This window comes from Varanus komodoensis, unplaced genomic scaffold (assembly GCF_004798865.1).
Source record: "Varanus komodoensis strain SLA01 unplaced genomic scaffold, ASM479886v1 scaffold3, whole genome shotgun sequence".
NCBI lineage: Eukaryota > Metazoa > Chordata > Lepidosauria > Squamata > Varanidae > Varanus > Varanus komodoensis.
In genome coordinates this window covers 28110805-28182893 of record NW_025335761.1, presented here as the reverse complement: position 1 = coordinate 28182893, position 72089 = coordinate 28110805, and positions in this window count along the sequence as shown.

Below are 72089 nucleotides of genomic sequence, written 5' to 3'. Positions count from 1 at the left end.
TTATTGTATTTATAGATTTTAATATATATAGCTGAGATGGTACCCGTTTTTAAATTACTAATTGTTTTTTTTTAATGAATGTTGTGATCCACCCCGAGGCTTTGTTGCGATGAGGGCGGCATAGAAATGTTTTAAATAAATAAATAAACTTCCATTGTCATACAGTTCTGACAGCCAGGAAATTCTTCCTGGCGTTCATTCTACATCTGGTTTCTTTTAACTTAAGTCCATTATTCCTTGTCTTGCACTCTGTAATGAACTAGAGGAGATCTTGTCCTTCCTTTTTGTGACAGCCTTTCAGGTACGTGTAGAGGGCAATCATATCACCTCTCAGTCTTCTCTTCTTGAGGCTGAACATGCCCAGTTCTTTCAATCTTTCCTTACAGGGTTTTTCCTCAAGTCCCTGATTCATCCTTGTTGCCCTCCTCTGTACCCTTTCTAGCTTTTTAAAACCGAGGTGCCCAGAACTAGATGCAATACTCCAAGTGACGTCTGTCTAATGCCGAGTATGGGGAAACTAGTACTTCACAGGATTTGGAAGTGATACTTATGTTAATGCAGCCTAAAAGAATGTTTGCCCTTTTGCAGCTGCATTACTTTGTTGGCTCATATTTACCCTGTGATTTACAACAACCTCAAGATCCTTCTCATTTGCACTATTGTTGGGCCAAGTTTTCCCCATTTTTTAGTGATACATTTGGTTCCGTTTTCCTAAGTGGAGGACTTGGCATTTGTCCCAATTGAATTTCACTCTGTTCTTCTCTGCCCAGCGTTCTAGCCTATCAAGATCACCTTGTGTCTTTTCGCTGTCTTCCAGGGTATTTGCTGTCCCACCCAGCTTTGTGTTATCTATAAATTGAGATGTCCTCATCTAAATCATTAATAAAACTGTTGAAGCGTACCGGTCCCAGGACAGAACCCTACAGCACCCCACTTGTCCCCGCTCTCCAATTTGAGAATGTATCATTGATAAGCACTCTTTGAGTCTTATTTTGCAGCCAATTGTGAATCCACCTAATGGTTGCACTAACTAACCAACTTTTTGCTAGTTTGGTAGTTGTTTAGTTTTGAGTATACAACCAGAATATATTCCTCAACAATGCACTATATTCATTTCCTTCTGAGATATTCAGATCTCCTTCTAAAGAAGGATCCATGGCTGATCAGTATAACAGATTTCCTCTTTGGCCTGATTCTAAGATATTTTAGGCTGGAAGTAATAACAGACATGATCTTTTTAGTGGTAGCTCTTGAATAGTGTAATCCACATTCTCAATCTTGAAGCAGATGTATGTTTCTTTCTAGACTGTGCTGAGGCCATCAATTTTACTGACTTGATGAAATGGTTTTCCTGTGTCATGGGTTGGTTTAAACTGGTTGTTGTATGCAGCTTTTTCATTCATTGTTAAGTACCTAGTTACAGTGAATGCACTGTAAGCTTCTGCAATGTGAAATATATACTGAATTAATATTCTGCTTCCCACAAGCATGGTTCCAGATTTAACTGTTTGCTATTGTGATGTTATTTTCTGGGGCCCTTTAAACATTTATTGCTTTTGTTATTAATTTTAATATGTTTTAAACAACCTGCTTCCATTGTGTGAACTTCCCCGAGACCCTTAAAAAACACAGCAAATAATTATAATAAATAAACAATACCATAAAATGCACCCAAGCCCCAGCATCTCCCCAGACCTAGTAATGTGCTCCCAGTTGACAACGTCAGGCAAACTGGACCATGAGTCCATGTCATGTTTTCATTCTTAGACATCTGAAAAATCCAATGCATGAATAGAATATAATTTTGTCATTTTTTCCTCTGTACGGAAAATGTCATTATCTACAGAGCACGTAGTGATTTCTTTCGCAATAGCTGTTATTATCTACCATGTGGTTCTGGAAGAAAATTTCAATATGGGTGGATTCAAGCTGGTCATTTTATTTGTTCTCTTTGAAAAATGGATTTTCCTTCCTTGCAACTAAAGCCGTCATTGCTTTTGCACAATGTAGTCCAGCATCTGAGCTGTTGCAAAACAAAAGCCTGCACAAAAGCTCCGACAAAATAAAGCATCTCTGCAAGGTGCAGAGGACAATCAATTAGATTCATTATCTTGCTCTACATTCCAGTCACTGTCTTAAAAAAAAAAGATGGGAAAGCAAAAGAAAAAAGAGCGCATAATACCATGGCAACAGTTGGAAATACAGTTCTTTATGGTATATAATCATTAAAGGCTCTTCAGCATTCCTTGAAAATTGATATAAAAATCACAGGCGTTGTACTACCTACATTTATGCTGATTAAATGACAAGTTTGTAATTTACAGGTGCCTTATTCCCATGGTAATGCAATCATACAATCCCATTTTAGAACTCAAGGGCTGTTGTTGTGGTGTATGTTTTTTTTTTTTAAACTGCTGCATGATCGCTGAATGGGAAACAGACTCCAAAGTAAGATTAAATGCAGAGGGCGGCATGTAGATTTTCGGCTACGGTGTTGACATTTACTGGACAATCAAATTTTGCAACTCTCCTGCACAGCAGCAGATGTTGACCTTTCAAGCTCTCCCTATCTTCTTTTCACGCATTACCTGCAGAAATTAACATTAACTTGCTTCTTTGCTCCATGCGCTGCCATTAATGTCATTGGAGGATTGAGAGTCATGAATTCATTTATTACACAGACTCGAGACCCATTTCTGACTCCTGGGAGCTGGTATTTTTGGAAGCTGCTTCAACTTCCTTTGTAGTTGAGGGATGGCTGGGAGCTATGGAGTAGGAAATGTCACCTGTAACAACTGGAAAAAGAGATGGTAGAGGACAAATTCAAGGAGAAACAGAGGAGACCGCACAGTTGAAAAGGGGACAGGATAAGGAAGGCTTAAGGTCTGAAATGAAACATTCTAAGCTGTTCTCTCTAATGCAGTGCAGAACGGGTTGCAAAGCAGTGGTGGGAGCTGCTCTTGTTAACTGAACTATGACAAATGTAAGCCCAGATAGCATAGCGTGATAACAAGAAGCTCCAGGAGTTGCTCGGTAGTGCCTGCGGCCCTCTGATATTATACTCTAAGGGAAATAATAAGTTAGACAGAAATGTCACAGGCAATCCAACTTAGATTTGGTTTCATGTCAGCAAAAGATTGAGCACTGCACCTAACAAGTTTCTGGAAAGGACAAAGCATAGTCCAGTTTGTATCTGCACAGGGAAGTGTGTGGCAGTCAAATCAGTCTTGACAATTCTTCTAGCAAGTGTTTAATGGGACAGGGAGAGGAAATGAAGGAAGACTGAACAGGTGATTTTACAGTCACCGAGATTCTCTGAATAGCACCTTGAAACTTGGCTCACTTCATTTCCCATGTTTGATTAGGCTCTGTCTCCATTTCATTGGAATGGGGAAAGTACCATTTGAAATGGGGAGAAAGCATGCTGCTTTTTTTTAAAGAGCATACCCAAATCAATATCCTCATCCCATGTATTTTCCATCTCTGAAACAAGGTCAGGAAATTGTGAATTTACCTTAAAAGGACACTCTTGCTGCTCTTCATGTTTGGTATTGCAAAGGGAACATGCTGGCATGATTTAAGCACAGAAATAAATTTCTCATGGATCCCTACAAGATACATCACAATAAAACCTGTGTGCCACATTTGATGCATTTCCTACACTAGGGTGGTGTGGATTAGGGTACTTCTGAAAAAAAAAATAAAGCTGAAAATTATTTTGGTATCTATTCTCAAAAGAGCACTTTCAAAAACTGGCAATATTTACTGAAATTATAGGCAATGATGATCAGATAGATCCTTGTGCTTGGACAGAGATTTGTCATTTCCCAATTCCAGCTCAAACTGTTTTCTTGGGATTCAATTAGAGGAAAGGCAAACTTGCCCAATTTTTCACTTTTGAACCACTATAACCAAACCCCAGTCACCCTTTGAATTTTGCAGTTTTCCCTATCTTGAGATGGAAAGTGTGTATTTCAAGGAAATAGCCTCAAAATGCATTCTATGACACCTGTAAAGTATGAGAACCATCCAAAGCCATCCTCCAGGTGGCTCCTCCAAAGAAGGCTCAGAATATGGCAATATGGGAAAGTGCCTTCTCAGTGGCAGTCCCTCAATGCCATCATTATTCATGTGAAGAACTTCTACTCTCAAGAATTCGGCAGCCCAGGATAAGGATTTCAATCAAGTCACGAGGTTTCTGATTACTGATTGTCAGAATTATTTGGACAGATGGATAGATAGACTGCAGGGGTGTGCATGTTTACATGTGCCATAAATTGTTTATATTATTTATTTATTTAGAAAATTTCTATGCCGCCCCATTCACCGAAGCCTCGAGGCAGCTCACAAAACATATTATGTGCCATATTGTATTTTAAGGCTTCTAATCTCTGTAATCTGCCCATAAAATGTTGACTATTCAGTGGTACAGAAACATAGTAAAGGAAATGAAAAAATATGCTTGAAAAAATATGGATATTGACCAAAAATGCACCAAAGATCCAGGTATGTGAAATGCACACAAGTATGTATAGTATCCAGGTAAGTTGTGGACAGGAAAGGTAACCCATCAGGTATCATCCCAAGCTATGTACAGCACTACAAATTCAAACCACCCTCTCGAATTGGACTTGGAAACATAGAGAGAAAATGCAAGCAGGCCAACATTGGTGTCATTTGTTCAGGTGATCTAGTCCCAGTTATTAATCTGGCTGTCACATTTTGCACAAGCTGCAATTTCTGAACAGTCTTCAAGGGCAGCTCCATGTAAAGTACATTGCAATAATCTAAGTTAGAGATAAAAGGAGTGCAGACTTCTGAAACTAAGCCATCCCTGTCCAGACAGGGGTGTAGCTGAGTCACCAGCTCAAGGTGATAGAAGTCACTCTGTGACACAAAGGCCAACTGAGCCTCAGATGACAAAGATCAATCAAGGAGAACTCCCAAATTATGAAACCACTCCGTTATGGGGAGCACAACCTTTTCTAGAACAGGCTGAACACTCTCCATCCTGTCAGAATTACCACGCATTAACAACATATCAGTCTTGTTTGGAATGAGCTTCAGTTTATTAGCCTTCATCCAGTCCATTATCACAGTAAGACACCAGTTTAGCACGGTCGTCACAGACTCACTTGATGACGATAAGAAGGCGAAATAGGGCTGCGATTAGTACACATCATGAGTGTACTAATTGCAATTCACTCAAAAATTCCAGTTGTTTCCAATCAGTGGTTTCGAGTAGATGTTAAATAGCATGGAGAATAGGACGGATCCCTGAGGAATGCCATGCTGAAGAATCCACGGGGCCATTGCAATGCAATAGTGCCCACTCTGAGCTCAAACGTTTGCTCCACGAGCATTTCATGGTCGATGGTACTGAAACTCACTGAGACATCAAAGAGTATCAACAGGATTACATTCACCTTGTCTTTCTCATGACATCAAACAGGGTAATCAAAGCTGTGCCAAAACCTGACCTGAACCCTGACTGTAATGGTTTCAGATAATCTGTCCCATGCATGGATGACTGGAGCAGGTTTGCCATCACCACTCAAGAACCTTGACCAGCAAGGAAACATTTGCCACTGATCTGAAGTTGTTAGGATTTTCTGGGTCCAGAAAAGGCTTCTTCAGGAGTGGTCTCACCACTGTCTCTGGCATGGGACCACTCCCTCTTTCAAGGAGGCATTAATAACCTCCTTGCTTCAGCCAGCTGTTCCCTCTCTGGTGGTTTTTAGTAGCCAAGAGCAGCAAGATGAAGAACAGAGGTGGTTGTACAAATCTGTACAAGGATCCCATCAATATCCTTGAGCTGTACCAACTGAAACTCATCCAATAAACCTAGAACAAACTGTGTTCTTGCAACTTCACCAGATTCAACTGCTGTAACATTGGAGCCCGAATGCTGGCAGATGCAAGCAATTTTTTCCCTGAGTGTATGTTATAGTAGGTCTCAGATGGGTCTACAATATACTGAGGGCCACCAAGTCGTAGGACCCAGATGACCCTAAAACTCTCTGCTGGGCAACACATAGAACTCTGAATAGAGGCAGTGAGATATTGTTTCTTTGCCACACTCATTGTCCCTAAGTATACCTGATTACAGGTACATACCAGGGCTTGACTGTATCCATGAGGAACTTTTCTCCTTTTGCGTTCAAGCCATCACCTATTTCATTTCATAACTCTCAGTGCTAGGATATAGCATGAAGCAATGTGAGTTTTACTGCGGAAAGGTGGTAAGGGATGACCATGTCAACTGCTAAGATCACCACTCTGTTCCAAAGATCACCCAATATTTCAACAGAACCAGCAGCCATATCAGCTCGAAAATCCCCTAGAGCCTTCTGGAAACTATCTGGATCCATTATCACCTGTGGATGGGTCATGCCTGGTGATAAAATCCCACCTGTCACTCTAAGTGCTGGGGTAACATATTAATACTCTTGCTGCAGGAATGTTCTCGATTGCACTGAACAGACTTCAAGTCCTCAGCTAGTACCTGTGGTGCTAAACCTGCTTTATCCCAGTTTCCAGTTGCATCTAGTGCCACCTCACCTGAGCCATCAGTCAGAGCAGGACAGAATCTCAGCAGGAGGGCACGGTGCCCCCCACCAACCCAAGAGCAGTACAACAGCTTAGGGGGTGTTCTACCAGATACAATGGCATGTTTATTCGTCCTCCAACACCTCAAGAACATTCCCTCTCCTTCAGCATCTATCACCTATAGCGACCGCCTCACCTTTCCCAATGGTACAGCTGGTTCTTCTACCTTAGGTAGTTTAGAATTGCGCACACCATCATCCATTATACATTATCCTGTGATTAGCATAACATTATGTTAATTACAGAACATTAAATGATAAGGACCTGATGGGAATATTTCCCTATTTGCATGTCCTGCAACATCTTGACTTCCCTATGCCACTGTGTCTTTGCCCCTGGCAGAAAAGGGAGATCAGAAGCATCCTGGATGTAAGCAATATCACCTAGCTCTCGGGGTCCTTAGCTGCTTCCGTCTGTGCACCTTTTTGAACAGTGCAAGCACTCTCCCTCTTTCCATGACCTTTCAATCGCTTGCAATTTACAAAGGAAGCCATGCCCCTAGGTTGTTGCTTTATATTCCTCTATGTTTGGATAGGTGCTCTGATCCTTTGCTTATAGATAGCAGTGCACTGTGCTGCTAGGAGATGGTGTTGGAATAATGAATTTCATCCTCAGTGGATAACGGGGAGTAATGAATGCTGAGCATTGAGATCTTTGGGGAAGGGCTCAGTTGATGAACATCCCATCTCTAGAGTGCCACACTTCGTTAACTAAATGCAGGTGAAACTAGAGCGGTGTGCAAAGGACCTCTCCGAACTCACTCTAATTGTGCAGAGAGAAACTGGGGTGACCATTGCACCCAATATCTCCAAGAGGAGAAGATATTCTCCCAGTTTTCAGAGATAAAACAGTATTAAAGGGGTATTAGCAGTAGCACGACTTCTTTCTCATCTCTGCAGTGTTGTTTGTTTGTTTTCATGCTGCCAGTGGCAACACATTCCTTGGCAGCCCAAACCCTAGTTTGCATCCTTCACCAAATGCAGTGACATGGAAAGGCATTGTTAATGGTGGTGGTGGTGGGGAGCAACCCAAAAATGATGGAGCAGATTTGGTGATGGCCTAGAGTGAGCTCCCCTCACCTTTTTTCTATAATAAACATTTCTGTTGCTTGGCAGCCCCTGACCGCCCAGGCTACTGGACTTCCTGTTTCAAAAAAGCCTAATAGGAAGAACTGTCTCATGATGCCTTCCCATGGGCATTGACAGAAATGTGGCAAGCCAAGAAGGCTATGATTCATAAGTAAGCACAATTACACCAAACCAAACACATGGGAATTTCTCCAAAAGTTTGCTCTCTTTTGAATTTCCTTTTTGAAAACAATTCCCTTCCTATCAAATTTAATGAGCACAGTCAGCAAACCATGGAAGCAAAACCTGGCACAACATTAAAACTCTTTTAGTTAGCTCAGAAGGTCAATTAGGAAATGTAGCCATCACATTTAGAGAACATACAAGCTATTTCCCAACCTGCTTTGTCTTCCTCATTGGGCATCTAAGCAATGGAGAGGAAAGATGGACTGGCTGCTGGAAATATCTTGAGAAGGTTGGAGACAGAATAGCCCATTTCATGCTCATAGTGAACAGATGCAAGGTCTTCAATGCAAGTGGAGGCATTCATTACAATCAGCAGATGGGATGGGGAGAGAATGCTGGTGAGGAGTTGCAGAACAAGGCACTTAAGCCATTGTTTCTGGCCCTGCACTTCTCATGATAGCGTGCTGCCATCAGGTGGGTGGAGGACACCGTTTCTTCTTGCGTTGGAGATTCTGTCATCTGTCCATACTGTCCAGGTCAGGTAGTCCTGGGCAGCTGGCCAGTCTTTCATCCAAATCCAACTTGCATGGCTTCTCTGAGGATATGATTAAATTCGGAAAGCTCTCTGTATAATGGAAATTATTATGGTACCAACTGCAGAAATAGGAGCCTTAAAATACTCCTTGCGTTGGCACCTATGATCTGAAAATAAGACTCAATCTGTTCCTAGTAGATGTAGCAACAATAGCAAAAGTAAAAGGGCAGTGATATGTGATTTACTTCACTTTTCAAACATCAGAGCAAACTGAGCAATGCACCCAGCCTGTGCTCTTCCCCCGAGGGCAAAAGGTTCTACAAGCCTTAGTAGGAACAATCCCATAATATTATAGACCTAATAGCAAAGGGTATTTCATAAACAGGTTGCTGTCACTGAGAAAACTCACCTTATAGAAACCAACTTTACTTCAACTAATAACCACATCCAAAACTTCCTCTTAAGCCCTGCGGAGGTTCACATGTTAGGCTGTAGTTGTCAGCAACACAGTTATTTATATGGGCATGGTAGCTTTGCTTATGATCTAGAAAGTTCTTTACTTTTAAGAGAAGTTTGGTAAGACAAACCTTTATCTAGGTTGTCCATTTACATATTTTGATGACTCTCTGGGCTGGCTGAACCTGAATCCAGTGCAGCTTAGCCAGATGGGTGTTTTACCGTCCAAGAAAGAGTCTGGCAAGAAACCAGCCAACTTTAGTGAAGCTGAATGATAGAATTCCTCGGCACTCCATACAGCAGTAACCAACGTTGTCAGTGGGTTTTTTGACTTTGATGGTTATTGACAGAGCCTGGCAAAAAAGATTGCTCAATGCAATCAGCATGGCAGCCACTGTCCCTTGCTCAGTATCATGATAAACCAACATTTATACATATTGCTCTAGGAAGTCTGTAGCACTAATGGTTCCTTAATATGCAGGAAAATTGTCTTTGTAATGCAAAAGTATAAATGCTCCAATCCTGCATAGCCCAAGACCAGACACATTGTCTATGTGATGGGACAGCATACAAATACTCTAAATAAATAAATAAATTGTGGATTAGAGCTTTTTGGAAAACAATAAGCGTTATCATCAATATTATGAGATAGTTGGAAGCTGTCTATTATTCAAGAAAGTGAGCCAAAATTATAACTCCAATGTAAATTAAGGATAGGTAATGGAAGCTGCAACTGGGATATATGGACTTGTTAAGGCCGCTTGGTTAGGGGAGGTATAACTAGGCACTTTTTTTCCAGAGCATATAATCCTATTTACGATCCTTTGGAAGAAAATCCAATGTGTATACAAGTACTTACACCATGGGAGTGTGCATGGGAATGCATGCATAGCCATTAGTAGCACATGTTACCTATATTTTATGATCTTTATAAAAATACACAATTCTCTAATTCATAAGAGATCTTGCATATATTTGAAATCTCAACAAACTACAGTTCAACATCCAAGCTACACTAATGCTGTACAGGTCAATCTTATATGAATTTGCCATACAGGTGAATCAGGCCTTTTGTCATTGCTTTGCTGAACATTGTTGGATTTTCTGAATTCCTATCACCCAGATGGGACTAGATGCCAGGAAATCAGAGCTGCTCTTTGTATAACAGCTCCTTTGCTTTTAGCTCCAGATGGAGATGGAGTAACATATGATTTCAAAGATGGCAAAGAAAATGTGTGACAGATTGAAATGACAAGGCAGTGTTGATAGCTGGTGAGATAGCAACGTGAAATGAAATCTAGTCCCATTGCCCCAAAACAATATGTGCAGCACCAGGTTACTGTATTACTTGAGCATATTTGCTGAGCTCAATTAGAGTCCAAGTCAGAAATACTAACATCATCTGTTCACGTTTCTGAGGACAGGTTTGCAGACATGCACAATCATGTCCCCTTGTTCATATTGTACAGCGTTCCAGTAGAGAATGTCGACGTTGTGCCCAGCACGTAACATATCCTGCCCTGCTATTGTTAGGGATGAACTTGAATTAGCCGTGCACTGAATATCCAGAACATTTTAAACAGAGAAGCCCCAAGTTAGTTCTAGCAACACGTGTACCATGAGAGCAGCGGTCCAGGATGGGATACTTATCCATCTCACTGAAGCCTGGCCCAGATGAGCGTTACAATGCAGATGTGCATCCACTTTGGCTCCCTTGCTGGATTGGGCCACTGTGCTGTGGTTGCTCATCCTTGAATGTCAAAAGATGTGCTTTGAAACCCACATTGTATATAAAAGCAAATGCACCCTATCCAAATTATACCTCCTGTCTATACTGAGGATGGAGAATGTGTGTTGGCTTTAAATAACAATTTCTAAAATTGTACTTAAAGAGAAAGACAGACAGACAGAGAAATTACTTTCCCACCCACTAAATCCAATCCTGGCCAAAGTCATTAATGCTGTATATTACTTATCTTCTCCCACACACCTGTTTCAATTAGTCCACAGATCCTAAATTCATAAATAAGTACATAAGCTGTACTATTTTAATATAGCTTATGTAAATAAGTGTATTTTGATTCTAGACAGACCTTATTCTTTAGCGCATTGTATTTATATTGCTCACTGTTTGAAAAACTAACTATTTGCCAGAAAGAAAGAAAAATAACTTTTTAAAAATTGGCTGCTGCTTCCTCTCTTATGGTCCCCATTTTATTAAAGGGCACATTCGATTCCTCCCAGAGCCCCTAACATTTGGATATGTAACACTCATTCGATAATCTGTACAGATACCCATCTGGCCTATCGTAGGTAAAACAGTAGGGTTTTTTTTTTAAATCTCCAGACGGATGAAACCAGAGGCCTACTATCTCCCCCACTTTAATGGTTAATAAAACATCAATGAGATTCAAGACCATATGCATTGGGGATGCCTGTGGAACAGTGGCAGGAGCACCATATGGGGTAGAGGAGGTGTGCCATGTCATTAAAAGGGCAACTTCATTTCTGCCAAATCAGACATATGAATTAATAGTTCATTTCATGCTTCGGGATCTCTTAGATGTGATGAAATGTTTTTCTTTCTCATTTGGGAGGTTTGGGGTCAGCCATGCTTTCTTAGACAGACATCTGCCCATTTGTGATGGGAGCTAGTTTTAAATGCAACTGGAATATACATGTGAAGGCAAATGAACTGTTCCCACCTATCACCTTGCACTGTTTGGTGTCATGTTATTTATTTGTTGGTTTGCAATATTTTTATTCTTCTTGTCTAATCTCCCAAGACAGTTAACATAGTCCTCTTCTTCTTCATTTGAGCCTCACAAGCACCCCGTGAGGAAGGATAGGCTGAGAGTACATGAGCTGAGTAGGGCCTTGAACCTGGATCTCCCCAGTCCCAGTTCAGTGCTCTAACCACTAAACAACACTGTATCTCTAACGTATAGGCAAGTTTTGCCCACCCCAGCTCACTTGGAGTATTTTTTATTCAGCTGTCTACTCAGTATCTTCTCTGCATTCCTCATTTTACATTTATAAATATGTTTGTGAGATGTTCTGCTCTAATATTGCTCTCCAAAGGTGCTGCTCTACAAACTAGCACTTAATTTTCAAGCCTAAGATAATGAGTATTTTAATTGCTTACATTAATTTAGGTTAACATGGTAGCACACAAACAAAAACAAAACAACATTTCAATGACAAGCTCAGGGACCAGTTTACTAAACATGCAAAACAGAAGAAACAGGTAGGCCAAGTATTATGTATGTCATCCGTCCCTCCTCAAGGGCAAAAAGCCTTTTCATTGTCATCAGAGAAAATTAGAAAATGCTCATTTATTATCACAGCAACCTAAAACCTCCTAAATGAGATTTTAAAGAACAAGTTATCTTTTGGGAACAGTGACAGCTGAAATCAATATTGGATCGATAAAGAAACAAAAAAGATTTCTTTTACAAAATATTGTTCATAAAGAATACAAGGGAATCAGAGCAACAGGGCTAGAAAGAATTAAAGGGATAAACAGCGGTGATGATCCTGCAGATAAAAATGTGCATACTTTTATTTTTCATGTCATCCAGTATAGTTCTGGTCATTTCAGCAGAGTCCCATCACACTTAGAAACCAGCCAGTGGCCTACAACAGATGCTACATGTCAGCTTACTCCAGTCTGGTGCCTACTAGTTCTCTTAACTACAACCCCCAGCATCCCCCAGTCAGGCCACAGGTTTCCTATCCCTGCTATATATGACAAAGATCCCAGTTTCCTGTTTTTTCATCCTATGTGGGTGGGGGGAAAGATTGTGGAGTTATTTTGATCACAAAAATAACCCTTTGTGGGGGAAAGATGAAGCACTACTTCAAAACTGTAGTCTCACGAGCCTCCCTGGGGAATGGAAGAAAAGGAGGTTCAGAGCTGGCACAGGGTTCTCCGTGGTCATGTGCCATTTGATACTTAGGTATCGGCTGTGCATCTACGTATTGTGGGATCATGTAAGTGCCAGTGGCAATTCCACTGAACTGAAAATATAGGCTGCTCCCAGATCTAAAGTTATTTATGAGTGAGGAGAATATAGGAAGGCTTTTCAGCTAAATGGCCCAGAGCATCATCATCAACAATTATATTCCCAATGGTTTGCAGCCTATCTTTTATGAAGGATGTTGTTTTATATCCCTGGCAACCAAGAAGGTGCTTTTCATGAGTATTTTGATGGATCTTTGTTTCTGAATAAATCCGGGCAAACAGCACGACACACTGGTGCATAGGATCAACAAGGCAAGCTAGGAAGGAAAAGAAAAAAGCTGAATGTACTGCTATATCTTGTGTACAGAAAAAGATAATTGCCAAAAATATGTGTTTAGTGAGAAAATTATGTATTTATGTTCAACTAACCTGAAGGAAAAGAGCTATCAGTTCATGAAAAGAAAGCTGCATGTTAGCAGAGAGCAGAATCCCACAAATTCTCTTTCAGCCCATCAGTGCCCACCTCCAGGTGGTGCCGCTGGTTGCAGAATAAGGTTTGGCACTTCCGAGGCAATTGGAACTGAGTCTCTGGTATGGGGAGGTAGGTGGAGCTCACTTGAGAGAGCTCGGTTGACTTGTCCCAGCTGTGAAGCAAGCATTTCTACTAACTTCAGAATGCGCTCTGGGAAGCACTCAATCTTTCCCATACAAGTACATCCCAGTTGCACAACAAAATCAAGGAGACCTGCTTCATGTGCAACAAAAGTGCAAGATGCCAGAGGATCAGCAGGGGCACAAGCACCCCACTGGATTCTGTCCAGAAAGCTGTAGCAGTTAGACTATGACAAGGAGACTCAGATTCAAATCTCCACTGAATTGTCTTGGGCCAGTCACTCTTTCAGTCTACACCGACTGTGCATGGCTGTTAACATGATTGGAGACAACCACCTTGAGCTCCTTGAAGGAAAAGTCACAGTAATCTTTTGTTTATCCAGTGACGTTACTTCTGTTTCAGCACTTTCTGAATGAAAGTAAAGAGTTCTTCACTTGTGGCTCTCAAGTTTCAATCTTGTCCATACCTTAGACAACCTTATGTCCTCTAACTGTTTTAAGCAGGAGTCCAGGAAAGAGGCTTTGCACATTGAGGTTCTAGGTTCGATCCCCATCATCTGCCAGCCCTGTATGAAAGCTTACAGAGTTGCTGCCAGTCAGCGCACGTAAGACTTCCCCAACCCCACCAGGTGTCATCTAGAAGTGATGGACAACAGCTTCCATCATTCTCAACCGTCATGGCCACTAGTAGGAGGGCACCAGACTGGGGAAGGTTGGTGCAAACAGAATTGAGTTAGATGGACCCAAAGCTTGGTACGGCAATTTCTTATACTCTGAATGTATACTCTGAATGCGTCTAAGCTGAGAACCTTCTCTCCCTCTGGAAAGAATATACATTGTGATGAACAGCTGTCCAATGTCCCAAGCTTAGGACTTGTCTGACAGTAGGCATGTGTTCAGAATAAGATGTATGGATCGTTGTAACAGCATTATTCTGAGAATGGTAGGATGTGAGACATTTTGCTACCCATATTGCAAAAAATGATTCACTGGCTCAGTTTAGAATGGTGCTCTCATGGAAATCCATTTAGCTTCTGCCAAACCAAATTGGTACATAATCTTTTTGAATCTGATCCTCTGGAATGAACAGAACAGGTCCACCTGTGTTAACGCTGAATAGAAGAGATGGGTTAGGCAATGCACTTGGGTGCTCTGGTTTTCCCCACTTCAAGTAGAAGGAAGAGAGGATGCACAGGAGCAAATCTTTGTAGAAAAGTGAATGGTGGGCCAGAGTTTCTCTTTCATGTTCTATGCAAGCCTAGGCCCTCCTTAGAAGTCTGCACTAATTTTCGGTGTGTTGCTTTCCCTCCCTCTCTCTTTCTTGTGTGCACATACAACTGATAAATACCCTAAAAACATCATCAGCACCTGTAAAAACAACAACTAGAATTAATAACCAGTGATTGCTATTCCTGCCATGCAAGCAAACATTTTACACAAACAGTAACTGATATAGTTTTGGAAAGCAACCTATACATTTGCAGATATTAACTCATGTTCTGATGGGGTGGGGGAGGGTGGTGAAAAAAGAAAAAGCATGCACCAAGTGACAAAGTTTGTACTGTCAAATTAATATTTCTGCTTTGCATATACAATATTCCCAGATATATTTATTCTCAAATTCACCAAGGCATGCATATTTCATACCCATTAGTTTTAAATTATAATTGAAATATCCAAGTGAATGGTTCAAATTTAAACTGCCACTGACTATGGTAGTGAAAAAAGGGATAAATAGATTACTATATGAAAAATTAATTTATGACAGCATTATGAATTTTGGGTTATAAAAAGAGTTGAAGCAGAAGATTTAACTCTTAATGTCCTTTTGCATATACTCAAAGGATGTGTACTAGTGCAGCTGAAGAAATGTATGTAGTCTTTGGGCAGGCAAAGCTTGGGCGTGTTGCAAGGGGGGCCACCCACCCTCCACTTTCACCACGGGGTGTCATCATTTCATTTAGAAGCCCCAGAATGAGTGGAAACAGTAATTTCTGGGTTAGGAAGGTTAATGGAAATCCCTTGTACAAGATGTTCCCATTGCCCTGTTCCAAAAAGAAGCACTTCCACTTGATTTTGCTTCCTAGAGGAAATCGTAACTCCCCATGGCACCGAGGCTGTGCAGCACCTGTGGCACAGAAATGGCAGTGGATCCTGCTTGCGTGATGCCTTTTGTTGCATTGGACATCAGTCTAGCCAATGACCAGCATCCTCCGGGCAGATGAAAACCCCCACAAAGAATACAGTACAGGACAAAACAACAGCACAGGGATATTTGCATATAAATGTCATAAAACCCTAAAAAGACAAAATTATGAAGCACCTGGAAGAGCCTAAAGCACTGCACTGTGGGGGGCAGGTGAACCATCTTGCAGGGGCCCTTCATAAATGGCACCTGCAACAGAGAAGCCAGACAGTGTCCTGCTTTGTTGTTTTGGCAATTCAACTGACAGGACTACTTTTCTAAAACATCAGGTAGTATTTTTTTGTCCTGCAGATTTGGCCCCTTTGTCATGAAAAGAATGTTTTTAGCTATGTGAATTGATTATTTATTACATTCATACTCCACCTGCCTTCTAAAGGTCTCAGACTATATTTACTCATGTGTCTCTCCTTGGAGCTTTCTTTTATCATGTTAAAAATACAGCTACTGGAAGCTTCAGGTTGAGGGGAGAACAGGCAGGGAAGGAAGGTTCAAGGGAATGGCTGTTTGGCTCTTCCATTCCGAGGATTGAACCCTCTCCTACGCTATTTCCCTCAGCCAACAGGGAGGGAATGGAAGCTACTTGCAGCTGTTTTCTTGAATTATGTTTCATATGATTTCTTCCAGTGCTCTTTTCACTGATATGGGATTGACCACAGACTGTCTTCTCCCTGTGTTGTTGCCTCCAACACTGGCAATCCAAAACTGGTAGCCCTCTCTGTGCTGGCATCCTTGATTTCCTAGAAGAGGAGGTGCTCAACAGGAAGTAGCTGAAATGTAGGTCCCTCCAACATTAGCAAGCAATGTGAAATGGAATAATGGTGCAATGGTTTCAAAACCACTGATGGTCATTTGGAAAGACATCTTAGTAAAAGGGCGACTTCCTGGATCCTAATTAGGCACACTATTGGATTCTAAACTGTACCTAATCATAAGTTTAACCAAAGCATTTAGGTCTGGGAATAGTATATGGGTACTTAATTTAGGGAACACTGAATTTTGCCAGTGACAAACATGTTTTCAGCATTTGAGTGACTTCGCATTCCAAGAATCTATTGTCCTAAAGTGAGTTCTAATGCACAGATGCTGTTGTGAGTTTGTAGCCTAGGGAACCAACAAATTACTGATGCAAGCATTCAGATGTGCTGAATGTATAAAGTAGTGTAATAAATTGGGAGTACAGACATATGATTTCCATGCTTTCTTTTAAAGCAATTTACTATTCCAACGAATGACAGGTTTTGAATAATATTGCTTGGTTATCCACGAAAATGGTTGCAGAAGTTTAGAACTGGATAACATGTAATAGTTTGTCATTTTTCTAGAATGATAGTATATTATCACTGTTTGAATGTCACATTTTACAGGACAGCTGAAAAATGTTGATGTGGAGGTAGCTCAAACTGTGCAACTGTGTAATTTTTCACCAATTCAAGTCAGTAGATGCAGAATCAGAGACCAAGGAAGGAAGGGAGATTTTCTAATCCTATCCAGAAATGGTGATGAATTGAATGTTCACACTGCACCAACAAGAACTTGGTAGATAGAAATGTCACGGCTGAGAAGTCAAGGATGATCAAAATGTTCCCATCAACTTGAGCTATGTTGACATACAGAGAAAAAAGCAATAACTGCTAGAGAAATAGATAGTATTTGCAAGGGCAGTTTGTATTGTCCAGAGTTTTTGCACTGTATTATTATGAAAACTCCTTTGTTGAATTGTTCACATATTAATTAAGGTTTATATGAAATGCTTTAGAAAATAGACATTGCTGGACATCAGTGCGACTACCCCTGCTTGGATGTCTAGCAATGTTTAAACACAACAACAACCCAGCATCTAAGTGAAAACCTATCAAAATATGGTGGTACCCATCAAATCAAATTTTTATCATTGCTTGTCCAGGCTACACATGCACAACTCCTTCATTGCCCATTCATGGGATTTAGTCTCTGGGTCCTTCACCATCTTCAGAACCCTTATTGGCACATATTCCAGTTGGTCAATATCCTTCTTATTGATGCCAGCATTCATATTTCTGGCAATTTCTTCAATAACTTCTTCCCCTCAAAAATCAGAGCGAGGGCTTCTTGCTATTGCCATCACTCTTATGTGGCTTAATGCTACATCTCATGGCATCTCATGAAGTGAATCAGAGTGACAGCAGGAGTGGGAATTCACATATCCTACCCTCGCAGTGTTGAGAAGAATGCAGGGTAAAAGTGATATTTTAAAACATTATGGTAAGCACAACCACATCAACAGGGGGCAGACGCAAGAGAGGGAAGGGGAGGCAAGGAGAGAGATGAAATAGAACATGGTTTCCCTAAAGCTCAGATTATGATCTGAAGATGTTCTCAAAGTATTTTTTGGCTAGGCCCTATTTTACACAAGAAATCCAGTATAGATGTTTTATATATGTGTAGGGTTTAATCTGCTGATTTTCTGAGCCTTCTTCCATTTTTATTGTGGAGGGAAAATACATCCTTTACCCCCTTCCTGGGCATTTGTAATTTTCTGCCTTTCTATATATTCTATTAACTAACCACAAGGTGACACTGTAGGATAACTGCAGTGTAGTAGATTTGCAACTTCTCATGAGTTATTTATTATGGTATGTTGCGGCTTAAAATTTAATACCAGAACTTCCTCACTCTAGAAAAACCTGCTAAAAAGGCTGAAAAACAGTAAAAAGGCTCTGGAGGATGACAACATCATGAAAATGATGAGACCCCAATCAGATGAGAGCCCAATCAATATCTTGTATAGAGAGTCCCGTAAAAAGGGAGAAAATGATAGATTATTCTGTCGTGTTGAGCAGTAGCTTGGAATGAATCGAAATATTTTGCGAGTGTTTGTGGGTAATCCCCCATGATTTTTTAAAAATATGTTTTCATGATCAACATTGAGGGGGCAATTTCTTCACCTTGGTTGTGTGATGTAGCCACGGGTCTAAGCTCTCAGCATTGGTCTGAATGTCATGCTTTGCTCAGGGTTGCCACCAAAAAACCTCTGGCTATGCTGCTCCCAGCTGCATGGGCCGCCGGCATGCTTAATCCCTCTTGTGACCAGGTGAACACCCACAGAGGTGAGCTCGAACATTGTTCTCCCTCTGTGCACGTGCTGCTGGTCCTCTGCAAGAGCTATTCAGGGTCAACCACAAGGTACATGAACTGACCCTCAAGAGGTGATCAAGGTTTGATCTGGAGCATCATTTACCAACAGAGACTTTCTGTCATTTTGATCTTTCAGAAAACCATCAGTTTGCTCCTGTAGCAATTAGCTTTCCTGCCCCAGCGCAGAGGGCAAGCTAAAGATGCAGAAAGGTCCTGCTGGAGGTGAGCTCCAGTATATCAATTTCTGAGTGGCAGAATATCAGAGGAAGTGGTCATTAGTAAAATAATTTAGAACCACTAATGTTGTCTGCATGTCCTCTGCACAGTAATTTCTAAAAACAGCATCTTTGAGAGATGTCCACATATATTTTCTTCTCAGCTAATTGTTGTCACAGGGCAAAGAGATGTAATTGGTGGAGCTGTCAAATCAGTTCTGTGTTTCAAGATGCATTCTCTTTTTGCTTCAGTTTGTCTGTCACATTTACCCTGCATTGCTAGTCATGGGAAAAGACCAAGGGCAGGATAATACAGATTTCTGAGTGGTACTAGTCTTTTTCAAAACATTTGTCCATCTACTGTATAGAGAGTTTCAGAACAACAGACCATTGTTTAGTTGGACTTCCAAAAGGCTTTTAATGACTCCAAAGGCTCCTGCACAAATGTAGTCAAGGAAGAAGAGGAGAGGACCTCTTATGGATCAATATCTGGCCAAAGTAACCACAGGTCCTAACCAATGTAACCACTGGTCCTAATACAGTTAACCCACAGGGTTCTGTATTAGGACCAATGATTTTCAGTCTGTTCATAAATGATCTGGATTTAGGACTAAACACTGAAGTGGCCAAGTTTGCTGATGACAACAAACTATTTAGGGTGGTTAAAACTAAAAGGCATTGTAAGGTGCTCCAAAGTGGTCTCTCTAAGCCAGGAGAATAGGCATCAAAATGGCAAATGCAGTTAATGTAAGCAAGTGCAAAGTAATGTATGTTGTAGGGCAGGGGAAATCTGAACTTCAAATATAAACAGTGATGGACCAAGAAAGAGATCTAAGGCTTTTGGTGGACAGCTTGATAAAAATGTCAATCCAGGATGCAAAAGGGAAATTTTATGTTAACTATCATTAGCAAATGGACTGAAACAAAACCTGCATGTTGTTTATACAAATTTATCATGCCACTGCACTGTTACTGGGTTTTTTTGGGTCACCACAACTAAAACGGGTATTGTAGTGTGTGAAAAAGTGCAGAAAAGGGCAACTGTGTTTCATTAAACAAGCTATATTTGTTCCATTTAAACCTCCTTTGTGTGAAATGAGATATGACATTCTTTTTCACATTTGTTTGATTTTTGTGGTTGATTTTAAGCTGCATTTCCTGTTTTACACATTTGTCCTAGTTTATGTAAATCATATATATTTTGCCCAGTAAAAACATTTTTGTAGCATGTTTCCCTGATTAATGATTTTTAAAGGATATTTCACCTGTGTGTGCATTTTGTTCACACGGTCCTTTTAGATATACATTGTGTGTGTGTGTGTGTGTGTGTGCGCGCGCGCGTGTATTTAATCAAATAACAGAATTGCGACATTTGTGAAACACAAATACTGGAGGATATTTATTATCCCCACAAGCATTTAGAGGGTCATAGTTTGCTTTAGTTTCCCAGCTCTGAGATCAGAAAGAAGGTCTAATCTAGAAGCTGGGGGCCCACACCTGGATCCCCCTCTACACCATCAGGATCACTGTGGAAAGATCCCATTTGGCTGCTTCTCTGAGCTTCCAAGAGACACCTTAGAGAAGTGGTGACGAAGGTATTCCAGGGGACAAGGAGGGAAAGATTCTGAGCCTGCTAGGATACAATATGCTCTGGCAATAATTCAGCCATTTTCCTACCCCATCCAAGGTGCCTCAGCTAGATGGTTGGAATTGGCTATAGCTGATAGCCTCCAAGTCCCTCTTGCCTTGCATAGGATGCCCATCATCCTCTCTGTTTGTAGACCTATGGGCACTGCCACTGGAGTGTGCCCTAACACATTTGGAAAGAATTAATTAGCCTATTTGCATTAAAAATTAAAATGAAAAAATTTCTCCCAGATCCTTAGCTGCAACCCAAGTCAAAATGGTTGGGTTTATATAGTATGAGAATTGGGAAGCTGAAGTTCAAGTTGCTTGTAGCCAAATTACTGAATAGTGTCTCAAAGAATATCTAAACCTAAACCAGATTTAATCTGGAGTCTTAAAATTCTAGAAGTGATAAAGAAGCTGAGCAATCTGATGAAACAGATTAAGCTATTGCTTAATGCCAGGTTGGTCCAAAATAAGGCAACACTCATCCATGATTTGATCATGGATGAGAGGGCCGACTGGCTTGTATCACTGAGACCTGGGTGGGTGAGGGGGGGATGTCGCCCTCTCACAACTGTGCCCACCTGGGTACCTGGTCCAGCACTGACCACACCCGGAGGGGAGGGGAGCGGGGGTTGCTCTGGTTTATCAAGCTTCTATCTCCCTTGCGGGGCTTCCTGTACTCTCGAGGCCAGGGCTGGAGTGCCTCCACTTGGTGTTGGGCGACTGAGACAGATTGGAGATTCTGTTGGTGTACTGTGCACCCTTCTGCCCAACAGACTCCCTGCCTGAGCTGATGGAGATCGTCTCGGACCTGGTGTTGAGGACTCCCAGGATGTTGGTCCTGGGGAACTTCAATCTCCATGCCGAGACGGTTCTGACCGGGGCGGCTCAGGACTTCATGGCCTCCATGGTGGCCATGGGACTGTCTCAACACGTCAGTGGCCCAACCCATGAACGTGGACACACTCTGGACCTGGTTTTCTCGACGGGACAGGAAGAGGGTGATCTGAGGGTGAGGAATTTAAGTTTGACGCCCTTGTCATGGTCAGATCACTTCCTCATAAGGTTGAGCTCGAGAGTGGCCTTTCCCTCTCTAAGGGTGTGGACCAGATTGTATTGGTCTGCCCCCGGAGCCGGATGGATCCTGATGGATTCCTGAAAGCTCTGGGGGATTTTCCGGTTGACAAGGCTGGTGATCCTGTCGATGCCCTGGTTGAACTGTGGAATGGGGAGATGACCAGGGCTATTGACATGATCGCTCCCAAGCGTCCTCTCCCACCTGACAAAGCCTGTTCATCTCCCTGAACACCTGAATTACGGGCAATGAAGCAGGTTGGGAGACGTCTAGAGCATCGGTGGAGGAGATCACGGGGTGAATCTGACCGAACACACTTGAGAGCCCATTATCGGGCCTATGCTGTGGCGGTGAGGACGGCGAAGAAGAAATTCTTCTCCGCTTCCATTGCCTCCTCACAATGCCGTCTGGCGGAGCTCTTTCGGGTGGTGCAAGGGCTGATACATCCAGGCCCAAAGAAAGATCTTATACCACCCTCAAAGGCCCGCTGTGATGACTTTGCCAGGCATTTCAGGGAGAAAATCGCTGAGATTTGTCACGAGCTTGACTCTGCTATTGAACCAGATTCTACTGAGGAGATGCTAACGACGCCGTCGAGTCCACAATTAATGGATGAATTTCAGTTGTTGCGGCCTGATGATGTGGACAAGGTGCTTGGACAAGTACGCCCTACCACCTGCTTACTAGACCCATGACCATCTTGGCTACTTAAGAAAGCCAAGGACGGGATTGGGACCTGGATCCTGGAGGTGGTCAATGTCTCTTTAAGAGACAGTCGGGTACCGTTCTCTTTAAAAGAGGCGGTAGTCCGACCAGTCCTAAAGAAGGCAGCCCTGGATCCAGAGGTGGCTGCCAATTATAGACCGGTGGCCAACATCCCGTTCCTGGGCAAGGTGCTAGAGCGGGTGGTGGTGGGACAACTCCAAGCATTCTTGGCTGAAACTGATTATCTGGACCCATTTCAGTCTGGCTTCAGACCCGGGTACGGTACTGAATCTGCCTTGGTCGCCCTGTACGATGACCTGTGCAGGGAGAGAGATAGGGGGAGTGCGTCCCTGTTAGTTCTCCTGGACCTCTCAGCGGCTTTCGATACCATCGACCATGGTATCCTTCTGAATAGGCTAGTGGGATTGGGAGTTGGAGGCACCACGTGGCGGTGGTTCCGCTCTTATCTCAACGGCCGATTTCAGAAGGTGGTGCTGGGAGACTATGGCTCTGCGCCATGGCAGTTATGCCATGGAGTTCCGCAGGGGTCCATTTTGTCCCCCTTGCTATTCAACATATACATGAAACCACTGGGAGAGGTCATCAGGAGATGTGGGCTGTGGAATCATCAGTACACTGATGATACCCAGCTCTACCTCTCGTTTTCCACCAATCCAGGTGAGGCAGTGGCTGTGCTGAACCGGTGCCTGGCCGACGTAATGGGCTGGATGAGGGCCAATAAACTGAAGCTCAATCCAGACAAGACGGAGGTCCTGTTGGTGGGTGGTTCGGGACTCGGGATGAGGGACTTGGGCCTTGTCCTAAATGGGGTTGCACTCCCTCTGAGGGACAGGGTTCGCAGCTTAGGAATGCTCCTTGAGCCTGAGCTGTTTTTAGAAGCCCAGGTGACAGTGGTGGTGAGGAGCGCTTTCCTTCAGCTTTGGCTGATCCATCAGCTGGGTCCCTTCCTGGAGAATGATTGCCTGGTGACAGTAACACACGCGTTGGTAACTTCCCGATTAGATTTCTGCAATGCTCTCTATGTTGGGCTACCCTTGAAGACGGTCCAGATACTTCAATTGGTGCAGAATAGAGCTGCCAGGCTGCTGTTGGGGACTGGGCATTGTTGTCATATAACCCCAGTTTTCCGTCAGCTCCACTGGCTCCCGATTGAAGTCCGGACCCAATTCAAGGTGTTGGTTATGACCTATAAAGCCCTCAACGGCTTGGGCCCTGGGTATCTAAAGGAACGCTTGCATCCATATATGCCCTCCTACCCCTTGAGATCAGCAACAGATGCCCTTCTCCGGGAAACCTCTGTGAATGAGATTAGGAGGGTGAGTACCCGGACGAGGGCTTTCTCTATGGTGGCACCCCACCTATGGAATGCGCTCCCTAGAGAGGTCTGCCTGGTGCCGTTGTTATTTGTTTTTCGGCACCAGGCTAAGACCTTTTTATTTAAAACTTATTTTAATTGTTAATTTATTATGTAGGTTTTTTTTAAATTTTTAAGGCGAGATGCACCGGGTTTTAATGTTTTTCGTGTATAATTTTTATATGCTTTTGTTTGTTTTTGTTGTGAGCCGCCCCGAGGCTTTGTTGCGATGGGGGCGGCATAGAAATGTTTTAAATAAATAAATAAAACAACTGAAAGAAAATAATAATCACAATACATAATTGTGGAATATTACAATGAATACAGCATGCTGTCACTAAAAGCTAGTTCAGGCCAGCAATAGGTAAAGGATTTTTGCTTTTTCCCACATGCAGATTAGTTCTTTTCATGCTGTATATGAAGTAATTTGGGGTTCTGATAATTTCTTACAAAAATGAATGGAGATTACATTATTACTGTCTGCATTGGCAAAATTAATTAGGTATAGATATTCCAGCATGAAGAGGAAGAGCCTATAAGGAAAAAAAAGGCTTGGAACCTTAATTTAGCCCCCAAAATACAGGCATTCAATGCAAGATTTTTCATGGCTAAGTATTCAAAACCCTGAGCCTGGATTGATAAATCTTCCCATTCCACTTTTTCTCGTGTTCACATTTTTAAAATCTTCAGATGTTTTTTCCTAAAGGTGAGAAATTTTTGAAATTTGGTAAGTCCAAACAACACATGCAAAGTCCTCATTCACTCCTAGCTTGAACAAACAATTCTGACAGAACTTCTGGGAGATCTTTCTAGAGGAAAGAGTTTCTTTGAGACGCAAGAACTGAGAGTATCTCTTAGTTCACAACATCTTGGAATGTTCATACCTTGGACACAGAAAAATGGTGAGGTTGTTCCTGGTTAATTTTACATAGTAAGGAAGAACACATGGAGGGAGACAACTTCTAATGAAGCCATTACGAACTCAAGGACTCAAAATAGTACACGGAAGTTAACAAGCAGCAAGACAAGTAAGGACATTTTGGAGTACTGGAGGTATAATCTTGCCAAGGGTTGTCCTAGAGAACCCATGGGAACATTCAGGGGCAATTTATTGGCAACATCAAGGAATTTAGCGATAGCTTTCCAGACATGTTGCCATTTAAAGCAAACTGAGAGAATGTTTGCTTTAAAACAGAGTTGCTGATTCTTTTCTTAACTTTTAATCAATAAAGTTTTTTGATGGGAGGGGAAGGCAACCTTTAAGAAAACTGAGATGGTCATTCATTATTAAATGTACAATGACACTCCTTGGAAATTTGGAGAAGGTTCTTCCACATTTCAGTGATAATTATGATACATTTTATTCCATATTGATTTTGCTATCAAGGAAGAGAATTCCCATATAGATGTTCACATTCATATTCATATTCCTCTGTCTGTCAAAAATGTCACTGTACAAATGCTTAGGGAAATGAGAACTGTAAAATGAAATGAAATGGTTTTGTCACCCTGAGGACACATGGCAACATTGTTGACAAGTAGAAAACCATGGAAGTGAATTTGTTAATATATGTTCACAGCATGAAAAAGTAAATGATGCCCTTCAACTTAAAACTGAATTAGGAACTCTGCTTTAGAGAAAATGGTGCTCTAAACCTTTACTAATACATCAAGAACACTATAATTACAATGGGGCCTCTGAATGTATCATTCAAAAAATCATATTGTACCAATACTGATCTGTCAACAAGAGATTGTTGGTCAACAAACTCAGTTGGGTGTCTCACACCATATTACATGCTTGTTGAAATTCAAGAATCTCGGACAGATGTCTAGTACAATGGTTCAGGGCATTGTGGGGACAGTTCTACTGAAGAAGCAGAAAATATCATTCTATATTTTTGTTAAGTATTCTTCACCCGTCTGAGTAAAGTGCTAGTGCAACTGGATGATTCATTAAGCTCAGAGTCTCAGGCCTACTCACTTCCCTTTTCCTCCTTGGGAACTGAAGGCTTTTGGGATTTATCAAATCATATTTTCCCATGTAATCTGCACAGGGGAAAACATGGCTCTAAACATGGCTTGAAGAAGGGGGAAAGGGTGAAAATGTTACCACTTAAATACAGATCAGGCTGAGAATTGTTCAAGAGTGCCCTCTGAAGAAGGGTGTATTTTAGAATGCTGTAAGACAAGTGATTATTCCCTGTGCAGTTGGGGGTCTCTACCCTCTTTTCCCTGTGAGAGGCACCTTCTTGTTAGTTTTTTCCTTAATTTGTGTGCAATAACTAAAGAACTAAACTTACATTAAGCCACTGATTGTCATGAGCAGCTGTGGTTTAAGAAAAGTCTTTAGTTCTGGAAACCAAGCAAAAGGAAACTGAAGGGGAGAAGAGGAACATGCAGAATTGACACTCGTTCTTTGAAAATTCTCTTCAGTTTTTCATTTAAGGTGCAAACCAAGGGCCACTTTATCGTGGGAAAAATGACTTCTCCTCCCCGCTATCATTGGCTTGGAAGTGGGCAAGTAGTCCAAATGAGACAGACTAACCACATCATATCCTTGATCTGATCCACCATGAAAGGTGGCTTTGATTTGGCTTTTCCCATTTATTGAATCCTAACATATTTGCTAAATGCTTTTTCTCTGAACCATTGTGACCTCTGGAGGCCAACAACAAACCTCGGTTGGCAGCTGCCATAGAAGAGGACGTCCAGACCCCAGGCATGCTGCTTATCACCCTGCCATCCAGAATAGCCACCGCACTTCAGCTCATATGAAAGAAACCATGATTCAGTTCCTTGCCTATTTGTAACTGGAATCATCTTAATGTACGTCCTGTTCACATTCCATTTTTAGAGATTGTGACCAACACAAACTGTTTTTCCAGACTGGATTATGGTATATCCAAGCATCTGTGCGAATACTTGAAAATGTAGCTTATGCAACACCCAGAAGAAATTGTTTTATTTATTCTTCAAAGAGGATAAATATGACAGGCAGCTATCAGATGGCTGAACAATGGATGTGGCCTTGGATTTCTGAGAGTCAGCATTGTGAATTCTCCTGCTGATGGCTGTCTTGCCTTTGGGTAAGTCAGTCCGCCTCTCTGTATTGCTACTTCTGCCCCATCTGTAAAATGGAGATAATTCTATGTACTTAACAGACAGGAGTTTTGAAATGTTTAATTAAAATGTGTAAAGCATTTTTAGATCCTTTGATGAAAAGCTCTGGCATAGTGCAAAGTAATATTGTCTCTAGGATATTCACTTAAGGGGGGAAAACATTTGGAATTTCTGCTGAGGTCTCATCAGCAATCAGATTTTTTTCCACCCTTTTTCTTGGGAGCTCAGAGGTTCTGTCATAGCCAGTGACAGCCTATGTGATAGTGCTGGCTTGGAAAGATTAGTCTAGGTATTATTCATGCCACAGGCAAAGATTAGCAAAATCTGTACTTTGCAAGCCAAGAGGCAGAAAGACGAAAATGAACAGCAGGGCAAGTGCAGCCTAGGGGAGTAATGGTAGCTATATTTTAATTGGAGCAATTTCACATCATTGATAATTTGATGAACATGTTCATCAGGGTTTCTTGTTGAAGGCAGTGGCTTTAACTGCAGAATGAACCCTTGGAGCAGAATCAGGACACACTCCTGAAAGTTTAAGCCATTACTTTTTTCATATTGTTTTTGCAGCAATTACTTCTTCTTAATGGGGATTGGCATCTACAGTTACAATACGAATCCGAGTGCCAATACTATTCCTCACTTATTTACTTGTTTATGAAATCTGTGAATCATCAAAGGAGGCTTTAGGCTTTTTCAGTTCACTTTTGTATATTTGCTCTGTTCTTACAGCAAATTCAGCTGTAGTGCAAAGCTCCTAAATCTGCGTGCATTTAGAATTTCCACTTGAATTAGCAGTACAGCCCTTAGAGTTCTCATCCATTGGTCAATGGGGCATTTCTTCACATGCTTCCCCATAGTGAATGCCTTGGCTATTTTGTGAGATCACATCCCAAGCCTTAGAGTTATTTAGAAAGTGGGACACAGTTTGCCGCCTTCTCCTGGATGCATAAAATGACCAGCTAGAACTGAAATGCCCCAGGGAGCATTAGCACTTCCAAACTGCAAAGGTCCCTGATTCAAAGGAAAGAGAGGAAAGCCAAATCTAGTACATGTCTCGAGCATGGGGAAGTGGATGAAAACATCGAAACATGTACATCTGGGTGTTTAGGCATGTTTTAAGTAATAAGACATGCTTTTTCTCATGTGGCAGCCCTGATATCAACTTATTTGCTGGTAACACCTCTAAGGAACATACATGATTTTTGAAACTGCAAAGAGTCCCTGACAAGCATTACAGACTATTTCCTTTATTCACAGTGTAAGAACATGTGTAGGTGTAACTCATGAAATGAGCTACCAGCTACTTTTCTTATTTGAGAGAGAAAGAGGAAGAGAAAGAAAGAAATTTGCTGTGGATGCTCAGGAATGTTAGTGGGCGCCATTTTGGCACTGAATGTTTGTCCAAAGGTCATGTGCATCCAAGAGAACAGAGGAGGCACGGGCAGCAGGCGGATGAACACTGCACAGCAGGCACAAGAACGGCAGGCAGAGTGTGCGCAGGTCAGCTTCACCAGCCATGCCTGCAGAGTATACCGCAGCTCCGTCATCAGGGAGACTGTATCCAAGGAATTTGACAAAGACTAAGACTTAGAAGGGCAGCAATGAAGGAACTAGAAAAGATTACCAGGTGCAAGGACACTTCATTAGAGACCAAGGTCCAAACTATTGTGTATTCCCAATCACAATCTGTAGATGTGAAAGATGTCCAGTGAAGAAAGCTATCAAGAAGAAAACTGATGTAGAGGAGAGCTTTGGGAATACCCTGGACAGCAGAAAGACAAAGAAGTGAGTCCTAGATCCAATCAAGCCAGAGTTTTCCCTGGCAGCAAAAATGACAAAACTGAGGCTGTCATACTTTGTTGTGTAGGCATGTGAGGGCAAGTCTCACTGGAGAAGTCCATGAAGTGAGGAAAAGTTGAAGGCAGAAGGCAAAAGGAAGGCCAAATATGAGATGATTGAATCCATAAAGGAAGTCACAACTTTGAACTTGGAAGAGCTGAAAGGGGCTGAAAGGACAAAACATTTTGGGGGACTTTCATTCACAGGGTCACCATAAGTCTGAGACAACTTGATGGCACACGATACCTGAACCTTCACAACAGTTAGACTTGCTTCCTACTGGAGACCTACATAAACACTCTGTGTAAGACAGAGATAGGACACAGAGAAAGCAGGCCATAGTCTGGGGAGCTGAGTTTTGGAAATCTGACAGATTCCTACTCTGAAACTCAATTGCTCATACATTGCTAAGAGAGTAGGAAGATATAAGCATTGAAAAGACCATTCCATCTGTGCTTTGCAAATTGTAAGGTGCTTTTCATGCCATCATGGAATCAGATGTTGTGTAAATGCAATCACAAATTGCAAAATTAGAACTTTTGAAAATGTGCAAATCTCCCCTCCTTCCCACCACACACACACACACACCATACAAAAATCCATGGAATTGTATATTTTCTTGCTTTAGCTTATGGGGAAAAGCATGCATTTTTACTGTTGCTTGTTTTGCCTATTTTTCTATAAATAAGTTTCCTTCTGCCAGCCCCACTGCTGGTCACCACAAGTCCTCCCTGCTGCCAACACTGAGTGCTGAGAGCAACAGCTTGGGGGAGAGGAGAAAAAGAGAGAGGGCACCACAGCCACATCAGCAGAGATGAGGTGGAGACAAAACGGGGTCATGCCAGCCACCCTTTCATAGCCAACTGGCACACAGGATGGTGCCCTTGGGCAGCTGCCAAAGGGCGTCATCCACTTGGCACCTGTTCAGCAGTGCTTCATTGTTGGTTCAAGCACTGGGTATCCTACTGGGGTTACTGTGGGCATATTGATGTTTTTTTAGAGTTAGTTTTATATTAGTGTTTTGTTTGCTATTGTGCATTTTGTAATTGAATTTGTACACTGCCTAGAGAGCCAAAGGGCTAATAATAATAATAATAATAATAATAATAATAATAATAATAATAATTTTAAAGCTAGATTTCTAGGTTCAGACTCTCAGAAATTCAAAGTCTTTTGACTCCATTGCAGATTATTCTGACATCCTTAATAGAGAGGAAGTACTACACATGCTGTTTCCATTTTCTGAACTATTAGAAACAGAAACAGAGTGAATCAGAAGAGGCCTCCCAAGCCATCTAGTCTGAGCCCCGGCTCCAGCCAGCTCCGCTCATGACATGCCTGCCATGTGGATGTCCAACCTATCCTTGAACATTGTCACCAGAGGGCTTCAACCATGTCCTGTGGAAGCCCTTTCCATAACTTAGGGGTCCTAACTGTCAGGAAGTACTTCCTGGCATCCAAATTGAACCTTGGATCCCTGAGCTTTGCACCACTGGAATGCATCCTGCCCTTCTTTGTAGGGTAAAACAGGTTTCTAGCCTCCTCCATGTGGTACCCCCTCATGTACCTATATGTCACCAACAGATCCCCTCAGAATCTCCTCTTCTCAAGGCTGAAAAGGCCCAATTCCCTCAAACTTGCCTCATACAGCTTTCCCTGCAATCTGGCCAACATCCTTGTATTCCTATGCTGCACTGATTCCAACCTGGCTATATCCTTCCTGTAATGTGGAGCCCAAAACTGAACACCATACTTCAAATATGGGCTCACCAGAGTCATATAGAGTAGCAGTAATACCTCTCCCAATCCAGAATCCACACTTCTGGCTATGCAACTGAGGGTGGTGTTTGCCCTCTTGACTGCCGTGTCACACTGCTGAATCATGTTCAGCCTGCAGTTGAACATGATTCAGCAGTACCCCAGCAGTACCCCAGCATGATAACCAGTACCCCAATATCCCTTTCACAAGTGTTGTTCACCAGCCACTTGTCCCCTAACCTGTATTCATGACACCCATTCCTATGCCCCAAGTGCAAGACCTTTTTCTTATCTGAATTGAATGCCATCCTGTTGCCCCCCGCCCACTTCCATAGTCTGTCCAGATTCTTCTGGATCCAGAGTACCTGCTCCTCAGTTGTGGCCACCCATTTTAATATCATCTGTGAATCTGATCAGCAGACTTGCCACCCCCTCTTCCAGGTCATTGGTGAAAAGATGGAACAGGATCGGTCCCAGGACAAATCCCTGGGGGTCCCTCTTCATCACCGAGTGCCATCCCGATGATTTCTCACTAATAGTTACCCTCTGCTTTCAGTCTGTCAACCATGCCCTAATCCATTATTATTGCCTAATCTTAGTGCATATTTATTAATATGCTATTTTGATTAGTCTCTGTGTATGGCTATTTGTTATGACTTGCAAGCATTAGAGAGTTAGCCTGCTAACTGGTGCATGGTATTGCGATCACATCAGTCAATACTGAAAGGTCTGCAGCAGTTGTTTTCTGGACTCAGTTCAAGACGTTAGCCTTTCAAAAGGCTTAGGGCCTGGCTATCCAAAGGACCACCTATCTCCGTAAAAATCTGCTTGGTTATTAGGAGCCTCAAGAGATCCCTTTTGAAGACACCCTTGTTTGCAAACATTTTGTCAGGAACATGTTAATAGCTTTCTCTTGAATGTACTCCCTTTGGAATGGTAGTTTTAAAGCTCTCATCAAAGGCCAAATCTATTACACCATTGGAATTGAGATGCAACTTCTAAATGAGTTAAAGCATGTTCCTCTCTCAATAAACTGACTAAAAGCTTTTCTTCCTCCCAGAGCAGGAAAGTAAGATTAACATAATGATTATCAAGTTTTTTAGTGACACTTCTTATGGCCAGTGCCTTAAGACCAGAGTTATCATTTTAGAGATGATATACAAGTAGGATTCATGTGGTCAGGCATTGACTTGGGGACAATAGGTATCTCCCAAGAGGAAGATGATGCTGTAGGCAACACTTTGCTTTGCCTGTCTTCTGGTGCTGACAGAGGCCTTTCCTTTTTGGAAGCCAGAATGGACCTACCTTCTGGGAAGAGGCTGCCATGTAAGACTGACAGAATGCAGAGGTCTTTGACACCTGTTTTAGCATGAGGAGACTTTGGGTATAACCTTAGAATTTGCCCCTTCTCTATAAACAGGGAATCAAGGTTAACTTAGCTTGCTGAGTTATTTCATTCATTGGTTTCATTATTTTTAAGTTGATGCTTGTTTTATTTCTGAATTGTGGTGGGAGTCTTTGGCTAGAGAAGCAGAATACCCATCTGATAAATAAATAACGTATAGATATGCCTGGCTCACCATGTGTTTCTTTTAAGTCACTTCATGGACCATTTTCCAGTGCCATCTTTATGGCAAGTGGCCATCTGTTTCATCCTCTGATGGTCCTCTACAATGATAATGTGGACAGAGATGGTAATCAGACAACAGAGACAAATCTCAGTGGGGTTACTTTATGATATTTATGCATAAGCAACAGCTGTTTGATAGGATCCCATAAAGAGATCTTGCTGTGACTGTGGACCAGCGAAGGCTGCCCTAGGGAAAATCTGGCTGGAAAAAAGAATGAGGTAATGGTGAAGAAAGCCTCGCCTGCAGTGTATCGAGAGAGATGTGGGAAGAGCGACTGCCAGGAAATAGACTCTGGGATGTTTTTCCTGGGGATAGATATAGATATCATGTAAAATATTTCTAAACTGTCCTTTATGGGAAAAAACCTCCCTTCAAAGATATCTTGCACTCTTTTGTTGTTTTGTTTAACATCTGCCTTTTACTGTAGATAACTTTTGGATATTAAGTGGTGTAAAACAACAGAAAATAAAATAATAATAAAAATGGAATTCAAAAGAGATACCAACTGAGTTGAAAATACAGCATTCATGAATATTAGAAATTAGTGGAAGCTTGACAGGACTTGGCATCTTCCCTTCCAATGTCAGCATTGCCTCTTTTACTTTTTCTCAGCTCATTTCCTCTGTTCATAACAAAACACTTCTCCCAAAACTGCAAGACAGTGCAGTTGGTTTCTGGGTTCTTGGAAATGGGCTGCCCTTCTGCTTTGTTTTGACAACTGACCATTGATTATGACAGCCGTCTTGCTTTCTTCTTTTGCCTGAGCATCCCTGTGAGTCCAGCAGCTTAGGGGAAGATTCTGCTTCCTCTTCTCTGATTTTTCCAGGACCACTGCACAGAATGGCAAGGGCACCCTCCCAGTTACCTCAGCAATAGGACATGTTTCACCTTCCTTCCCCGATGAGCAGCTTTCCTAACTGGTTAGCCTCCAGGTACTTTGAATTGAAACTCTTAGCATTCCCAACCATTGTCCGTGATAGCAGGGGCTGATGGGAGTTGTGATGTCCAAAACATCTGGAGGACACATGTTGCAGAAGGATGTAATAGGAAGAAGGCAATGTCAGAGCTTCCTTTCATGCTGCTGACATTAGCAGATGACCCAAATCTGTTTGATACATGGTGCCACCATATTATGAAAATATGATACCCATTTGTTGTGAATAAAGCAGTGAAGAGAAAAAAAACTTGGAGTCCAGCAGCATCTGGAAGGGCACAGGTTGCCTTCCCAGTTGACTATGAGAGTCACTGGGTGATTCGCAGCCTCTCATTGATTCTTACCTTGCCCTGCAAAAGCCTACTTTCCCTCTCAACAGCATCTTGAGTCATGAATGCTGCATGGGCTTGATAAATCCGTGTAAACATCCTAAACAACTTCCTTGTTCCCATTTATTTGCAGCAACGTAATTTGTGCAAGTGATTGAGCTGTGGCTTGAAAAACCTTTTCAAGTGTAACTCTAATTAGCTTGTTGGTTGCAAAGCCTTAGCATGGGGCAAATGCTGAAGTACGTGCTTATTTTGTAATATGCTCCCACCCAACTTGTGAGAAGGAATGGGATTGATGGTGGCTAGAAGAAGCGGATCATGCATTTCAACTGGTTCCCGCTGTCTGCAATGCAGAGCTCATTTCTCAGCAGACAGAGGAGAACATATTAATTACAATATTTTTGTTTGTCTGAATGAAAATTAACAGGGGCATTTTGAAAAACTGTTCACAGCTTTGATGTGTTTGTGACAGCATTTGAGGGTGGGGGAAATACACAACTTAAACTTTTGGCTCTAGAGCACAGAAAATAACATGTTTTCCTACTTGATTAAACTAATAATAAATATATAGTAATCAAAACCAAAAGGTTATGTCGTTAATTTTAGTATGCCACTTTTCAATGTCAATCTGAAACGTTTCCAGTTCATCCAAAAACAAGCTCTTTGAAAGATTTTGTTCAGCTGTCAACCTTGACGCTCAACATTTAGTTATGCTCCTATTTTAAACAATCTTCTTCACATGTCCGGTGCCTTGTTGCAAAGCACAGAAGCACTGACCCTGGTTATGACAACGTGAGGTTGAATTAATTCTATGAGGACAGTGGATCGCATTTCTCCTGATATGCCCTGGTGCAACTTGAATTTAGCTTGGAGAGTTTCTTTTTGAAAGCAAATAAAATAAAATAAAATCCAATTGGCTTCATACTGGGAACAGTAAAGGACCACTTGCTAGGAAGGCTAATCAATGGCACCTCAAGCACCAAGTGGAATTTCCAAATGCTCATTAGCATTCAATTGCTTTTTCATTCCCTTTCCCTTTTGTCTTTCAAAAGTTCTCTTGGTTTCTTTCCCTAATTGGCACTGGCGGAGCTCTCTTTTTTAAATGTGATTATATTGATATTACATAGTTTCACGCCACATGATTTGCAAGAGTCAGTTAGGCAACTGTCACTAAGTAAACCTCATCTGTGCAAGTGCTTGAGTCACAGTGAATGAACAGGATTTCTTCAAACAAGCTCCATGCAGCAAATGCTCCCACCGGTTTCCAGGATGTGCAGCTTTCTGTGATGGGAGCAAAGTAACACCCGGAGACTCTGTTTGCTGTAAGCTCTATATTATGCTGGCCTTTTCAGTGCTTAGCCAAACACAAGGTAAACAGGAGCCAGGGGTGTGATGCAGTGTCTAAAAAAGCTAATGCAATTTTAGGCTGCCTCAAATGGTACTTAGGAAGTAAAGCCTTTTGCTTTGGTGAGGAATACATGTATCCTGGGTGAGTTCTTGGACCTCATCTGGTGTTCTGAGACAGTTCTGCACACCAGCAAAATGGAACATATACCATGGAAGATAAGAAAAGCTATGAGGGACTTGGAGAATGAATCTGACGAGGAAAAGTTGGAGTAGTTGGGAATGTTTAGGCTAAAGAAGAGACAGTTAAGAGGTAGCAAAATAGCTATCTTCAATATTTGCTGACTGCCAAACAAACCATTTGCTTCCACTATTTTGCTTTCTGCAGTGTAGGATGGTGTGGTCCAAACATCTGTGGTTCTGCCAGGGAAGGAATGGTGTAAATATATGGTTGAAGTTTCATCCAATCTCAGTGCAAAACTAGCATTCATTATATCTGGGGTCACTTTTGACCCCATACAAAAGTACCTCAGGCCTTTGCTCTGACTGAATGTTTTCCCTCCAGGCAATTTCAGTCAACATAAGCATGGCTTTCAGTTCTCAGCAGATACAGATAATTTGAAGTTCAATCTTTTTGACATAAAAATAATATCTGTATGACAGTGTTTGACCTACTGACTTTTTCTCTGCATAATAATAGTTTAGCACATGAATCATCACCATCATTATCTTGTTCCCTGGAGGTCTTAGCTAAGAATCATCACTTTCAAAAGAAACCTGTATGACCACCATTGAACCTTCCTTTTTCCTTCATTTAAGTCGTATCTTTGTAGGATAAAAGGACTCCACAGAGATTTGGGGGCCCTATAGGTCTTGGGTGTGTTTTGATTTATAGGGAAAAAAACTGCAAAAGGTTGGAGGCTGACATTTGTACTAGGGGACTTTTTACACTAGGTAGTTTGCACACTATCTTAAAAGGATAAGTCTGTAGGAGTACTTACATGTAAATTACAGTGCGCAATGTGAGTTAAGGGGGTTCTAGTTAGCTCAGGATGTAGGATGAGTAAATATCAGAAAGAACATTGGCATTACCCATAGCAATTCCCCTGTATCATATGTCTAATAGGGACTACCAGTCTGATTCAGGCAGAGACTGAGGCAAAAGGAAGATAGATCTCAACCCACCATATTCACTCATAGCAACCTCCCATTTGGTCAGGAAGAATCAAATATTGTATACTGGACGTATGCAATGATATTTTACTAGTATAATATTATAGCATAATGAGATAAGGCACAATAACCTAGGGCCACAATGTCTTAATATTATAACAAGAGCTGCAGTGACAACAAATATGGGCATTTGTTGTTATTTGAAGATAGGTAGCTGACTGAACCCTTAGGTTGACAGCTACCACCTCTCCTTGAGGTGCTGTAGCGGGTCTTTTTGAAATATTCTCCCCCAGCTCAACAACTCCCGGTATGCAAAACAAATGGGACCAAAAGTCCAGTGTGGGAAAGCCAGTATGGCGTAGTGGTTAAGAGCATGGGACTGGGACTCAGATGATCTGGGTTCTAGTCCCCGCTCAGCCATGGAGCCAGCTGGGTGACTTTGGGCCAGTCAGACTCTCAGCCCAACCTACCTCACAGGGTTGTTGTTGTGGGGATAAGATGGAGGAGGAGATGTAAGCTGCCTTGAACCCTTTGTAGGAAAAAGGGCAGAAAATAAATAAATAAATAAATAAATAAATAAATAAATAAAAGTGGTCCATACCCTGCACCATGAGCATCATATTTCAGGGATTCTCTAGTCATGCTAAAGGTGCATCTGAGAGTTCACCTTTGGGAAGCCCACAGTGGGATGCAAAGGTAGCAAACACCTCCAATAGTTGTTCCCAAAGAATGGTGTGCAGAGACATCATTACTTACCTTGTTACAAAACTGGGCTGGGAAATATTTTGTTCTGAGCAGAACGAAATTTGCATTCTTTCGTGGGTTGGAGAGCGCAGTGGAGCTAAGCAAGAATGAAGCCAACCACAGCAAGGACAGAGCCAGTGGGGGTGGACCACTTCTTTCTCTTTCTGCCCTCCCACCTCCTCTTTCTCTCCTGATCTTCCATCCGACACAGAGGGCTGCCAGAGAGGGCCAGATCACTCTTGACAGAGTGCTGACCCAATTGTAAACAGAACTCCTTTGAAATTATGCAGAGGGCTGTATGACATTTCCCAACTTAAAAGGCCCAAGTGCAGAAACTTTACCTTTTCATGCTTTTTCTTCTCATAGGGAGTGGCTCCAACCCCATGACCTTGCTGGTTACTCTTTCCAGCTTGTTGAGATGTCCTTTCTGAAATGTGATGATGCCATCTTCCAAGTGTGGTTGCACCTTCTGATTTAGTAGAGGTGATGATTCATTGTAATATGGCTTTTACCTGCAAACAATAAACGATGCAGGTAGGTAATCAGAGGACTTGGGAAAGGACCATAGGAACATAAAACAGTTTCACATCTGATTGGTAATTAAAGGGGGGAAAGCTGCATAAGCCTCAGAAAAATTGCACCTGTGTCACGGAGAGAGACATAGAAGTGCGGTAGCATATTTTTAAAGGAAACCTCTCTCTCATTCTTTCTCTCTGTCACCTGGCTGTCTGCCACCCTGTGCTGTATCCTCCTTCGTACAACAAATCCAACTTTACAAGTACCTATCAAACTCTTCCTAATCCCTGTCAGTCTGGCAGATTGATGCCAATAGCAGCAAATAAACAATATACCATGGAAATGGCACTTCATGAGGCATCCAAACACGACAAGTCATCCAGCTAAAAGCAAGGGAAGTCGGCCATGATGTAGGGCACTCAGAAAGATGGGCTCCTAATTCAGCTGACAGCTAAATAAAATGCCACTTGTAATGTAAAACAGAGAGTATGGATACTGAGGTATATAATAGTCCTATCAAGTTTCATTGACTTTCATCCAGCAACTACCTGGTCCATAAGACTCTTATATATCTGGGCTTTGATGCCTGAAAGTCTTGGCCTCTTTGAAACTAATCAGGATCACCAAAATAGATTTTTCAACATATGTGGGGACATGAATCCAAGGTTAAAAATAAAACAAATGCTTCTTTGGATGACATCTGTCAGCCCCTGCTGATAAGTTTTTGTTACAACCACATACTACAGAGTGTCAGCACATGAAGCACTGATGGTCTGGTGCAGATCAGCCCGAGTCAACTTCCTCTAGGTGAATGAAGTGGGAAAATACTGTTTGACTTTCTCTGAGGACCTCTAAACAAGGTATCTTAGTGACCAAGGGATAAGAGAAAAGGTTTAGTGAATCGGAGAAGAAGCAAGCTGCACACAGATAATCCTCAGGAAAACTGCACCAGTGTCATTGAGAGAGACATAAAAGTGGCAAATTTTACAGGTAGCCTATCCAGATAAAGTATGCTGTGAAAAAACTGCCACCACTACTTATCATATAGGACTAACTACACACCTGGAAAACCTTTCTAAATGGAGGCTGGGTGTGCATCTCCTAACAGATGGCTGCTGTGATCAGCTCTAACTGAACTACTTCTTGGTCTCCATTGTCTCTGCTCAATCTCATATCTGCCACAACTAACAGAAATATCATTTCAATAGTTCACATACAAAGTCACTCCACCGCTTCGTAGGAATCTCTGAAGTAGAGGTACATTATTTATTTATTATTATTATTAACGCATTTAGTCTTCATGCAGGTGGGGTGAGATGTTGTTAAGACGCCATTCTCTCTTAGCTACCTATAATGAACTTCTATTCATAGGAACATAGAGAAACATAGACATAGAAACAGGGTGAGTCAGAAGGGGTTTACTGGGCCATCTAGTCTGACTCCGGCTCCAGCCAGCTCCACTCATGACATGCCTACCATGTGCATGTCCATTCCTATTCATAGGCAGTGGTCCCTAAATCAGAGGTCCCTTGAAAGTTTTTCCATTCAGAACTTTTATTAGTGCACATTATTTGGGATGGCCATCCCCAACATGGTGTTCTTCAGTTTTGTTGAATTACAATTCCCAACACTCCCTCGCTGCTGCTTGGGGAAGATGGAAATTATAGTTTAACACATCTGGAGGACATCAGGTTGGAAAACGCTGACTTGCTGTCAATATATAAATAATATTTTTAAAATGCTTTTGTTGTGTTGTAAATACACATGTAGTTCTTCCAATTTCAGATGAAACATGCCTCATCCCTTCACAGTGATTTGGGGGCTAACCCCCTCCTGTCAGTGTCCTCTCCCTTCCAGGGAAGTGCAGAAGGGCCCACAACAGCCATGGAACAAACTGCACCTGCAGTTTGACATAAAGCAGCCTTGGAGGTGAGTAAAAGTCGGAGAAATAAATATGATTTATGATGTTCCATGCATGTAATACAGAAGCAGCCAGGTTTTCTTGATCCCAAAAGGATGCATTCTGTCCCAGTGCAATGCTACATTGACAGCTCCCTGACTTTTCTGCATGTGGTGTGCTCTCCTTCAGGATTGTGTGTGTGTGTGTGTGTGTGTGTGTGCGCGCGCGCAGGTGTGTGCAAGTGTATGCAGAATGAGTGTTCCGGAGAGGCTAGTAACAGCCCATTTAACAGGAGCATTTTCTTGTTTCATCATTGATGAGACATTTTTGGAGTAGTGGCAGAGCACTGTGATAGCATTGAACGTGAATCATTCACAGACAAGCCTGGAGTGAATGAAATATAGATGGCAAGATACAAGGAGAAAGAACAGCATACGAACACTTGCCCGTAATTATAAACGAGCAAGTTGTGTTGACAATGGCTTATGGAAAGGAGCAAAAGCCTTTCCAGAGGTAGGGAAAGGGATTAACTGATACTAGTAAAACCACATTATGTAATTCCCATGACCATTTGTTGTTTTTGTTTTTGTTTTTGGGGTTTGTTTTCATGGCAAACATTTTTTCCAGTCATAGAAAATGATATATTTAAATTGTTATACAGTAGGAAAAAACTGTTTTAATTTAAGATCCATGCAACTGAACTTTGGCTCACACATTGAGTAGAAAGCACAAAATTAGGCATGCTTGCATTAAAATGAAAATCAAAATAATTTCCAGTCCTTACATAAATATAAATATAAACATGAAGTAGATTTACTATGAAAAAATTGATATATTATGTATGTACACACTTACTTAAACCACTTAGACTGCATACTCTACATGGATTATAGAAGAAATGCATAAAGACCAATTGACAATATGAGACAATATAAGACCCTAAATACATTTTAAACATTACAGAAACAATAAAACAAAGATGCAAAGTCGCATATCAGGAAAAGTTTGGATAAGCATGTTTTCAAGAGACATCTAAAGTATGGCCCAGTTTCTGTCTCTGGGAGCAACATGGGAGAACATTCCAGAGAAGGAATATGACAACAGAGAAGATGAGCTTGCATGTTATTACGGAAGGAGGAGAAAGTACTAGAAGCAGCCTTTATCAATGGATTCCCATTAAACTGGTCCTTGCAACATACAAGCTGGTTCCCTGACAGCTTGGAATGGCAACAGCATCAACTATGCTGGCAGCCAGGTCCCCATTTTGCAGCCTCCAACATACCCACACCTATGGTAGCATTTTTCCAGGGCATTGGAGGGGAGATGGAAGGAATGGAGAAGAGCTTTTGGGACTGGAGTGGGGAATCTGCGAAGCCACCTTTCATTTCTAGATCTGTAAGAGGAGAAAAATATCAGGAATGTTCTGAGGAAAATGACTCCTGAGACAATTTTAACGATTCAGCTCCTTCCCTGGGCCCTTTCCAGTGCTACCTTTCTGAGGGGTGATTGTGGAAACATCAATTTCTGATGTCAGTCTTGATAACACTGCTCATTCCTTGAAGGCCCCATAGCGGGTATGAGTGTTGCATCCAGTTCCAGGGAAGAGCTAGAACTAGTGCTGTGCCAAACTCTGAATTCCCTGAAAGTTTTCTTCCATGAAAAAGGATTTTTAAATTATTTTTTGGGTGGGAGGCATCATTCTCAAGATGTTTTAAAACTTCTTTTGAATTTCTTCTGGTAGTGCTTTTGACCTCATTTACTCACTGTGAAATGGTTGAGGGCTCTCTGTTTTTTTTTCTATTACTTAACCATCCAGATTGAGAACAGAGGCAAGAGGAGGATGTAAGCCACTGTGAGTTCATTGTAAGAAAAAAGTGGAATATAAATCAATAAATGAACAAACACCTTTTCTATCAAACTGAATGAGCATGGCTGAAAATCTGCATGAGAAATATCTGTTATGCTCATCAAAACAGGAAGAATATTCAATCTGCATTATTGTGTAGTGGTCCCACTAGTTTGAGATCACGATCTGGTCTTTGCCACTGCAAAAGCTGACACTACAGAACTTGCATGTCCAAAGAAGCTTGACATGGGCAGAGCCAGAGGTGCAACTGAGGGGTGGGCCATGTTGGCTGGGGGCGGGGTGTGAATCTGTCCTGCTGGCCTGCTGAACATGAACACTTGCCAGTGCGGAGGCCCTGATGATCTCTCCTGCAACTGACACCTCCAGATCAGCTGGTTCTTTGACTTCTCACATTTCATTTCCTGCTGCCCTTACCCCTTGAATTTCTCTGCCTGAGGTTTCTCTGTAACCAAATCTTCCTCTCTCCTGTTTATACTTTCCTTTTTACAAATAGAAGTATCCTTTGGAAACAGGTCCATTAAAGACACATGCAGAAAGACATTACAGGATATGTAAATTTGTGCTTTTTTGTGGGGTAGGGGTCCTTGGACTTGACTCCCAGATCTTTTTGGTATCTAGCATTGCTCCAATGTATGTATGTATTAGATTTATATCCTGATTTTTTTTCTTATGAACTCAAAGCAGATTGCATCATGCTGATTATTCTGCTCTCAATCTTACCCCTGCAGCAACAAACCTGTAAGGGAGATTGGTCTGAGACTGGCCCAAAGTCACCCAGATGGATCTCTAGCCAAGCAGGGACTAGAACCCAGGTCTCCTGAGTTCCAGTCCCACACTCTTAACCAGTACAGCACACACTGCATAGAGCTTCCCTGAATGAAAGAATTCTTTCTTATGTATGTGGATGGATGGATGGATGGATGGTGGAGCAATGGAACTAATCTATGAGCCCCTGGAAATTGTCTACCCTCCATAGGCATGCTTTGAAAGTATTGCCAGGCTGGGCATGCTGGGTGATGCAAACATCCAGACCATGGAATCTGACCAGAACACACCTTCCATTCTTGGAGGGGAGAACAGCATAAGCTGATACACTGGTGAGCAAAGGATGGGGGAAGAGGGGAGAACAGTCAACAGCTGTCAGAGCCTGGATACACCAAACCTGGGCAAGGTGGGCTGCAAACACATCAAGCTGCTTCCATGTTTTTTATTTATACAATTTCAGTCACTTTGCTGTTATCATTTCAAATGCATTGATTCCTGTGTTTGCCACTCTGTATTATTGGGTAGTTACGTTGTATAACTGGGGAGAACACATTATATCAGTGACTCATTGCTGCATCCTACACTTATTATGGAACATTTTTATATAATGTTATGCAAAAGAGATTTATATCTCATTCCTGCTGTTGGCATATTATGCTATTTAAGACTATCTGCATTATCCTTTAATGGCTTCTGGAAAGGGGCTTACCTATGCTGTAGAAATTCTTTTCAATAGAAAAGTGTAATTCTTTTTAAGAGACTATCCAGTAGTCTAATCTATGACCAGAAACCTCATGCACCTTTCTAAAAGAACTGCTGTAAAGCTGAAAGGAATTTATTATGTGATTACGTGAAGCAAGTAAGAAAAGGTGGCTACTTTTATGAGGAGAGCAGAACTCCAGCTTTTCAGCTGAAGAATGCACATTTCCTGTTCAGTTGTGCTCCCTGTGGGGAGCCGGCAAGACTGTCCAGTGTGGTGTGTTCCATCCTCATGAATGGAAGATCCCAACTGGGATGTCTGGAAATGCTGGCATAGAGTTCTGAGCTGTCCAGTGCCAACTGTCACCAGTTTTTGATGGCCTTTGAGTAAGACCCTCAGGGATCCTCCTCTTTCCCGCAGCCTATTTTTTCCCCCTATTGTCACCAGTTGCTACTATTCCTCATCTTAGTTCTCATCCTTGCCACCATAGGGTTGTTTGACAGGCAGAGATACAATGAGTGAGTAGGAAATGGCATATACTGTTCCTCATTCTCACCTCCATTGTCTGGGATAGAAGAAGAGCAGGTGAACAGGGAAGCTGCAAGGATGTAGAGGAGAACAACTCCAGAAACTTCTTGTCATTAGGCCACTGCAGAGATGGGAGTCTTCAGTGGATGCTTGACTATTCCTATAACCAGTGCCAGAGTCCTGAGCTGCCATGCACTTGTTGACCAGCCTGGCCAGGTAGAAGTGTTGCAACTGCAAATGGTGAAGAAAGGAGACCAGGTACCCCCACAAATCCCCTGAAAAAAGTAGGCCAGCAGTAAAATAGGGGTAAAAGAAGAGGAAGATGGAAAGGAGAGTGAGGACCAGGAAGGAAGATGAAGTTCATCAAAACTCAGAAAGGGTTGGAGCTGGAGGGCAGAGCAAGGAGGAGGAAGGGCACTTAAAACAGTCAAGTGAGAGAGGAAGAAAAGAGTGATGAAGGAAATGGGTCTTTGATACTCCTGACATTTTTGGTAGGGATTTTAGCCATCTGAACACCCCATTCAAATCTTGAAAGCAAGGTTCCTGGTCCAGCCAAATTCTGGGAAAAGAAGAAATGAATGAATGAATGAATGAATGAATGAATGATAAAAGAGGGCTCAGTTACAAGCTTACTCTTACTTGATAAGGACTGGGCTTGGAACTAGGACATGGATTATATTCAGCCTCCTTATCAACCATTAGAGTCCAGCCTGGAGCAAGACTTTCCTTCCACAAGGACAGTCTGAGTCTGGCTACCACCAACTGCTTTTTGGCACTTCTAAGAGAATGTAGGTCATACAAGTACAGGCGAAGGCAGTGGGGCAGTGGAATATGGAGTCCAGATCACCCTACAACGAAATGCAACAAGAAAGGTTGTGACATATGATACTGGCTGGGTCCAAGGAGAGGAACCCCAGGTATGTGCTATGGGGGAAACATTAATTTTCTAAGGTGAGGCTATGCCTCATTTCCAAAGCAAAACAGGTCTTGCCCAAAGCAGACTGAAGCAAGTCCTCTATCTTTCCAAAGACTTTAGCAGATTTTTTTCCCTGTGCACAATCACAACAACTAGCATTTAAATAGAAAATATTCTGCTTCTAATGTGAGGTTATTCAGGGCAGCAGACACTATGCAATATGCTTATCTCTGCATGCCTGAATTGGCCTTAGGACCAACAGGCCAATTTGAAGAATAGGAGCTTAATACATAAATTCTCTATTAATAACCACCATCCTTAGCAAATAGCATCATTACATTTAGTAAAAACAATGAAGGTATCATTTTATGCTGCCTCAGGGTTTCTCCCAATGTGATTCAAAACAATTCCATCTAATCTGTTTCACTGATATACAAAAGGCTCAATTAAATGAATTACTGAAATGTTCTATCAATCCTGATTTAGCCATTGAATGTTTATAACCAACTTTCAACTTTTTGTTTCTAATAAGTTTGAAATATTGTTTGCTTCATACAACTCGAATTCCATAAATTGTAAACTATACTAAACCAATAACTGCCCCAAACTACAATTCTCGAGAGAACTTGTTATTTAGATAAGAATGTCTCCAGTAAAGAGTAAACAAACAGACTAACAATCTCACCTCCTCCAGAAATAATGTAATTCCATATTGATTTTTCAACTACTGAACTGTTGCATCCCTGTATTTTGATTATTTTAGGCTAGAAAGCTTTAATTTGCAATGCATATTTTTTATCTGAGGGAAAAATGCAGGATTGGCTAAATCCATAATGTAACTGTCAGTTGCAAGGAATTAGTGGATGGCTGAAGACACAAACCTATTTGTTATTGGAAAAGAAGGGAACTTTATTTCAGGTATTTTAGTTTTGATGTTAAGAAACAAGAAGATTATTCCATTATTAAACTTGTATGATAGAATCATAATTGGAACCAACATATACCCTGAAAATCCATGTGCTGAGACATTTAGCTCCATCTTCTGGGAGGGGCAGAAAGTAAAGCAGCATTTCCCAACCAGCTGCCATCCAGATGTGTGGGACTACAGTTCCCATCATCCCTCAGTTAACTTGTCAATGGCCAATGATGACTGAAGTTGTAGTCCAAAACAACAATTAACTAACTAACTAATTAATTAATTAAAAGCTTTTCTAACCCATCCACTACAAATGTCTCGGGACACCTTACAATAAACAAGTAGAATAAAACAAACAGCGCAGCATCTGATGGTTAATGTACTAAAACCCCAGTTAAAATCAATTAAACATTAAAATAGCAGGAAAATAAAAAGAGGGTACTGGACTAGGAAAGGATTGAACAGAATATATTCCTTGCATGCAGAGCCTAGGATTCTGCCTTCAGTGAAAAGACCCTTAGGTAGCAATGCTGGAATAGATACTCCCTTGAGACTCAGAGTAGCAGTTGCCAATCAGGATAGATAATTCTTGTGTAGACTGATGGAGTTGACTCAGTATAGGGCAGCTGAGAGTGTGTTGTGGTAGGGACTGCTGCAGAAGCCCGCCCACCTCTTGCCGCCCCCACCTGCTTGTCAGCTACTGACCAGCAACTTCTCTCCCTTCCCAGGTTCAAAGGAGCCGGGCTGCCAGGGTAGGTACCTCTGGTTCATGCCCTGGCACTGTGCCAAGTGTGCATTTGGTTATCATACAAGAAACACCCTCTTCTGTTCACCCATAGGCAACTCGAAACCTGAATTAGAAACAATCCGACATGAAATGCGACGGATCTTAAAAATTAGCAGAGACAGGGGATCATTTTGAGCTTGCCAAGTATCAACCACACATTATCCTAGTTGCTAAGTGTTTTTATTGATAGCTATTAGTAGAAATTTTAATTTAGGCCATTTTAATTTTATGAATTACAGCCTCTTTCTGTCTCTTTCTCTTTTAAGAGTTTTACAATGTTTGGGCAGCAAGAACATAGTAAAATTTGTTAGGTCATGTCAGCTAATGAAAACATGTACTGCTAGTTTACGTCCATATGGATCATTTGTTTTTAACGGCTGTTGCTGATACTTGTAGGTCTGTGTTTGGAACTGTTAACAACAACATGTATACTGACTCAAATTATGAACTAAAAATGGCCCAGGAAAGGTTTAGTCCTACTGAATTTCTTGCAGGCAAACCAGGTAAAACAGGCAATTTCTTATATCCCAGCTTAAAATAGGAATGAAATTAAGGATTCATATGAAGTGGCAGGGAAATTAGCGATAATGTGCCTATACCCTTTGTCTCCCATTCAGAAAAGTTATTGGAGTACTCTATTAATGCTAGCACCCTACTCATATAGCAGGTAACCAGAATAATTTTGATTCCTAGAGCAGTTAAATCCTTTTTTGAGCAATTACATGAAATAAGAGGCAGATTGGAGCTGGTTATCTCAAAATGCTTCTGTGGGTAGAAAGAAAACTTCTGATGAAAACTCAAAAAATACAACACTGTTAGTATGAATTAAGAGGCATCCTAATGTAACGAAATAAAGGGAAGTAAAATAACTCATAGAATCATAGAATAGTAGCGTTGGAAGGGGCCATGAAGGCTGTCGAGTCCAATTCCCTGGTATTGCAGGACACCAAGTTATACCATTCCATTCAGATGGCTGTCCAGTTTCTTTTTGAATGCCTCTAGTGTGGGAGAGTTCCCCACCTCTCTAGGCAGCTGGTTCCACTGTCATATCACTCTGACAGTGAGGAAGCTTTTCCTGATGTCTGGCCTGAATCTGGGTTGTCACAACTTGAACTGATTATTCTGTGTCCTACACTCTGGGATCAGCTAGACGAGATCTTGACCTTCCTCTTTGTGACGGCCTTTGAGGTACTTACAGAGGGATACCACGTCCCCCCTCAGTCTTCTCTTCTCATGGCTGAACATGCCCAGTTCTCTCAGTTTCTCCTCAAACCATGGATAATTTTTGTTTCCCTCCTCTGCACCCTTTCTAATTTACCTGCATCTTTCTTAAATCTTGGTGCCCAGAACTGGACACAGTATTCCAGGTGGGTCTGACTAGTGAGGACTATAGAGAAACTACTACTTCTTGTAATTTGGAAGTAATACTTCTGTTAATGCATCCCAAAATAGCATTTGCCCTTTTGTCAGCTGCATCACATTCTTGCTTCATGTTTAGCCTATTGTCCACAATTACTTTGAGATCTTTTCCTTTTTCAGTTCTGTCTGGCCTGTTTTCCATAGAACAGCCATAGGATTCCATTCTAAATTTAATTTTAATAAATGTGTCTATTCCCCCATAATTCCAAAAATTATAAAGGGGATCATTGCCATGTCATAAAATATTATTTGATGCAACTAGAACTTAAATATCTATTCACACTCATGGTCAAGATATTTTAATACTCAGACTGGACTTGATGATTGAATTTATTTATTAAAAGGATTGTATCTTTCTTCTTCTTCTTCTTCTTCTTCTTCTTCTTCTTCTTCTCCTTCTTCTTCTTCTTCTTCTTCTTCTAATTATTAATCAACAGCTAATGAAAATAAATAAAGCATAAATTGTAAAGATAAGGTTATAAATGCATCAAGGGCAAAACTTGTTAATTTTTATCTGAAAATCTTGACCAAAAGGAACCATTTGCCAAAAGGCAAAGGTTCTTTGTAAGATGTAGAATTACATAAGTGTATAGAAATTAAAGATCTTATTAATGAGCAGACAAAATAATAGAGCACCATACATAATACCAGCCTTGAGCAAGATCATTTACTTCCCCTAGCTGTTGTCAGAAGCCCCAGATGAATGATAACAAAGAACCCCGGGTGGCTGGTCAGTATGCAGTGTCTCTGCAGTTCAGGTATCTGCAGAAGCTCCGTCTGGGTGACACCACCTTCAGGACTTATGCACTTAGGACCATCTAGCACTCTGTGGACTTACTTTCATGCTTGGCCTAGTCTGGCAAATTGAGCCAAACCAAAAGGAAGTCAGCAAATGCTTGCAGGCCCCCAGGAATGGCTGCAGGAAATGGGAATGAGAACTGCGAGCAGGCATGCCAGCCACCATTCCTGGTGGCCAACCTTCTTCACTGCTTGATGTTGCTGGCAGTGGTCGTGGTGCATACATGGGAAAGGGACAGTGGCTAGCCATCATTCCCAGTGACCAACCTTCTTCCCTGGAGCAGTGTGTGCAGGAAAGAGGCTCTGCTTGTGAGCATGTGGGGCTCAGTTCCTGGTGAGCAGGAACTCAAACTCCAGGTGGCTGCAAAGCAGACTAGAGTCCCGGAAGCTAAGCCTATGGAATTTCATCAGTTTCCACCCTCAGACAGTTTCCTAGCACATCCTTACTTAAGATCCCCTTTGGCTCTGTGCAGATTGAGATAACACCCTGATTAATCACACCAGTTGTGATAGTGTGATTTTCAGATCTCATCAGGTTCATATATTCTTGCACTACCCAAATGTTAGCCTAAAAGTAAGTGGACAGTAGCCAACATAATAAATTCTGAGATTCCCTTGTACATTCTTGAGCAAGCAGCTAACTTTGAAAAATTAAAATCAAGTCAGAAACCTTGAGGGTCCTTAAGAGGCCTAGCTTTTAAGGTTCTTCAGGAGATACAGGAATGCAAGGCTTAAACTGTGCTGTGTCAGCTCGACTTCTTGATATACAATAGGTTTCCAGTGCATTTTCTCTAAATGATGCTGCTCAGGAAATAACATCATTTGCTCTGCACTCCTACCTAGTCATAAGGGGATCCTAAAATCCTATATCAAACCAGAGAAAAGTGAAAAAGAACTTGTGAATTTCCATAGCCAAAGGCAATTCCTGGAATATCCAGATATGCAGAAAGAGCAGTCGGTCTGCCCAAAAAGAACTATGATATTTTCTTTGCAGACCTGCATCATGTAAACAACTGAAACATGTCTGTTTACCCTGGAAGGTAGTATAAAGTAGAGATCTGCAAGTAAAGCCAGTGTGGGGAAGTGGTCAAGAGCACAGGGCTGGGACTCCAGTGATCTGGGTTCTAGTCCCTGCTCAGCCAGTTGGTTGACTTTAGGCCAATCTACTCCACAGGGGTGTTGCTGTGTAGATAAGATTGGGAGAGCAGGAGAAGGAGGATTATGTAAGCCACTTTGAGTTCTTTGTAAGAAACAATGCAGGATATAAATGGAATAACTAAATAAGTGTAGGACCTGGTGAGCATCTGCAGGCACCTTTCTGATCAAGGATGATTCCATAGAATTGTCCTTTCAGTTATAGTAGAATTGCATTGAGACCTGACCTATGGTGGCCATTAACACATTATGAAAAAAGAACTATGCCACTCAAAAAGAAGACAGAAAATGGCACAGCTGTATGCATTTCAGTGTAGAAATAAGAGTGCTTGCAATGGAAACACAGTACATGGAATTACGGTGGAGAAGACTGAGACAAAGGATCAAGTACTCCTGCTTGGTCTGCTGTCCAGGTCTTGCTTATCATTGATGGCCTCCTACTCCTGTCGTTTCTTACAGTCCTTCACATTTACAGCAGATTAGGACTGGACGGCTTTTCAGAGAACAATCACATTCTGAGGGACCTTGTAAACTAGAATACTCAGCCACTCAGCTGGAACACACATTCAGAGTCATTGTTTTTAGGATGGAGTTGATGAGCTGAGAGGGGTTTCTGCACCCAAGAAATGGTTGCACAGTTGTACACTGGATGCCATTGTCTTGTGCTGGAGACAGGGATGAGCTCATCCATAACCTTGCAATGAGAAGGATGGGTCCACTGCCTTAAACCATTCCATACGGCTGGTTTGCCTTACTGCAGTTCTTTCTTTAAATAGTTAAAGAACGTTATGGTCTTAGTTTATGTACTTCCTGCCTCTCACCTCCCTTTCTTCCATGTGTGCACAATAGGCAAACACACGGCTGGCCACAGGGCATGAACTAAACTGAATTGTTTAGCTTGTTGGGTGAAGTTGTACCAGTCTGTTCTACTGTAATGAATGAGGCAGCTCTTCAGTTACAATTTTCCAACTGGAATATAGGGGTTTAAATTATCTGTAGAAAAGTTTCAGAGATTGTATCTCCTATCAAGTTTGCCTTCACAAACATGTTCTTGCGCTGCAATAGGATGTGTGTGTTATATGAGTTGACTTTTAAGTGTGTGGGTATGCGCTCACTCACACACGCACACAGCATCCTCTTTCAGTCTCTTCACAATGTTTATACTGAATAGTAGAAAAGGTTAACTCAGGGTATTTCTAATTCACACAATTGCTTCCAAAACAACCTCATAAGAAAACTCAAATAAGCATGAAATCTATTTTTTCTGATGAAAATGTGAAATTTGTCATAATTGGTAAAAGTAACACGAAATGTATCCAGTCCTGGGATTTGTACAACTACATAAAATGACATTATGTTTCAGCATCCAGCAACACATTCTAAGAATAGGGAAGAGCAGAAAATTAATTCCACTGGCAGTCATTCCCATGGTTCTCCTATGCACTCTGTTAAGCTTTGATGTTTCCCTGTTTCGCATGCAGAAGTAATAGCAGTATGGAGTCACCTGATCTTTGAAAAGGGAAGTTAGATTTATTCAGTTAAAAGTTCCAGCTGATCCAGGTAACATGTTGTTAGACATTATTTAAAGAAACAGACACTGAAAACTTTTTTTTTCAAAAAGATTGACAATAATTTACCATTTAACATTACTCAAATGCATGCTTTATTAATCACAAATATGGTAAAAGGAGGGTGTATAAACTTATTTCAGATTATAAATGCAATCTTAAGTACAGAGGTTAACAATGTGGGGCTTGGAGCACTCACAAGGATCTCAAGATTTAGGAAAAATTGAGAAAAAATCACTTCATTTTTGTTGCGAGCCATACTTTAGTTATCTTGGCTATCTCTACCAACAAGAGTCTCTGCATAACCCTCAAAGCATTTTGCAGGGTGTCCTAAGGAAAGCATCAAAGGTGGTAAGAGGGCTAGAGAACAAGCCCTAAGATGAAAGATTGAGTTGGGTTTGCCTAAAGAAGAGGTGACAAAGAGGTGAAATATTAGCCAACTTCAAATTTTCAAAGATTATTATCACATAGGTGATCTTGTGGTGTCTTCTTCATTTAAGCGGAGGTTAGATCAAGGAGGAACACTGAATTTGTGAATTCCATGTATTAGCAGAGAGCTGGCCCAGATCATATTTGAGATCACTTCCATTTCTATGATTCTAAGTGGACATCATTTCTCCTTGGGACTGAGTAAAGGCAGAATCCAAAGATGAGACGGAAGGGCATCATATGGCATCATGAAGGTAGGAAGCTGACTATCTAACTCCTATTTGTCACCCCTAACAGGGTCAATGAGCCAGAAGGACCTAGACTGTCTCCCAATTGCAGCTGCTTTTAATTCTTAACCCTTGACTGAAATCAATCTGTATGGACAGCATACTGATTGATCTTTCAAAACTGACAGTGCCAATTACAAGGTGACTGGCTAAAACATGTAGATGGATACACACAGGAGAATTCTGCTTTATTCCTGTATCTCTCAGTCCAAGGCCAAGGCATGGAATATCTGATGCACAGTCCCCCGACAACTTGACAGAACACTTACAAAAGAAATTCTGTTGAAACAGAAACTAAGCCAGGATTCCCATATGATGGGTCCCTAATGCTCATCAAAAACATATATTTCTAGTCAATGCCTTAGGTAAATGGCATTTTTAATGAAAATGTGACTTCATTTTGCTCAGCCTTATAAAAATTCCACGAATAACAGCCATATCATAAAGCCCAGCATTGATGATAATGTCATTGTCATTTAGAGATCATGTGAAGACCTGCCAAGTCATTCTTAATTATTATCCCAGGCATCAAAACAGAGAGGCAAGAATTCATCATCATATATTTTAATCAGCTGCGAAATCATTCTGGTGTTATCCTCAACTTCTTGCAAATAACCTTATTATTTTCTGATTAGGGGTAAATTATATTTTTCCCATAAAATCTGAAGTGCAGATAATAAGACTCATAATAAACTTTTCAGTTTAAACTACTCAATTAATTCAGGCAGCAAATAGCTAACTCAACCACAAGTGATGCAACATAATAACAATTTCTCCTCCACCATTTGACCATTCATACGGACTGATTGCTCCTCATTCTTTTTCTAAATGGTAGCGATTAATATCCTCTCCTCTTTTTTTAATCTTTCTTTTCTTCATGCTGTAGAATATGCAAGATGAGGAATTTCCTGCAAACTGTCATAGAAAGAAGCTGAATAGAAAGCTAGAAGAGAATAGATACAAGGATAAAGGCAGTTATTAAATTGGTGAATGCTATCAGGGGATAAGAAAAATAAACTGCGTGACTGACTAGAAAGGTATCAAAGTATGACATTTCATTTTTATGCACGTCTCACAATGAGAAAGGTAAGACACTGAAGAGTGTTGTAAAAGAGTGCCTCCTAAGCAAGAACAGCTATTTATCGAATATCCATGTGGCTAAAGCACTTCATATTTGTACCTAACTCATTTTTTATGAAGGACCAGAGAGTTCAAGGAGCTTCCATCTGTCCAGAAAGTGCTTGAATCATCAACATGTCATTTTTGTGTATTAAGAACATGTTTTCATGTGTTTTACATTTTGAAGACAGCAGCTTTTCAGGCCACAAACAGAAAATGGCTACAATTAATACTGACAATTATGCTTTCTTGACAGTTCTCATTTTCACAATCTTTTTAATGCATGAATTGAAAATAAGATATCTTATTTTCTTCTTATGACAATGCGTAGGCATTTTTCTTTGCATCCTTCTGAAAACATGCATAGTTTTACAGAACTTTTCCATATAGTCAAAACATTTTGTAACCAACTTTCCTAATACAGCACCTTTTAAATATTACTTTCACTAATATATCTATTTTGTGTGCACATTTGCCTAATGTATACAATTTTGTATGCATTTTTCATTGGAGAATAAACTTCTGCAATATCCTTTGCAATATTTCCATATACATTGCTTTGGTTTGCAGATTTGTTTTAAAGTATGAAATTAGACAATTTTCACTTTAAATGAAAATTGAATTTATTTCTTCCCAATCTGTACTACTACTGAGTTAATATGTGTCTAGCCTATAACTTGGTATACATTCACTTGATTACTACTGCTGATGGTTATTCATAAATATAGGTAATCAGTCTTGTAGAATGTTAAGGGTTAAAATAAAACACAATTTTGGTGCATCTGTTTAATCAAACAACCAAACAAGCTCCACAAAACTTCGCTGTAGATCAAGGAAGAAAAAGGATGGAAAAAAACTTAACAATAAATGAAAGCACAGAAAATCAACACAAAGCAGAAATAGTGTGATCCATTTGGACCTAGTTGTGGGTTACTTCCTTTATTCACATGAATTTCTATCACAGATTTTACCAAACGCATACAAGCAAAAAATTAAAATAGTTTGGTTGCAGCCCAATTTCAAGGTTGAGTTCTTGGTTCCTGTTTCTGGCATAAATTGATTCTACAAAGCAGTTGTGTAAAAGGCCTGCTAAACTTAATCCTCTATTTACATTGTGTTACTGACACAGCCAAACCTTTGGGGAAGGTGTGAAAAATGTAAACTACTGTGTGTCATACTTTCAATGAATTTGAACTCTGTTAACTATGATAAAGATATATGCAATGTGAAACAAAATACAAATGGAATGAGTGGTTAATGAAATGTTTTTAACCAAATTGTCTTTTGTAGCTGAAAAGTCTCCAGAGTAGTTAAATATGCCACAATGGGGAGTAGGCCCCATTGAACAGATAGGTGTGGGATATCAATGTGAAAGAATCCATAAACAAAATGCAGGCTGTCCTTAAACATGGTACTTTGGTTCAAAACATTTGAGTACCCTCTCCTCATTTTGTAATAGAGGAAGTAAATGTGTATACCCACAAATGTCTTCCACTGTTTGTTTTAATATTAAGTCTCAGAGATAACTTTCAAATGTTGTAACTACTATGTAAGTATGCAAAAATTTGTTTTAAAATGGTTCTCAGGGGACCAGCTATACCTTGGTGTACATGTGGAAAAGAAATCAGCCAGATACAGGGTCCTGTCCCATTGCCCTGCTGTTCCAGTGACCCTTCTGCTGCTACCGGAATTCTTTATTTTTCCAGACTGCCACCAGCAAATATTCTGAACATCCTGGATCTTTGGTAACTACCATGAGGTAGTGTGGGGGTTCACTTTTAGCTGTTTAGTTGAATAATTCAAAAAGATGGAAGATGCAAGGTTTAAAAAAGAATATTTTTAAAAGAGAAGAAGAAGAAGAAGAAGAAGAAGAAGAAGAAGAAGAAGAAGAAGAAGAATTGTTTGTAACCAGTTTGGTGTGGTGGCTGAGAGTGTGGTGGGTCTGGGTCACAGGCGACCTGGGTTCTAGTCCCCACTCAGTCATGGAGCCAAACAGGTGACCTTGGGCCAGTCACAGACACTCAGCCCAACCTCCCTCACAGGGTTGTTGTTGTGGGAATAAGATTGAGAGCAGGAGGAGGAGGAAGTAGATGTAAGCCACTTTGAGTTCATTGTAGGAAAAAAGCTGGAATATAAATATAAATAAATAAATGGATGGATGTTAACATTTGAATAGTCACAACATACAGCATCAGTCACAACAAGAACAACACGACCGCAAGAGCAAAAGGGTTACTAAATAGCCAGGGTAAACTCTTCCAGAGGTGGCTAGATAGTCACTGGGGCAGTGGGTGTGGGTTTGGATGGACTCCAAGGGATGGTGGAGGACAGGAGAGCCTGGAGGAATGTTGTCCATGGGGTCGTGATGGGCTGGGCATGACTTCCCAACTAAACAACAACAAAACCTCTTCCAGCTAGCCTGACAAAAGTAGGTCCCTATTTTCTGTAATCTCCTCCCAGGAATATCACACAATCAGAATTCTCATTTTCTCAAAGCATGCAGCTTCTCTCAGACAACTCTCTGAGTCTTCTCTCCTTCTGGTCTTACTCTCTGTTTAAGCTTTCCTCTACCTAACTTGCCCCTGTGCCCACTACGTTAAAGCTGGCTTATGCCCTTGTAACTCTTGACCAATTAGGGAGGCTCAACTTGGCCCTGAATTCCTTCTGCTGAATTCTTTGCAAACATTTATACAGACCAAGGAGCTATTTCTTGCAGCTTATGGTCTTGTTGGCTCAATGATATAAAGAAAAGCTCTTCTGATAAAGCTCCTATTCTCTCACTTGCTTAATGGCACCTGTTATTTTGGCTTGTTTTTTAGCTGCCTGAACTTTTCAAGTTTTGGTTTTAGCACATAATGGAATTTGTTCTGTCCCTTCACAATGGTAGTGATATTTAATTGTTCACCTTGATGAATAAGAAGAAAGGAGCTTGAAATACAGCTTGGGGGAAAATCTTTTGCAGAGAGCACCCGCAGACTGTTAGCTTATCAAGATACACTGTGAAAATTAATTTTACGGTATTTTCCAGAACTCCTTATTAGGGACATTTATGTAGCTCTCTTCAGGATCTGAAGCCTAAATTTCAGTTGTTAACTCCACAAAAAGGTGCAGCTTGTGTCATAATTATATTCAGACATTCCAATCCCCATATGGTTAGAATCACAACAGCAGGTGAGAATGCCCAAACCTAGCCTGCTCCATCACTGCTTCAGTCATGCTCCACGGGCTGTACAGTGAAACATCTGCTGTGAGAAAACTGTTCTGCTCATGGGTGCATCCTGCATGATTACAAACCTCATCCTCCAGGGTTCCAGATCACACGGAAAACTGAGACAAGCGAAGCGCACTCTCCACAGTACGTGTATACCTTGTACACATGGAGGTCAATGGGATGCAGTGAACGAAGAGATGCTACCATGCTTGACCTCTTCCTTATGTGAACTAACTCCACAGGGGATTTGAATGCCCAAATAGTGTTAGTATGAAACTACTGGTTCTTTTTTTGTCTTGGACTTAACTGTATAGCTGAGGAATATGTTTCTGCCACTTTCATAGAGAAACTGCATATTTGACTCACATGCTTTTTGAAGTTGACCAGAAGAAGCTTCCATCGTTCCAGGTGCAATCTATGGCAGAGGGACCTGTGGGTGAGGAAAACATTGTAACTGGCAACTTGGCTGACAAGTGGAAAGAAGCATGACAGAAAGAGATACTAACAGAACAATTCTCCTCTTTGAGTGAAACAGGTTAGGTTCCATGGGGATGGGAAAATATTTCACTAAGATAAAAACAGATTGTCCCTAGAGAGGCTGAAAATCCTCTCTCAATTCTGCTTTATTTTGTAAGAAGGTGCAGCTAGAGCTTAAACCTTATATAAGGTATTTTTCATTTCAGGATAAAAATTGCTCTCCTATAACCACATGACCCAATAAAGTGCTATTGCTCCATAAGAAAATCTGTCTTGAGAGTCAAGCTCTTTAGTAACTAGAACAGTGGCATATTCTGAGAAACATGTCAAGGCATGCATTAAGGAACATGAAATGAAATGTTTGACTTGCCAATAAAGCCAGAAACTAGGATAATATTATCAGAGACAGGAACAGAATATTACCTAATGGGTGGAGATGCAGATTGAAGGGAGGATTAGGCCAATCAAAGGCCTGAGAGCTATGGGACTTGGAGTGGGGGCGGGGACAATGATACACATTGATCTGTCTCAATCCAATCTGGTCTGGAGTTGAGCTAGCAGCATTTGGAGCAGATTCATGACCTACAGCAATTTGGTGAGTTCTGCACTTGATCTGGAAATCTACGAAGTGGACATAGCACTGCCCAGTACATCTCCATTCCATGATCATCTCTATACCAGCTGTTGATGAGCAAACTGAGGGCTCCAGTCTTTGTGCATGTTATCCTGGACAAGCTTTCAAATAGGAAATGCCTTCCAACAGACTGTCCTGTGCCATCCCTTCAAGCAGAGGACTATGCCACGCACCTTAGCACATATAGCCACCCATGCTCTGAGTCTGCCCACCACTTCCACAATGACAGAATTCCCTCTGCATGTTCCTGATGCTAATCTCAATATTGCAGACAGTCATGAGCTAGGCGTCCCCTCCCAACAAGACAGGCACTTCAGCCATTATTAAAAGGCTCTTTATTCCATACAGAAACAACGTATTCACAAGCCTTGAAATACACAGTCCAGGTGGAAAGTTGACCCCTTGCTCTGCCCCTATTCACCCACAGCTTTGCTTATGAACCCTTTGGGGCCAGTCTGTGGAGGGGGGACACTACAGAAGCAGGCACACCAAAGCTCTTTCTATCTAGACTCCAATTGGTCCAGCTGGCGAGTGTGTCAACGAGCCCTTGCATCCACGTCTACGGGAGTGTCAAGTTCTCCTCTTGAGAACTCCTCCCCAGCCTATTCACCAGTTTCTTTCCCACAATTGGGGCGCGGGGGCTCAGTGGTTGTTCTTGAAGTGCTTTGATCCAGAGTTGGCTCAGGTTCACTGGGACAGTTTGGACAACCAGGGCCTCTCTAGTCTCGACAACTCCAATCTCAGAGTGAGGACTCTGAGCCATGGCTGGGTCAGCAATCCACTCCCCCTCCTCTGAGTCTAAGCCACCATTCGCACCAAACCCCTCCATCTCTCGTGCATGCCTAGGAATCTCATCCAAGTGTGTGCGCACAACACAGACTGCCTTGGCATTGCATGCACGATGAATTCAACACGATACAATCCAAAGGTACAGCACAGGCATCCTCAGGGTTTCCATATCCCACACGAGCAAAGCAACTCCTTGCAAGCAGGTAGATTGCCTCTCAAGCAGGGATAGAGAACTTGTGGCCTGCTGTATGCAGCTCCCATCATCACCTGTCATTGGTTGTGCATACCGTTTTACAACACATCCAAGAACCTCACTGAATGAATGAAGGCAAGATCTGGGCAGCTACATCCAAGCTGAAAGGACTTGATAAATCAACCTATTGTTCTTTTTCTTCCCTTCATCCTCTCCACCCAGAAGAACCCATACAGCTTCCTTTAAGCTCACCAAAGGTGCCCACTTCTGATGTGAAAGTGAAAATTACAATTCGGGCCTGCAAGCAAGAACTGGTCTCTTAGCTGGTACTTGAGAGCACAACTACAAGCCTTTATGCGTCACTCAAATCCAGTGGATTGCCTTCCAAGAAAAGAAGTTTGGCTGGAGTGTAGGAATGGGGTCTGTGCATCCTTCTGGAATGTAAGACCACCACATAATATTCAAGAATCCTGCCATTTTGCATTAAGACCTGTGGGGGGTGATCTCACATCACTTACTAAGGCAGCATAAAAGGTTTTTTCCCTAACTAGTATCATCAAATACTGCAAATACTGTAATATAAGAACCTAATGACCTATTTGCCTTGACATCGTCCAGTGGCAGGCAAGCTTGAATACAAATGTAGTACTCAATGATACTGTGTTTTAAGTACGCAAAAGGCATCTCTTGCGATTTCAAAGTCTGAAGCCTGGGTTCCTTTCTCAGGGGTTCAGTCCACTCATTTTAAAACTAAGGTTGTTGTTAAGGCTATTCCATGTAGTTGCCTTGCTTCATTCTGCATTCTTGCTGATGCTTGCATGGAAGACTCTAGGCTGTGCATGGATCTCTTCAGCTGAATCTTCTCAGCTTTGAGTCTGGCCATATTTTGTGACGGAGGAAAGAAAGGCTGACTGTACCTTGCTTCTTTCCACCCCTAAAGAGGATCAGTAACTCTAACCTCCAAATATTGATGGAAGGATGTACAAGAAATTTGTTTCTGTTCATGCATCATGTAAACTTGTTCCATTCAGAATTCCAAATGTGGACACTTTCTGGAGTGCTTTTATTTTATTGGGGTGGGAGAAATGATAGAAAATCCCAAATTTGTGATCACATTTGAAACATCTGTATTTTAAAAGAAGAGAACACGCTTCAAAATGCATTTCCATTCCCAAAATACCCTATTTCATGCTCACTTCTGAAATAGGAAGAAACATGCTCACTTTTCCCACTTGAAACGTGTATCTTTCCAATGTGAGTGAGCCAAAATGAGTGTCAAAATGGGTTTTGGAGAATTTAGGTTGGTTGAAATACTGCTGGTTCTGCTATCCCTTTCCAGCAATGAGCTGTGCACATATTTGCCCAATACACAAGCATCCTTGCCAGCTTGGACTGTGGTGCTCACCTTTTTGAGTAGGGTAAGGGCCTGAAATGGAACCCCACATTCCCAGTTCCTGGTATGCTCTCGGTACCCTGCTCTCTCTAAATGGGCAGTATTAACCTTCAGTAGGACAGCTAGACCTGGCCCTCAGGTCTTGAGGGTCTACTTCTAAATGTCAGGTAGGTATATAATAAGATCTCACTTGTCTTCTATTGTGGATGTGGATAAGAAGGATGAGCTGCCATGTCTAACCCAGGCCCAGACCTGGGTGGGTAAACATGGGGAGTAAGTCTTACTCAGTGGTGTCCATCCTGGCTTTTGGCAATGCATCACTACAGAACTGAAAGTCATGGAGGGCAGGGCACTTGCACTCTCAGGGATCTCACCTCCTATAGGTTTCCTCAGTGAATATAGTTAATATGCCTCTTGGTGGTTTGAAACACCAAGTTCCAAATTAGATATTTTCCAATTTCTAATGCACTGGATAAAACAATTCGTATTTCCACAGCTGAATTAAGCAAAGTCCACTCTGCATGTTAGTTACTTTGATGCTGTGGCACAACTGGGTGGCATGTAAATGTTTTAAATCAACAAATAAAGGCAATCCTAAACATTCTATGTACCACGCTTGATTAGCACGGGCTGTTTCCAAACAGCTTCTTGAATGGACCTTAAGAGCTTGTGTGCAGAAACGTGACCCAATTAAGTAAATTTATTTCTCCCCTTGACATAAAGATATCTTTTCTTCCCTTCCTTTTTCTTATAGAACTTTCCAAAAGAAGTCTTCCCATATCACTACTCAAGAAACAAAAGCCTGGAACCCCCTCAGGTACCCAGAACTCACTGCATACTTCTCTGGATATGGACACTGCATATCCTTGTGTCTTTTTAAAGGCCTACTTCACACATGGGATTTCAGGCTTGCATTCACTATATTTTTAAGATGCAGCAAACCTAGCTACACTCATTAAAGAACTGAGATTGGTGGCCAGCTTGTATTCACTTGCCAGGTGGACCAAAATGCCTACCTCCAATTCATGTGCAGGTGTTGAATCGAAAGCAACCATTTTGGTTCTGCTTTGTGATTCAGTGCCTGGAGTGGTTGGGTGTGTAGTGCATCAACTCATTTTCCCTCCCACTTCCACTTTTCCCTTTGTTTCAAATGGCTTTGAAAGCTACCAGCTTTCGGCAGTGACTTTATGCTAAAAAGAGAATAGTTGGTGGCTGTTATTTTGCCTTTGCTGAATTTCTCTGAGATGGACACTTCCAGCCACAGTTGCAACTCTGCCTCTTTCTGAAACAGAACTACCCTTCTCCTCTTCTTTAATTTTGGGAGTGCACCCACAAACACCCTGCTAATTCAGGCACTCCTCTAAAATGAAAGAAAAACAAACCAGCTGTATTTTGTTTCTGTGAAAAGAAAAAATAGCCTCAAGGACGCCTATTTTCTCACTATACATCATTAGCCTTGCTCACAAGGCCTTGTTACACAAGCAACACTTCCTAATTCTCAGTGTAGAGGTCTGTACAAAAGATCTGTCTGATGGAAGGGAAGGGAAAACATTGGAACCTGCTCTCCAGGGAGGTTCTCCTGGTGCCGTCACTTTATTCTTTTTAGGGTCAGGTGAAAACCTTTTTATTTTCCCAACATTTTAACATTCAATTGGTTTTATCTTTGATTTTATCATTAATGGTTGGATACAGTGTGCTGTTTGTTGGTATGTTTTTTTTTTCTTTTTGTAAGCTGTTCAGTGACTCTGGTATTGGGTGGCATAACTTTAAATAGATAAATAGAGGGGGAGAAGAGAAGAGAAGAGAAGAGAAGAGAAGAGAAGAGAAGAGAAGAGAAGAGAAAAGAGACAAAATAATGTGAAGCTGCCTTCTTTTCTTAGCAGCACAGAAGCAATGCTATCTCCTGCTCCTCTAATACTCTGCTTGGGGAAGCAGTGGGCACGTGTGATGTGCCTAAAGACAGCATGTCAACATAGCACTGCCAGACTGATAAACCTCAGCCAAGAAACGCCAGAGGGCTCTGTGAGGGAGAATTTTTATTTCGGACATGGATGTCAGGTGAATTTTTCCAGAGGGTTTCAGTTTGTCCTTAAATCCGAAGGCAGAAGGCAGTGGTGCTTTCCTGCCCAATGTAGGCCAAGCACATGTGGTTTAATGCTGCGTGTGAAGTCGCAGCCCAGCAGCCCAGTAAGCCATCATTTTTTGGCCTTAGCAGGGGTTTACATTCCTTCGGCAGACAGATGGGACCATTTATGTCATTTATTTATATTCATCACCAGCCTGAGGGAAGCACACAGCTTGAAAGAGGGCTTGTTGGTAAGAGCTGGAGTCTCTGGCAAGTGCATCGCTGCAATTCTAAGTGAAATGAGGGGAAAAAAATCCTTGCCAACTGAAAATGACTAACTTTAGTTGATATTTGCCCCTCCAATATTGTGAAAAAAATTAGGAAAAGTAATTTCACAAACACAAAGAAATACGGTAATGTTTCCCCCCCATCATTCTTCATTGGACGGAAGAAAATGTTAGAGCAAGAAAACAGTTATTTTTAGGAGCAGGGGATTAATAGCCTCGAAATTGTACCTATAAGTGATGGCTGTGAGCCTTTGAGGCATATGAAAAGCAACTAGACTGGTGATGAAAGCTTTTCAAAATGAAGAAAAGGTTTCCATAGCAATCTTTAAGGGAGAAAAAACTTTCTCTGAAAAGTTTCTTTTGAAACAGATAGTTATATTGTAAAAACAAATACTGGCCAAAGTATTTTTTACCAGGAACCAAAGTCCTATATCAGTGAGTCAGGTTATATATATATATATATATATATATATATATATATATATTTAATAGTAGAATTGTCACTTATCATACCATTATTTTGGTTCAAAAGGAAAAGTGGCTTTGTCTGTTCAGATAATAGTTAAAATAAACAACCAAAGTACCTTGCATTCTGCAAGCACAGGTACATGGGCCTGGCTGCTTTAAAGAACATTTAACCCCTGCCTGCTTCAGATATGGGAACAGGTCAATATTCTGGTTCCCATGTAGCTGGATATATTGTATTCCAAAATTCTTCTATCTAATTTGTGCTATTAAATGTTGTGCAAATTTCCATAGAGTTCCAGTAGCTGCTGGTGGTTCAAAGGCTGACCACATGCAGTGTTCAAACAACAAAAACAGCATAGTGGAATCACAAAATCATAACACAGTATTGTTGAAAGGGGCCTGTAAGGCCATCGATTCAACCCCGCTGCTCAGTCCAGGACTCCTTGAAAGATGACTATCCAGCTGCCTGGAGAGCCCACAACCTCCCAAGGTCTTTGCATCCATTGCTGTACTGATCTAACAGACATGTTTTTTTCATGATATCTAGTCAAAATTGACTTCCTGTAACTTAAAGTCATTATTTCCTGTCCTGCTTTCTGAGATGATTGATACTTCCCGACCCAACTCTGTGTGGCAGTCTTTCAAGTATTTGAAAAGTGTTATCATATCACCCCTCAATCTTTTCTCAAGGCTAAACATGCCCAGATCTCTTATGATCTCTTTCTTCATAGAGCTTTGTTTTCAGTCCCCAGATCATCTTTGTTGTCCTTCTCTGAACGCTTTCCAGTTTGTCTGGATCTTTCTTGAAATGTGGTGCCCCAAACTGGACACAGTACTCAAGGTGGGATCCAACTAGTGCTGAATGTGAGGGAACCAGTACCTCACGTGATTTGGAAGCTATACTTCCATTAATGCAGCTGAAGTAAAGCATTTGCTTTTTCTCCCAGCCACATCACATGGTTGGCTCAACTTGTGATGCACATCAATTCCAAGCTCTTTTTCACTTGTCATATTGTTGAACCAAATAATTGTGCACATGGATCCCTTTTTTCTTGGTGTAAAACTTGGCATTAGCTTCTATTGAATTTCATTCTGATGCTTTCAGCCTAACACTCCAGTCTATCAAGATCACTTTGTGTTTTGTTTCTGTCCTCCAGGTTATTATTTATTATTTTTTATTTTATTAAAACATTTTTATGCTGCCCCATTCACTGAAGCCTCGGGGCGGCTTACAACAAAAAATTAAAATAACATTTTAAAATATATACATTAAAATACAAATATATAATATAAAACATACAGTATAAAACAAGCCGCCCTGGCCAAATAAAATTCAATAATATTAACATTTAAAATACTGCTTAAATAAAAAGGTCTTCGCCTGGCACCAAAAAACAAATAACGACGGCGCCAGGCGGACCTCTCTGGGGAGCGCATTCCATAACTTAGGCGCCACCTCTGAGAAAGCCCTCCTCCGAGTAACCAGCCTCCTAACTTCTTCCACGGAGGGCTCCCGGAGAAGGGCCTCTCCCGCCGATCTCAGGGGGCGGCTGGGCATATAAGGATGTAAGCGCTCCTATTAGCTATTCCACCCACTTTAGTGTCATTTACAAATCTGATAAGCATCCCTGCATAGGCCCATCCAAGTCATTGATATAAATGAAGAGCACTGAGCCCAGAACAGAACCGTGTGGTACCCCACTTGTTACCCCTCCTCAGTCTAAGGAGATGCTATTGAGAAGAACTCGTTGAGTCCAATTCTGTAGCCAACTGTGGATCTAGCTGACAGTGGTTCTATCTAGCTCACTTTTAACAAGTTTGCTGATCAAAATATAATTTTGATCAAAAGCTTTATTGAAGTCAGGGTGATGTTTACAGCATTACCACAGTCCACAAGGGAAGTGACTTGATCAAAAAATGTGATCATATTACTCTAACAGGATTTGTTCTTGATAAACCCATACTGGCTTCTGCAATGCAATTGTTCCATTATCTGTATGCTTACAGACTGAGTTCCTTACTATCTGTCCAGAATTTTTTAAAGGACAGAGGTCAGACTAACTGGTCTATCGCTCCCAAGATCCTCCTTTTTGCACTTTTTGAAAATAGGGACAAATTAGGCTTCCTCTAGTCATGTGGCACTTCACCCATTACACTATATGATAATGTAAAATATACTCAAAACACTAATTCAAGATAGCTGGATTGCCATTCATTACTGCTGGAGGGAGTGGTCCTGTTGTACCCAGGCAGCAACAAAGGGACCATAAGGGACTTTGGATTCCCAGCTCCGAGGATGTAAGCAGAGTTCCAACCTTGGAGCTGGGACTGTAGACACCAGATCCCCTCCACTTACCCTCCCACAGCTGGTAAAAATAGAACCATGCCGGCTGCCTCTCTACGGTCAGAATTTGACTCAGAGGGGGCTCAAATAGGGCTTTCCATGGGGCTGGGAGAGAAGGAGCTGCAGAGGTCAGGGCATTCTGTGTCCAGCTTCCTTCCCTTCACTTCTGAAGCACCCCAGCTAGAAGGACAAAAGTACAATGCAGGAAGAACAGGAGAGTAAAGATCTCGTCCCCCACTTTTTGCATGCTTTATAAGGTGTTCGTGATTTTCCCAGTTTGGAGGCCTGCGGGCATCTCAGTTGTATTTTAACCTTTGCTCTTTTTGTTATTTCAGGAATGGAGTGTGTGCATTTTCAGTGTTTTCTCATAATTATTCATGTGTTTGATCACTCTAATTTCACCTTCAGATCTGGGCTGCAGAGCCTTTTTGGAAAGTGCCACCATGGTCATTTTATTAATATGGTTTGGCAGTTGTTCATGAGGTCTGTGGAAGGAAGTTGCTAGTGGAATGAAAGTCAATGCTGTCTTGTGAGAAGATTTCTCATACCCGCCAGGCCATTGGTCCACCCAGGTCAATCCTGCCCACACAGAGATGGGTGTATCAATCTATTTCCTGCCTGCATCCATCTCACACATGTTCGTAAGTCAGCCTATTTCTGCACTCATCTGTGCCAGGTTTTTTTTAATGTGCTCAAAATCATATATAATCAAATATCTACTAAATAAATGCATATTTCAACCTATTTTCCTTGCAGAATATACATTTATTATTTGATAAATATGCCTCATTAGATGTTTTTTGGTACATGTTACTGAGCCATGAGCAGCATGACACAATTTAGAGAAGCATGAAATCCAAAGGGTGATATTGTTCTGATTGACACATTAGTTCAGGAGATGCAGATAAGGTCAGTTCACATTAGAATGCACAGAGGTCTCATTCCTCATGTTCCCATTTCCACTCTGAGTGGAAGTAGCTTGCATAGGTTTCAGAGAGGGATCTTTCCCAGCAAAACACCTGCTCTGTGTGGGATCTACTGCCCTTCCCAATGGGTGATAAAGATTGTTGCAAGCTCTCTGGAACTAGCCATTTCCATCATGAGAAAGATCTTGTGCAATTCACAGGATAGCCCGACATTCTCTTGCAAAAACCTTCCCTCGTGCTTCTGCAAGCTTCCCTGCCTCTTTCTGTACATTCTCTTTGGAAGACGGATGATTGCTACGGCCACTGCAATCTTTCAAGAAAGCTTTCACAAAGATGCTGTCATTTGTTCACCCACGTCAGCAGCTACTGCAGTCCAAGGGCACAGAGCAGTGAAATGCTAGATCCTTTCATCTCACTGAATGGCATGCTTACTCAAAAGAAAGCCCCATGGTAATCAATGGAAGTTACACTTGAGTAAATATCACAGGCTTGCAACTTGAGATTAATATGCTACAGTATTCCCAATGTCTTTTTATTTATATTATTTGCTATAACATATCAGCAAAACAAAACCATAAATAAAAATATAACTGCATAGATATGCATATTTTATTTTCAATATATGTATATGAGATGTGTGTGTGCACATGCGCATGTGCTTGTGTGTGTGTGTGAAAGAGAGAGAGAGAGAGAGAGAGAGAAAATATTGCTTTCTAAGAATAACATATAAACTTTGATAAAGGCAGGCCAAATACCCTGTCTAAATATCAAAAGTGTTTTGGGGTACTCAATTCATTTTAGGAAGTCAGTACTTAACCTTTCACTGCTGTAACATCAGTCTTCAGTTGTCAAAAGGGCATGAAAACTCAATTTGAATCACCAAGGGTTAACTTCCAAGAAGCAGAGAGCATATTAGAGAACATGTGCATCAGTAAATATTAAAGTATTCCAATACAAAGTCTATTCATATCATAACCTCCTCCCCAAAAGAGGCAATTATCGGACATTGCCAGAACACATGGTTAAAATAAGCATCTGAGGTGTTATATTTCCATCAATTAGCCAGCCTGGACACACTGTGGTCACCAGGAGACATGGAATAAGAGTTTTTTGATGATTAAGACGTAGCCAGAGACCCATAGATGCTTTCAATACAGATGCTAAGGCAGCAATCCATTCATTATGCAAAGTAGGACAGTCCAGTTCTTACTCCATTCCTGCTTATACAACCCTGAGTATCATATTTATTTACCAAATTTAAATCTCTATAAAGTTAGACTGTGGGTCAATATAACTGAATAGCACAAATGAGTGCTTCCCACACTGAAAGAGCTGTAAAAGCAGCAGGGCCAAAGCTACATTCCCATAAATGTTGAATTTGCAAGTACTGCTATTCAGCCACAGCAAGAAAATCATATTTGGCACATGAAGAAGAAAATAACAGAACTCTTCATCAGCACAAGAAAAAAAGATCAATTTATCCATCCAAGTCCACTGCAAATACATCTTCTTACCAAGTTTTATATGTGGATTTCCAGTGTACCCATATAGTATGAGAAAATGACCAAAATGTAATTATTATGTTTGTTCGTTTCTGTCCTGCACAGTAACTGAAGCTCTTTGGGAAGTTCACAACAATTCATAATAGGTAAAATAATAGAATCAATAATAAAATACAAAAAAAGAAAGAAAAGAAAATACAAATAAAATAAATTGCATGTTCTTCTGTCATTATGTTTGCTGTTAGTACTGTAAATAACCCAAGAACCTCTGGCATTCTTGTATATATGCACTGAGCCAAGGGAAGATGCTTTATCATAAATGTTTCCATAATTTGCCACCTACCTGCCTCAGCTTGGTCTAATTTTGGCTCCTCTGGTGTTGTCTTTTCAAATAAATAGTGCTTCATCACAGAGGACTGTATTTTTACAGTTGGAGAACTTTTTAATTCCCCCCTGACTTGCTTGTGGGAGTCCTAGTACTTTAAGAAAAATGTTTCACTTGAATCCTTTGGACCCTGAGGGCCTGTTCTTGTGACATCCCACCAGGAGCAAAACAAAGAAAAACGGTTTCTTTTATATATTTGCTCTGTTTTACTCTCTTTAAGTAGATATATCATGCAAAGAAAAAAGCCTCTCCATTCCCCAGGAACTCAAACCACTGAGTAACTATAAACCCTCATTTTATGTATGGGTAATTTGACACAAAACAGATGATTCTCCTGGCATTTAGTGAAATCATCCACACAAGAGCTCTGGGGGAAGGTGGGCTTTGCAGGAGTGGCCTTCTCATGCTGTGTGTTTATGGGTGTCCAAGCACTGTGGTAATGAGGATATCTGTTAATGGATCTCCACCATGGGAGAAACATACGCTCCAGAGACACAGCTGATGTGTGCTTCTTCCCATGGGAGGATATGTTCCTTTTCCTGTGTTGAACATTACCTGAAAAATAATTTTTAAAATGCATTAATTCAGATCTGAGGAAGTTCTGGCATTCCAGATGTTGTGAAGCAAAGGGGCTCCTATTTGGTCCGCTGGGCATAGTTGGAATTTGGGAGGTCCAAAGCGGCCTCAGTGGGGTGCTGCCCATTCATAATTAGCAGTAGTTTCTTCAGTGTTTCCCTACTTTATTCACCTCAACTCTCATTTTCTAACCCCTTTGATGTAGGATACTTGGGGATTAATTTATATGTTATTTTATTTTGATAAGCTTTTATGCAACTTAAGGGTTTGTAATGTTTTAAGAGTTGGTCATTTTGTCTGTAGCTAGCTTCTCATGGAATCTCATACAAAAGTCTGCCTGATTAGGTACTGAAACACAGCAACACTTTTCAACTTTGCCTAGCCTTTAGCATCTGAAAGCCAATCAATGCAAGGGGAAGGTGAGATTGATCGTGCAATTTGGATTGGTTGTGGTTAGATGTCACAATAAACCAAAGTTCATCATGATGGGAACAAGGCCAGCATAGACTCTTCCCTTTCTCTCCAGCGGGATGATAAATGCTTGGAAACTTGCACTTCTGCTTTCAAATACCCACTTTCTAGCATTATGCCCAGACTCAGCAATGTGACTAATCTAAGATGCATTGTTGAAACAAGCCTCATAAACCTGGGTTTGAAGTGGGCTTGTTTCAAACCACTTACAGTTAAAATTGTTGTAAACTAGAGCTTCAGTTATGAGGCAGTATGAAATCAACAACAACAGCAACAATGCCCAGACTGGATGACATGACAAGTCATGGTTAATCAAAATAGAAACAGAAACTTCCCCACTTCTATCCTAGCTAGAGCAGAAGAAGGGAAGAAGAGCATGAAAGCCAGAAGATTAAGCCCTTTGCCAACATGATAGAGCATGAAGTCCCTTGAAGAGCATTTGTAGTTCAGAGTGGGAAAATGGAATTTTGTTCCCAGTAGCAATACTGCAGTCAGACCAAGCCTTCAGGATAGGGTAGGGTAGAAATCTCACTTGATAAAGCAGTTCGAAAAAGCCTTAGAAACACGTTAGGCAGGAATTGTCTTAGACAGGAACACCTGATAATTCTGATCGCCACAAACAGGCCAGCAATTTAGTACTCTGCTCTGCTGCCAATGGAAATACTCATAGAAGATTGACTAAATATCACTTCCAAAGGCTATGTGGCTCAGAGGTTACTGAGAAATTCAGTATTTGCCTTCGGGGGTTCAGTCTCATTTCTATACCTGCAGATAGCCTTTTGTGAGCTTGGTTTTAAGGCAAAAGGGGGAAGAATGCTAATAAATCACTTCTTTATGAAATATTCATTAATTCAGTATGTTCTTTTACAAGGCTGCTGCCAAGGCGATGCAGGGTGACGAATTACATTTTGCACACACAGGAAATGGCTGACAAGATACATTGTACATGAGGAGGATTTCCTGAACAGTCACATACAAAGCTAACCAACAAAAGTTGTTTATGCCGTGAATCCAAGAGAACAAAGAAAAAAAGCAGCTGCCCCAGTTGCTGCCAAGTGCCCCATACCTTATTCTGAATGAGATTTTGTAGCTTGCAGTTTGCAATGTCCTACTTTTGATCTTGCAGAAAATTAAAAAAAAAAAAGACTTTGCAGGTCTTGCCTGGATGGCTGCTGGAGGGAGGTCATTTACTGGGAAATAAGTTAGTTGCTCCTTCTGCCCTTTACTTTATCTCAAGAGAAGAGGATGTGAACTCAAATCCACATCTCACACTCTCACCTATTCATGTGTCAGCAGCCTTCAGAAATACACAGAACAAAATCGAGTCGAATGTTCCTCCACTAAAGTGTCAGACTGCAGCTCTTTCTGATTGCCTCTTTCATCTCCCTGGCATTCAGAAAGCAACCCCTGGGCATCCGGCACAGTGGAATCAGACTCGCTATGTTCCATCCTGTCCATAAATGCCCGTAACACAAGCAAGCTCCTGATAAAGGAACAGTGTTCTTGCAGAATCATTCCAAGGGTACATCTTTCATTACTAGGCATGGATCTTTCAGATGGCTCAGTGGTAGCAGAATGACATTGATTTACAATGACTTGAAGGCAAAGTTTACTGAGAGTATCTAGAGCCATTAAAATGTAACTGAACTCTTTCGCTAGCAGTAGGGGGCATGACATGTACGAGAACTATCTGTGAACTGAGCCAGTGTTAATTATAGTCTCTGCTCATTATTTTGTTTGAAATATTCCCTTCCCCCTCGCACCAACATTTCCGTGCATTTACAGTTGGTCAAGTATTCATGATAAATTTTCCTCCACTATTGTGTAGCATACAGCTCAGGCTTTCTCCAGATTTGTGTAAAATAGAAGGCAATTCAAAGATGTACTTCTGAAGATGTACTTTCAAAGGTGTAATTTACTGTGAATTATTTTCCAGCTTCTTTATGAATAGCCATGTAAGCTTTCTGATTGCTGCACAAACCAGTCCACCCATTTGAGTCTGGTTGACATCAACAGGGCGGCAATTTGCCTACATCCAAGTACTCTGAATAGTATGTGACTGAAAATATAAGGTGCAACTGAAGTCAGTGGGATTGAAAGAGCATATGTACATGACCTCAGGCTCCCAAATTCAAGCCTTCATACGAATTGAGTTTCTACCCTTATTGGAGACCTAGCAGTCAGCTTATGATCGCAAGGAAAGTTGCACTAACTTTGAAAAATTCATTCTGTCTGTGTTTCAAATGTTCCAGATGCCTTTTGGTCCATCAGCTGCTTCCTGAAAGAACTGAATTTTGTGCAAATGCATTTGTACACATTTCTGCAAATGTGCACTTCTGAAAATGTATGGATTCCTCACCCGATGCTTTTTTACAAAAGTATGCATTGTTAGACTTGAGTCTGTGGGTGAAAATGGAAATGTTTAGTTGGTGCTTTTAATAAAATTTCATATTTTCCTATGTGTAAATCTGCATAAAATTATGGGAAGAAAAAAAATAATAAAAAGGTCCACATGACTGCAGAATCCATGTGACATGGGAAAAGCCAGTCCCCTACAGATCAGATTCATCTGATTCATTGCACATTTCTCTGACTTCCGTAACCACAAGAATAGGGTAACAGCTGTCCATCTAGCTCCAACATGCATAGAATGCACTCATGATTATAGCAGTGAAAAAGTACAAATAATTCTGATCCCAAATCTTGAAAGGTGCACCTGACCATCAAGGAACCTTGGACAGAAAGTTGTAATCATCTTTTTCAGAAAGGAAATTAGGGTATAAACTGGCAAAGGAACAGCACTGGATGGCTTAGTTTTGCAGGAATAAAGCAACAACCAGATGTTTGACAATAGCCCACACCCTCTCCTTCCCTAAGGAATGCTTCTGACATGTGCACATCAAAGTTCACAACATCTGGCAGCTGGTTTCGGCTACCAGGCAGGGTACTCTTAACTGATCAGTCTGTCCTGAAACACTTCCTTTGCTTCAGTGGAAATAAACATCTCTTCAGAATGCATAGCATTAACCCAAATGAAATAAATCCAGCATACCCTAGTTTCTTTTCTTTGGCAGGCCATGATCAGCAGACACCTTCCCCAGGGTGCTCCTGATGTAACTGTCTCAGTAAAGTTTTTCAACTGGTCATTACAACAAATTATCTAATTTCCTGTTGATGGGTAGACTCCCTAGTTCACAGCTTCTCTTGAATAGCATTGCACTGCCCTAAAACTGGACTGGTGAACTTTTAGATGTGTTGGAGGCACATTGACCCCTTTAAGGCTTGAATCCCCACCAAACTGGGACAGTGGTGGCAACAACAAACTACTTATAAGTGAAAAGTGGAGCCTTGCCAACAAAATCAGTGGTATGGCAGCATATATATATATTTAAAATATATATATATATATATTTAAAACTGTTAATTTGCTCATTGCTCCTTCCATACCACCACATTAGCAAAAAATTTAGTTTTGCTTTTTTAAAGGGCTATTTTCCCCATAGCATCACAAAATTTCATCACTGGGAAAACCACTGTATCATATGAACTATGTATTTCTACCCTTGCCCTAAATGTTCAGATCCATAGATTGAAAGTCCTCTTTGACATGGAATCTCTGTTACATACAGAAGTGGTATTGCTGGTATGAGCCGGTATTCCCCACTTTGGAGTGGGACATCAGCTATTGCACTTCCCAATACAAGTCCCCCTTGCCACGGTTATTCATGCCTTGGTTACCTGTGACAATTCTAATGCATTTTATGTAGGGATTCCCTGGAAACATTAACTGGTGCAAAATGGTACTGCAGTGGTTCTGACAGAAGCTACCACTCTGAACATATTATGACTCTTTAAAAAAAAAGAAAATCTATACTGGTTGCCAGGCTGTTCTTGTGCTCAATTTGAGATGAAAGCTTGAACCGTCAATGTCTTGGACAGCTTAAAACCAAATTATTTTAAGGGCTGCTTTCTCTGATATTTCAGTCAATTCTGCACAAATTGCTCTACGTTATTTCTGAGTGTTATCTGTGCAAATTTCATTAGTGGTTTAAAAACTGTACCAATCACAGTC